The 68,527-nt window shown below is 55.2% G+C and overlaps 3 protein-coding genes and 1 long non-coding RNA gene across 6 annotated transcripts; 3 read left to right on the forward strand and 1 right to left on the reverse strand.

Annotated features, from left to right (window-relative positions):
- The first annotated feature begins 8,507 nt into the window (after positions 1-8,507).
- On the forward strand, positions 8,508-21,798 carry SERPINE1 (serpin family E member 1). Its single transcript, XM_082197778.1, has 9 exons — positions 8,508-8,664; positions 9,019-9,326; positions 13,114-13,347; positions 14,145-14,339; positions 15,174-15,372; positions 16,206-16,306; positions 17,949-18,035; positions 18,960-19,043; positions 21,564-21,798. Exons 2-9 carry the CDS (start codon positions 9,020-9,022, stop codon positions 21,599-21,601), a joined length of 1,245 nt encoding a protein of 414 aa, XP_082053904.1. The 5' UTR covers positions 8,508-8,664; position 9,019; the 3' UTR covers positions 21,602-21,798.
- Positions 21,799-25,083: 3,285 nt separating this feature from the next.
- Positions 25,084-33,029, forward strand: AP1S1 (adaptor related protein complex 1 subunit sigma 1). Of its 2 annotated transcripts, none has more exons than XM_082195511.1 (5): positions 25,084-25,200; positions 27,598-27,776; positions 29,279-29,387; positions 31,436-31,579; positions 32,244-33,029. In XM_082195511.1, exons 1-5 carry the CDS (start codon positions 25,198-25,200, stop codon positions 32,289-32,291), a joined length of 483 nt encoding a protein of 160 aa, XP_082051637.1. In that variant the 5' UTR covers positions 25,084-25,197; the 3' UTR covers positions 32,292-33,029. The 2 variants fall into 2 exon arrangements, with proteins under 2 accessions (XP_082051637.1, XP_082051638.1); XM_082195512.1 differs by having other exon boundaries at positions 31,436-31,573.
- A 7,513-nt stretch (positions 33,030-40,542) lies between these two features.
- LOC309517341 lies at positions 40,543-44,731 on the forward strand. The gene is made up of 3 exons (XR_014213197.1): positions 40,543-40,641; positions 41,138-41,397; positions 43,310-44,731. It is a non-coding gene; the product is annotated as an uncharacterized lncRNA (long non-coding RNA).
- A 6-nt stretch (positions 44,732-44,737) lies between these two features.
- VGF (VGF nerve growth factor inducible) lies at positions 44,738-49,985 on the reverse strand. 2 transcript variants are annotated; one of them, XM_082196477.1, is made up of 2 exons: positions 49,770-49,985; positions 44,738-47,247 (listed from the first exon to the last, which is right to left on the reverse strand). In XM_082196477.1, exons 1-2 carry the CDS (start codon positions 49,968-49,970, stop codon positions 45,529-45,531), a joined length of 1,920 nt encoding a protein of 639 aa, XP_082052603.1. In that variant the 5' UTR covers positions 49,971-49,985; the 3' UTR covers positions 44,738-45,528. The 2 variants fall into 2 exon arrangements, with proteins under 2 accessions (XP_082052603.1, XP_082052604.1); XM_082196478.1 differs by lacking the exon at positions 49,770-49,985 and adding an exon at positions 48,805-48,935.
- Between the last annotated feature and the right edge of the window lie 18,542 nt (positions 49,986-68,527).

Below are 68,527 nucleotides of genomic sequence, written 5' to 3' on the forward strand. Positions count from 1 at the left end.
AGCCTCATTTCAGCAGAAACTCAAAAACTTTTTTGGGGATGAAAACGTCAAGTCTTCACCAAGGCCAACTATCCAGACTGGTCCTATGTGGGCCTGAAAAATATCCAGGGAAGTCCCTAAATAGGAGTTCCATCACAGAAGGGGAAAGGAAAAAAGAAAGAGGGGAAGGGGATCAAGTTGATTCCGTGCCAAAGGCCAGGTGGAACAACTCTGTCTTACAGGCCCTGCAGAAAGAAATCAGATCCCGCAGGGCCCTGGTCTCATGAGGCAGAGCGTTCCACCAGGCTGGAGCCATCACTGAAAAGGCCCTGGCTCTGGTTGAAGCTAATCTAACTTCCTTAGGGCCCAGGACCTTATTTAAGGTCCTCCGTGGGGCATATCGGGAGAGGCGGTCCCATAGGTATGAGGGTCCTAGGCCATGAAGGGCAGCCTCATTTATTTCTCTTTCCTCCGGAGTCTGGGGGTTCCTGCTCTGTTCAGCAGAGCTGGGAAGGAAAGAAATGTTGAGGGCCTGAGGGCTTAGGGACCAGCAGAAAAGGCCCTGAGGGAAGACAGAGAGGAGCTGCGTAAGGAAATGAAGTTTGCAGGCACCGAAGCAGCTGCGACCCCTGCGCTATTGCACCGGGTTGGGCTAGATGTCCCTTGGGGGTCCCTGCCTTCCAACACTGCAATTCTACAATGGAAGCCACAGTTTCAGGACCACCACGGGGTGTGTGTGTGAGAGAGAGGGGCTGCCTGGAGGCAGGATCAGCCCAGGGGAGGCCTCCGCTGTTCTGGTCCTCTCCCGGGCATCTGCTGACCAGGCCCAGAGGCTTCCCCCGCTTTTGTCTCTCTCCGGCTCCTCCCGTCTCTGGGAACGCTGAGCGGGCGCCCGACCGGCAGCCTATTGTTCAGCAAGAGCAGGACGGGAGCGGGTGATGGGGCAGTGGAAAGTCGCTGCTGTCCCAGAGACCCCCGTTGCGTAACCCGCCCACCCCATTCCTCTGCGATGCGTGGGGACGGATCCAGACCTCCAGCCTGGCCCTTTATGGAGCGGAGTCCCGCTGGGCTGCCTCTCTGAGCAGCCGGCTCGGAATGTCCTTGCCCGAGGGCCACTCACTTGGCCCCTGGCCGGCCCCCTCCTGACTCAAGGCTCACACGAAGCAGCAGCGGCGGAAGCTTAGCGGGAGGAGGGGGTCCGGGGATTTTGTGGTGGACCACAAAAATTCACTCTCTCTCCTCTCTCCCAGTCCCGGCGCTGGGAAGGGAACCCAGGAGTCCCAGCGGCTGGGATGCCTGCAGAGTGAGTGTCCCCCTCGCAGGGGAGGAGAGATATTTTGGGCCTCGGAGGCGTGGAGAGCAGCCAGGACAGAAATAGCATCCCGGTGGGGTTAGCCTCTCATTCATGTTTTCCTCCGCACGTGGGTGGGGAGCGCAGGGGCCTCGCTGCTGCTGCGGCTGCTGCTGCCCTCCTCCTCCTTCCACGCACGTGCAAACACACACACACACACACACACACACACACACACACACACACACACACAGCTCTCACCCTGGTCCAGAATCAAGAGTGCTGCAAACCCACGTAGTTCACACACAGCTCCCTCCTCCTTTCCTCGCCGGACCTTCAAGGTTCAGGCAGAAGGCGAAGAGGAGAGAGCCTGTGTCAAATCTATTATTATTAATTGAGAGCTGAATGCAGGGACAAGGGGGGGGACCAAAGGTGGGCAAAATACACCCCCCAAGAGACACTGCCTCCCCCCCCCAACACCCCACACACCCCTAGAAGCTGTTGGCATGTGACAGCAGCCACAGCCCAGGAACAGGCCGGGCAAAGCAGGTGAGGGGAGCTGGTGGGTCTCAAACTCTCACTCATTTAGGGGTTTCCCCTGTATGTGAAGGGGACGCGGCTTGCACTGTGGGTAAAACCACAGAGCCTAGGACTTGCTGATCAGAAGGTCGGCGGTTCAAATCCCCATGATGGGGTGAGCTCCCGTTGCTCGGTCCCTGCTCCTGCCAACCTAGCAGTTCGAAAGCATGTCAAAGTGCAAGTAGATGAATAGGTACCGCTCTGGTGGGAAGGTAAACGGCGTTCCATGTGCTGCTCTGGTTCGCCAGAAGCAGCTTAGTCATCCTGGCCACATGACCCGGAAGCTGTGCGCTGGCTCCCTCGGCCAGTAAAGCGAGATGAGCGCCGCACCCCAGAGTTGGCCGTGACTGGACCTAATGGTCAGGGGTCCCTTTACCTGTATGTGAAGACAGTCAAGAAGGCGGTTTCTCCATCTGCTGTGGAGGGAAGTGAGGGGCAGGTGGGGCTTCTAGGAGAAGGAAAACTCTGATCCTAAACCTCTGCTGCCTTGCAGGAAATATTTGGGAGGCCGAGAGGGGGGTCTTGTCGTCAGGGCAGCCCAGGACCTCAAGACACGCTGCCCAGACTGGCACCCTGGGGAACTCACAGCAGTTTCACCTCACCCCTGGAGGTGCACTCCATTGCCTCTCGAGACAAACGGGTGCCAACAGTATTGCCATTTGCATTTCTATCCTGTCTTTTTCCTCCAGGGAACTCAGGGTGGGGCATGCCTGGTTCTACCCCCGCCTCCTCACTTAATCCCCACAACAACCCTCTGGGGTGGGCAAGGCTGAGAGAAGACAGCGGCTGCCCCCCAAGGTCTCCCAGTAGGCTTCACGGCCAAGTGGGGGATTCGAACCCAGGTCTCTGACTTCCCGACACTCTAAGCAGTCCGCTACCACCAGCTCTCAGGTGTCCAGAATGAAAGAGAGGAAGTCGCTGCCTTGCGTGGAGTCTGACCCGGTGGAATTCACCTCTCTCAGGACCGCCCACACTGGCTGGCAGCAGGGCCTTTCCAGGGTTCCTACCTGGAAATTGCCATTTGGGGACTGATCCAGGGACTTTCTGGATGCAAAGCAGGTGCCCTAGCCCTTCAGAGCAACCAGCCCTTACATGGCACAGCCATTCTGGTGCTGCTAAGGGTCTTGGGGGCAGGGACCTGCCTTTGCACTTCTGGCACCACGACGCGCCTTTGCACACGGATGGCACCACATGTGTGCATTTGGCAAGGACAAGGCGACGTGCTCCTGGCTTAATCGGAGGTCACGCTGTCCTCCAGGGCTCAGTCCAGGAACCTTTCTTGAAGCCAGGGTCCGTCGAAGGTCCGGGCCCCTTGGAGCAGTCTGCACTCTGGGCATGCGCAGTGTGCCATCCTTAGGAGCCATGATGGACCCAGGGATTCAGACTTGTGTGTGTGTGTGTGTGTGTGTGTGTGTGTGTGTGCAATCCTGGCCCAACTGCACTGGCTGCCCATTAGTTTCTGGGCCCAATTCAAAGGGCTGGTTTTTGAAGGCCCGAAATGGCTCAGGACCCTAATATCTCAAGGTCTACCTCTATCCGCATAGGAACCGAACCGGACCTTGTGATCATTATCTAAGGCCCTTCCACGGGAAGCCCAGAGGGTGGCAGCATGAGAACAACGGGGCTTTTCCTGTGGTGGCTCCCCACTTGTAGGACACTCTCCCCAATAAGGCTCATCCAGCAGCATCATAGAATCATAGAGTGGTAGAATTTGAAGGGACCCTGAGGGTCATCTAGTCCAACCTCCCTGCAACACAGGACTATTTTGATGTAGGGGTGTTGTTGTTTTTAAATGCTGGTTTTAATGTACAAAGGCCGTATAGTTAAAGCTCTGGTTTTCCCAGTAGTGATGTATGGAAGTGAGAGCTGGACCATCAAGAAGGCTGATCACCGAAGAATGGATGCTGTTGAATTGTGGTGCTGGAGGAGACTCTTGAGAGTCCCATGGACTGCAAGAAGATCAAACCTCTCCGTTCTGAAGGAAATCAGCCCTGAGTGCTCACTGGAAGGACAGATCCTGAAGCTGAGGCTCCAAGACTTTGGCCTCCTCATGAGAAGAGAAGACTCCCTGGAAAAGACCCTGATGTTGGGAAAGATGGAGGGCACAAGGAGAAGGGGACGACGGAGGACGAGATGGTGGGACAGTGTTCTCGAAGGAACCAGCATGAGTTTGACCAAACTGTGGGAGGCAGTGGAAGACAGGAGTGCCTGGCGTGCTCTGGTCCAGGGGGTCACCAAGAGGCGGACACGACTAAACGACTAAACAACAACAACATGTGTTTTCTGACTTACAATATTGTAAGTTGCATTGCCGTTGTGGAAAAAAAGTGATGAATAACTTTCTTAGTTATTGTTTTGTTCCTCTTCCAGTTCCTGTTGCGTACTTTGTGGTTTTACCCTGTACACTTATGCTGTGAACAACCCGGAGATCTTTGGATGGAGGTCAGTATACAAATTTAATAAATAATAATAACAACCACTATGCTGCCCTCTTATGTACTTCCAGCCCCCTTCTCTCCCTTCCTTCCTCTCTGTCTCACATGTGGCTCCTTGGCCCCTGAAGAGGACCAGGGATTCCCCACTTCCTTTCTGCTCTCTTGACCTTCCTGCCCAGGCCTCCTGTTGCCCCATACCCGGAGCAGCCTTGGCTGACATGTGGGGGGAGCGTGGCAGTTGCAGTGGGGCATTCCCAGGCATTCAGGAACAGCTGCGGTCATCCTGTGGGTGTTTGGGGACACCGGGTTCATCTGCGTGTTGTCGTTTGTTCCCCCAGAGGAGAGAGTCACTGGAAAATCTTCCTCAGCAGCTCTCAGCATGGCCCTGGAACATGACCTCCTCCGTCACGGGCCCCAGCTGCCTGGCAGCCAGGCAGGAATATGCTGAGTCAAGGCCCCAAAAGTGCAGCAGGGGCAGTTAACAGCCATTCCCCTGAATCAGCAGGAGATAGGGCCAGGGTGCAAAACCTGACCCCTTCTCCTGATAAAGCCCTGGCCTTTCTGGCCCCAGAGCTCAGCCCAGACCCCTCGCCAAATGTGCAGCGAGTTGCAGGAAGCACATCACACCACTGACTGACCCTATGGCTGATTGGATGGCTAGATGCCTTTGGGAGCAAACTTGCGCCTCCAAACATGGGGCAAGAAGAGGCAAATGCCTCAGGTGGCAGGACCCAAAGGCACAGCAGATCTGGCCTCCAAAGAACGCACTGGCGCAGTGTTGGTGCTGACCTTTAAAGCCCTAAATGACCTCGGTCCAGTATATTTGAAGGAGCATCTCCTCCCCCATCATTCTGCCTGGATGCTGAGGTCCAGCTCTGAGGGCCTTCTGGCGGTTCCCTCCCTGCGAGAAGCCAAGCTACAGGGAACCAGGCAGAGGGCCTTCTCAGTGGTGGCTCCCACCCTGTGGAACACCCTCCCACCAGATGTCAAAGAGAAGAACAACTACCAGACTTTTAGAAGACATCTGAAGGCAGCACTGCTTAGGGAAGCTTTTAATGTTTGACGCACTACTGTATTTTAATATTTTGCTGGAAGCCACCCAGAGTGGCTGGGGAAACCCAGTGAGATGGGCGGGGTATAAAGAATAAATAATAATAATAATAATAATAATTATTATTATTATTATTAGCCACTGCTGATGCTGCCGAAGCAGCTGTGGTGAAGAAGCAGCAGAAGAGTTTGGATTTGATATTCCGCTTTATTACTACCCTAAGGAGTCTTGAAGCAGCTAACATTCTCCTTTCCCTTCCTCCCCCACAACAAACACTCTGTGAGGTGAGTGGGGCTGAGAGACTTCACAGAAGTGTGACTGGCCCAAGGTCACCCAGCAGCTGCATGTGGAGGAGCGGGGAAGCGAACCTGGTTCACCAGATTACGAAGTCCACCGCTTTTAGCCACTACACCACACTGGCTCTCACTCCTTCGAGGCCAAACCTGCCTCCTCATTGGCAGCCCCCCCCCTTGCAGCCTCAGCGATGGCCTCTTGATAAACAGGAGGTGCTCCTGGTCTCCTCCCACCCCCTCTATCTATATCAATATCTCAACGCCTCCCCCATGCGCTGAGTTGGGAAGGTTTTGGGCATCACATGGCAGGACAGGGTCTCAAAGAGATCTCCCAAGCCCACATTCCCAGAATATGTCTCAGCGACGTCTACGCTGGCTTGGCCACGTCCACAGAATGGAAGAGGGCAGGATCCCCCAAGGGATCAGTAGCTTCCAGAACCAGACCAACTCTGCATGACAAAGATGTTTGCAAGCGTGACATGGAGGCTGTGACATCAACTCCGCCGTGTGGGAATCCCTTGCAGACGACGGCCGTGCCTGGAGACAGGCAGATTGCGCATCCGCAGCAGTGACCAGGGGAGGAATGGCCGCTTTGGGGAGCGCAGAGAGAAGAAACACTCTGGCGCATTTGCAGCAGCACAACCGGCTGCCTTCCTCTGCCCCGGCTGCAACAAAACATGTCTCTCCTGTATCGGTTTCTGCAGCCACAGCAGGCACTGCAACCTTCCAAAAGTTTGACTTCACCTCCAAAGGAACAGTCCTCCATTGTTTCCTGAGACAGAAGGACGCCAACAACAACAACAACAATGTTCTTTGGAAGAGAAGGGTGTTGTCCATTCAACATTTTTGTCGACTGAGGTTGTGTGGCCATCGGTCATGGATGTTTCAGCCGAGTTTCCTGCATTGCAGGGAGTCGGACGAGATGGGTCCCTTTCAGCTCTAGAATTCCCTGGTTATGCAATGCAGTTTCCCAGTTGAGTAAGGAGCACAAAAATGTACAGACCATGGCAAAGAGAGCCTATGTGAAATAGCAGAGAAAAATGCTTTGGATGACGGAAACAGGTTTTGCAAAGATGCGCGTATGAAGTGAAATTGCAGGCAAGGATGTGAATATTAGGATACAAGGGCGTTAAAATGCCAGTAGGTTTTCATGCAGACACCCCCACCCACAAACTGAGGTGCAAATGTGAACAACTGAAAGATGAGCAATAGAGAGAAACCAGAATTGATAGATCTGCCTATCTGTAGCCCAAGAACATACTCCCTGAAAGGCTGAATGGAAAAAATAAGCCATGGAAATGGATATGGGTTTGTGGGTGTTCAGGGAAACCCCAGGGAGCATTAAAACGGTTAAGCAACCAGGAAACAGAGAAGAAGAAGAGTTTGGATTTGATATCCCGCCTTTCACTCCCTTTTTAAGGAGTCTCAAAGCGGCTAACATTCTCCTTTCCCTTCCTCCCCCACAACAAACACTCTGTGAGGTGAGTGGCGCTGAGAGGCTTCAAAGAAGTGTGACTGGCCCAAGGTCACCCAGCAGCTGCATGCGGAGGAGCGGAGACGCGAACCCGGTTCCCCAGATTACGAGACTACCGCTCTTAACCACTACACCACACTGGCTCCAGTGAGAGTAGGAATAAATGGACAACTCTCCAAACAGAGTCGGAGAGATGTAGAAAGTTGAGTCCCCCAACTGATTTTAACTTGATCATAGATAAAACGATTCAGAGTTAAGCGCAAGCAGTGAAGCGGCCGGGTTTGCTGATGAGACTAAATTGTTTGTGGCTGCAAAAAATATTAAGAGACTGTGAAGAGCTCCAAAAGGACCTCTCCAAACTGACTGAGTGGGAGGCAAAATGGCAAATGAAAATGGCCAATGCAGTTCACGGAGGGACAAGGAATCTTCATTCCACCTATACCCTCGTGGGGTCTGTGGGCCAGGAGGGAGACCTTGGGGGTCACAGTAGAGAGCGCTCCGAAGATGTTGACCCAGAGTGTGGCCCCTGTGGACAAGGCAGATTCCCACACTAAGGATCTTAAGGAATGGACAACGAAACCGGCAGTATCACAAGGCCAAAACGCTAATCTGTGGTGTGGCCCTCTTTGGAGTGCTGTGTGTCCAGTTCAGGTCGCCTCACTGGGAAAAGGATATTGCAGAGTTGGGAAAGGTTCAAAGAAAAGCAACCGAAAAGATGGAGGGGATGAAGCGATTCCTCTTGGAGGGAAGGGTGCAGTGGGGGGGGGGTAGTTTAGAGAAAAGGTAAGTAATATAAGACATGATAAAAGTTTATAAAATGCTATATGGCATGGAGAAGGTGGATGGAGCAAGGTTTTTCTCCTCTTGTAGCACTAGAATTCATGGCCATTCAAGGAAGCGGAATTTGGGAGATTCAGGATGGATAAAATGGTTAACTTGCGGAACTCCCCGCCACAGGAGGCAGTCATGGTTTCCCACCTTGGCGGCTTTAAAAGAGGGTTAGGCAAATTCATGGAGGAGGAGAGGGTTGTCAGTGGCTATATGTTGTGGGAGGTGGCAATATTTCTGAAGCCACAGGAGAAGGAGGGAGCTCCAGTTCTGCAGCCAAGGGCTGAGATTCCTGCATTGCAAGGGGTCAGGCTAGACGACCCTTGAGGGTCCCGTGCAATTCTGCCATTCTCTCTCCCCCCCCCCCACTTCTGGAGGACTCCTGGTCCTGGGGCAGGGATGGGGCTGGGGGGCAGCAGGAGGAGGAGGGGCCACACCTGGGCAGCCAAGCCCCCTCCGCGCTCCGCCGCCGGGGCGTGACTCAGCCTCTCCGCGCCCCTCCGCCGCCCCACTCCCGCGACGGGGCGCAGCGAGGCGGCGGGAGTTGTTTGCGGGCGTTGCTCATCGCGGCGAGGGAGGGGAGCGGCGGGGCCGGCCGGTGACTTCATCGCGGCTTCCTGGCCCGCGGCTGGGCGGGCGCGCATAAAAGCGGCCCTCGGCGGGCAGCCCCAGCAACAAAAGCCGCAGCGCCGAGCAAGAGTCGCTCCCGCCAGACAGAGAGAGAAAAGAAGCAGGTAGGAAAGGAACCGGAGCTGCTCGCTCGCTCGCTGGGCGCTGGGCAGTCCTGCGGGCTGCAACGCACGTCGGGAGAGGCGGACGCGTGTCCAAGCAGGGTCCCGTACCCGCCGCGCCTGCCTTCCCGCGTTGCAGGGGCTTCCTCCGGAGGGGAATCGGGACCGGGAAGAGCCCCGAAAGCGGCCCTAGGGCGGGGGACGAGCTGCGCATCTGCACGAAGGCGCCCCCGGGGAAGGGAGACCCCTCTCCAACCCCGTCCCCCAGCCCCGCGCCCCGATCCCCAGGCAGCCGAGCCGTGCGCCTTCCTGTCGTCGGGGGTCTCCTCTCTCACCGCCTTCTCCTCCCCTTCCTAGGATGCCTCTGCCGTCGAGCACGATCCCCGGCGCCTCCCGGAGCCTGGTCTGGGCTGTCACCCTGGCGGGGCTGGTGGCCCTCTCGTGGGCGTCCCCGGCGCCCCTCGCCCGGCCGGGGGTCTCCCGCGTGGCCAGCCTCTCCACCGACTTCGGCGTGCGCGTCTTCCGCGAGGTGGCCGCCGCCTCCGGCGAGCGCAACGTGGCCTTCTCTCCCTACGGCGTCGCCTCCGTCCTGGCCATGCTGCAGATGGCCGCCGCCGGCGAGACGCGGAGACAGATCCAGGACAGCATGGCTTTCAGCCTCGACGGTGAGTCCGCAGCCCGGGTGGGGGGCTTGAGAGGGGGCTGAGGGGGCGCAGCGGCTCAGGGAAGCCTCCGACGCTTTGCCCTGGCTTTGCTGCAACAAGGGAAACGTGAGGGGGGCAGCAAAGTTCCTCCTCGCCGGCATCCACTTGGAGATGGGGCTGAGGGGGCGCAGCGGCTCAGGGAAGCCTACGACACTTTGTCCTGGCTTTGCTGCAACAAGGGAAACGTGAGGGGGGCAGCAAAGTTCCTCCCCGCCAGCATCCACTTGACGGCTGCTTGAGGTGCAGGATGCATCCCCTTAGTGGCGCAGGACAGACCCCACCACTAGCCGGAGCAAGCCAGCCCAGTGGCGTAGCGTGGGTTGTCAGCACCCGGGGCAAGGCAAGTAATTTGCGGCCCCTAACCCATGGATTTGCGCCCCCTAACCTGTGGATTTGCGCCCCCTAACCCTAACCCCCAGATGTTGCGCCTGGTGCGGACGGCCCCCCCAGCACCCCCCATGCTACGCCACTGAGCCAGCCCACTCAGGCAAGAAATATGTGGGGAGAACCCCCAGCTATTTCCCTGACACCCCAGCGGTGGCCAAGCTGGGTTGTGATGCTGTTCTCCAGGTCCCTGAACTGACCCCCACCCCATGCAAGGAAGGCTGCTGCCTCCCCATCCCTGGTGTTGCAGTGATATTCAGGGGTCCGTCTTGCGGGGAGGAGCTGAGGGGTGAGTGGGCCCCCTCTTTCCCTTGGCTCCCTGCCTCTTCCTAACAGAGCCAGAGTCTGTCATGGGCTGCTCTCCTCTCAGCTATCCCGTCAAAGCACCAAAATAAACCCCAAATCTTCGCTAGCTGAGCTGGTGATACTGGGGGAGTTACCCACTGTGTCAACATTCATGTTTTGTTTTGTTTTAATTGGGGAATTAGTTGTTGTTTTTAACTACCTCTTATGCAACTGGGGCGACTCACGCATTCAGACCATAGAATTGTAGAGTCATCTAGTCCCACCCCCTGCAAAGCAGACATCTCAGCTCAAGCACCCAAGACTGATGGCCTTCCAACAACCTCTGCTTAAAAACCTCCCAGGAAGGAGAGCCCACCATCTCCCAAGGGAGTCCGAATCTCCTTCCTTGCAATATCAAGCTCTGGATTCGAGTCCTGCCCTTTGGAGCAGCAGGAAACACGCTTGCTCCATCTTTCACGTGGCAGCCCTGAAGATATTGGATGTTGGCTCTCATCTCTCCTCTCCTCCAGGCTAAACATCCCCAGCTCCTTCAACCGTTCCTCATCAGGCTTGGTTTCCAGACCCTTGATGCTCTTGGTCTAACCCCTTCTCTGCACACCTTCCAGCTGGTCAATCTCCTTTAAACTGCGGTGCCCAGAAATGGACACAGGACTCCAGGTGCGGCCTGACCAAGGCAAAATAGAGTGGGACTATTCCTTCCCTTGATCCAGACACTAGACTTCTGTGGATGCAACCTAGAATAGCTTTAGCATTTTTTGCTGCTGCATCACACTGTGAACTCATGTTCAGCTTGTGGACCACTAAGACCCCTGATCTCCTTCACATGTACTACTAGTAAGCCAGGTGCCCCCCCCCCATATTACAATTATGTAGCTGGTTCTTCCTGCCGAAGTGCAGAACCTTACATTTGTCCCTTTAAAAAAAAAAAAGTTTTTATTAAAGATTTTCTTGGGTTACAAAAGTACAAACTTTTGTGCATTTTCAGATCATAAAGTCCTTTCTATAGATCAGTTATATTCGATGTGAGACTTTGATGCTGTATACAGCATAAGGTGTATACAGTGGTGCTGTGGGTTAAACCACAGAGCCTTGGACTTGCTGATCAGAAGGCTGGCGGTTCGAATCCCCGCGACGGGGTGAGCTCCCGTTGCTTGGTCCCAGCTCCTGCCAACATAGCAGTTTGGAAGCACGTCAAAGTGCAAGTAGATAAATAGGTACCGCTCTGGCGGGAAGGTAAACGGTGTTTCCGTGCGCTGCTCTGGTTCGCCAGAAGCGGCTTAGTCCTGCTGGCCACATGACCCAGAAGCTGTACGCCGGCTCCCTCGGCCAATAAAGCAAGATGAGCGCCGCAACCCCAGAGTCGTCTGCGACTGGACCTAATGGTCAGGGGTCCCTTTGCCTTTACAGCATAAGGTTGGGGGAGAAGAGAGGTGGGGAAAGAGATGGGGGTGTGGAGAGAGAGAGAGAGAGAGAGAGAAGCGGGGTAGAAAACTTTAATCTTTTAAGCTCCTACACCACTTTCCTTAGATGCCTCCCACTTTTCTTTCTTGTTGGCATTGTGTGCATTTGGCCCTTCAGCATTTCTCCTTTTAGAAACCCCCTTCCATCTTGGACTCCCTTCTCTTTGAGTGTTTCTGACCACGGGATCTCACCTAGTAGCTCCTTCAGCTTTTCGAAATTGGCCTTCTTAAAGCCCAGAGTGTGTGTGTCTGACTACGCTCAGCTTTCCCTTACTTCTGTATCCTGAAACCCAGGAGAACATGATCACTTTCTGCCAAGTTTCCCAGTGCTTCCACTTCATCAATCAGTTCTTCCCTGTTGGTGAGGACCAGATCCAAGATAGATGGTCCTCTTGTCGCTTCTTCCACCTTGTGGGAAATGAAATGGCCAGTGAGTGACTGGGGAATTTTTGACCGTATATTCTTAGCAAAGTTGGGAGTCCCAACAGATATTGGGGTCATCGAAGTCTCCCATGACTACTATATCTCTCTTTTTTGAATCTTGGGTAGTCTGCTCTAGGAAGGTATCACTCAGGTCTTCAAGCTTGGCAGTCTCTAGCCAATAACAGTAAGGTCCCTGTTATTTTTCTCCCCTGAAATTTATACCCCTATACTCTCAACCTGCCTTCCATGCTCCCAGTCGTGGATTTCTCCACAAGTGTACACATCCTTTATATACACTGCTGCTGCTCCTCCCTTCCTGTTTGGTCTGTTCCTCTTGAACCGGTTATAACCTTCACTTCTGACATTCCAGTCGTCAGCCTCACCCTGCCAAGTAATGCCTTCGAGGATCACGCTCCTTGTCATGTGAATCCATTGGTTTGGGTGGATGGTGCATTGAGAAACGAGCTGCAGTGGACAATGAAAAAGTGGAAGAAATGGAGAGAGAGAAAAGGGGGGAATGCTCGTATTTACGGGACCGCCTCTCCTGGTCTGCCCCGCAGAGGACCTTAGTTTAAGGATCCCGGGCCCTAAAGAAGTCAGACTATCCTCCACCAGGACAGGGCCTTCTCAGTGGTGGCTCTAACCTGGTGGAATGCTCTGTCCCAGGAGACCAGGGCCCTGCAGGATTTAACCTCCTTCCGCAGGGCCTGTAAGACAGAGCTATTCCGCCTGGCTTTCAACTGGAACTTAGCCTGATCTTTCATTCCCCTTCCTTCCCTTTTTATGAAGATTCCCCGCTCTGGGGTCCCACAGCTAATTCTCCCCTAGTCTCCTCGCTGGCCCAAATAGGACTAATTTAGCCAGCTAACTCTGGGGATTATCTAATGTTTATTGGATGGATTTCCTCCCTAAACTGATTTTTGAATTCTGAGGCAGTGGAAGACAGGAGTGTCTGGTCCAGGGGGTCACGAAGAGTCGGACACAACTAAACAACTAAACAACAACAACAACTGTATTTTATGCTGTTTTTTGTTGCATCAATTAAGTGTTTTAAATTTGTTGCTAGCTGCCCTGAGCCCAGTTTTCTGAACCGGGAAGAGCAGGGTATAAATAAATATTTATTATTATTTATGACTAATAATCTCCCGCCCTCGCTGGGCACTTCCTCCCTGCAGAGTGGGGCACCCCCAGAGCCCTGCGCTGGTTGCAGAAGGCACTGGCGGACCCCAGGAACAAAGATGCAGTGGACATGGCTGATGCCCTCTTTGTGCAGAGGGACCTGGAACTCAGCCCGGGGTTCATGCCCCACTTCCACCGGGTCTTCCGCCAGACGGTCAAGCAGGTGAACTTCACGGAGAGCGAGGAAGCGCGCAGGATCATCAACAGCTGGGTGCAGGACCACACGAAAGGTGAGTCTCTCCCTTGGCAGCACTGCAAGGCAAGGGGGGAACTGGGCCGCCTGACAGTCACGATGATTGACAGGTAGGCAGGCCCATGGGAGGGGGGACGACAAGGCAGGATCCAGCCCACTTGCCAGAAAGGGTTATTTTTTATTATTTGAGGACATATTGTAAACCAATTAAAACATTAGTGGGGTTGATATAAACACGCGCAGTAAGAGATAATAAAGGGAAGGATGAGGGGAAATTTATAAATGTATTTGAATGGGATATGCAATAATAAAAAAATATGAACTGCAGAAGGGAGAGGGAGGAAAGTTGAGGGAAAGGTAAATTAGATTTGTAAAGTTCCCCCCCCTAACATATTTGTAAAAAATGAAAAATGAAATTAAAAAAGAATTTCCCACACAGTGTTCGAGAGTATTGCAGGGAGCTGAAATAAATAAGGGAAGAAAAGAGGAAAAGTAATAAAAACAGAGGAAAGCAACAGGAACAAAATAACACAAAAAAAAATATAATCAAAGTTACAGAACTATATATATATGTGGATAAATTTATTGTTTCCCTCCAGTATATGTTGATTCATGGGTCTCTATGGTTTCCATAAAGATGTTCCAAAGGCCATTAAATGTGTCCCTGCCCAATCTCTGCCTGCAAGGGACGCGTTCATGGGGTGCAAGAGACGCCTGCCATCTATCCAGTTATTATTTTTATTATGCACCTTGTGTCTTTATGCTATGAACCGCCCTGAGCTTTGTGGGCGAAGGGCGGTGTGCAAATCTGACAGAATGCCTGCCTTCCCCCAGGGATGATCCAGGACTTCCTGCCCGAGGGGACCCTCGACCACATGACCCGCCTGGTCCTGGTGAACGCCATCCACTTCAAGGGCCTCTGGAACCTGCCCTTCCCAGAGGCGGCCACCAGGGAGCGCCTCTTCCACAAGCTGGACGGGAGCACCCTCTCCGTCCCCATGATGGAGCAGACGGCAAAGTGCAACTACGGTGAGCAGGGGCTTGCCGAGAGGTGGGGTGGGAAGGGGTCTTCCTCTTCCTCCTCCTCATGGAGAATGAGGTCATCAATGTGTCAGGAATGTGGGCCCCCAGAGCGCAGCCTCAGAAACTGAACTAAGCGAGCAAGGAGCTGAGTTTAGAGAGCACAGCCCGGTCCCCCTCCCTCCCAGGGAAGAAGCTGTTAGCTCCCAAGGAGAGGGAGAGTTAGAAGTCGACAGGAGCGCTGCCAGGCAACTAGCAGATAAGCCTGAGGCTGTGTCTTCAGGGACTGGGGAGAAGACAGGCCAGCTAGGAGACGAGAGAAGCTCAGAGAACAACGGAAGGGAAGGAGAAGAAAGGCGGGGTCTTGGCGTTCTTCCTGGTGGAAGAATGAGCCAGACTGAGCAACTACTGTTAATGAGAGCAGGCGGGAGGGACGCGTTTCTTCTTGTAATTAAACCTGTAAGCAACATAAAGCCGTTGCTGCTCCTCAGGCTGCTTGTTTGCCAGAGACCGTTATGCAACGGCTACTAGTCAGGAGGGTGATGCTCTGCATCAGGGACGCTTCTGAATCCCAGCTGCTCAGGAGGGAAGACTTGCTCTTGTGCTCACGTCCCGCTTGTGGGTTTGCCACTGTGAGAACGGGAGGCAGGACTAGATAGGCCATTGGCTGATCCAGCAGCTGGGCTCCTCTCATGGAACCTCCAGGTCCAGGCGCAGTCTATCTAGAGTCCTAGATTTCTTAGGGGTATCTGGCCCCTGTGAGGACAGGGTCCTGGCCCCCCTTTGGCCTGACCCAGCAGTCTCTCCTTCTGTTCTTACGCCCTCCTGTCCTGTCCTCCGCAGGCGAATTCTCCAGCCCTACGGGAGTGGAGTACGATGTCATCGAGCTGCCCTACCAGGGGGGGACTCTCAGCATGCTCATCGCCGCCCCCTTTGAGCTGGACACCCCACTCTCTGCCCTGACCAACATCATCAACTCCCGGCTGGTGGCCGAATGGAAGAGGAACATGACAGAAGTGACAAGGCTCCTGGTCCTACCCAAGTATGTGCCTCAACACTTCACCTGAGGAGGGCAGGTGGGGATGTGGGGAGCCAAGACTCCCCTGGGTCCACGCCAGGCCCCCATCTCTCCTGTTGGATGGATTTAGATGAGCAGGGGTGGGTGGTTTATTAATTATCCTTCCTCTCCCTCACTAGAATGCAAGTATTGATTACAGCAGAGTAAAATCTCCACCCATACGCAGCTTATCTGTAGAAGCTCTTGGGAGAAGAAGTCTATCAAACCTCCTGGAACAATTGTGATACCTCAGGATGCAAACTTGGATTATCTTCTCCCGTTTATGTTTCCCTCTTAACAGGGAAATCACTCTCCAGACTGCTTAAGTAAGCCAGAAAAACGTAGGGTTTACTCACATTAAAAGTCTTGCCAGGTTCCAACAGTTACAGTGGTGAAAATCAAAGAGGCAGCGATACCTAAACATTACAAAACTCTACAGCCCAGTTCAAAAGGGAGTGTGTTTTCTGGGAAACCCAGCCAGATGGGCGGGGTATAAATAATAAATTATTATTATTATTATTATTATTATTATTATTATTATTATTATTATTCTGGAGGGAAGCTTACAGACATCTCACCCCATTATAGGTAAGAAGTGTGTGCCGTGACAGGGAGAAGTAAAGATTAACTTTTTACAACAAACCACAAAAGTTTAGAGAATATAAAATTCTGGAATCCCCTGTCTGTGACTATCTAGCAATCAGGCGAGCTGTGATTTGGGTGCGGATCCTGCCACATCTCCCAGCCGTGGTGTGGAGCCGGTGGCTGTCTGGACTGTGACACACACACCCTCACCTCTCGCCTTCCTTTTCCTGCAGATTCTCCTTGGAGAGCGAAGCTGACCTCCGGGGGCCCCTGGAGACCCTGGGGATGAAGGACATGTTTGACGCAAGAAAAGCCAACTTCAGCCGCCTGTCAGGTCAGTCCCTTCTGACGCCTGTGTGAAGACCCTTCTGGTCGTCTGGTGCCTGGTTGTAGCTCCCCAACTGCAGCATGTGAGAACGTGCTTCAGAGTTAAGGCAGCGAAGCTTCGGAATCCCAGATACTGCAAACCGCAGGAAGGGAGAGCTGCTTTTGTGCTGGGAAATTCTCCTTTGGGAAGCTGGCTGGCCCTCGTGAGAGCAGGATGCTGAGCAAGCTCTTATTAAAGTACAGTGGTACCCCGCAAGACGAACGCCTCGCGAGACGAAAAACTCGCAAAACGAAAGGTTTTTTCGTTTTCGAGTTGCCTCGCAAGATGAATTTCCCTATGGGCTTGCTTTGCTGTCCCCGGACCTCTTTTGAAGCAAGGGGCGGCGGGAAGAAGCGATCTTCTCCCCGCAGCCCTAGGTCCAGGGACAGCGGGAAGCACTTCCCGCTGCCCCCGGACCTCTTTTGAAGCAAGGGGCTGCGGGGAGATCGCTTCTCCCGGTGCTCTGAAGCCGGGCGGGGGGAGGGAACACCTTCTGAAGGCGGGCGGGGGGCGAAAGTCTTTTCTCCCCCCTGCCTGCCTGTCCCGGAGGGCTTTTGAAGGCAGGCGGGGGGGAGCAAAGACTTTCGCCCCCCGCCCGCCTTCAGAAGAGGTCCTGGACCTCTTCTGAAGGCGGGCGGGGGGCAAAAGTTTTTGTCCCCCCTGCCTGCCTTCCCAGGGGCTTTTACATCGCCCCGAACAGCAGAGAAGTCCTCCGCTGTCCCGGGGCGATTTTAAAATGCTGCCCGCCAGCATTTTAAGATCGCCCGGACAGCGGAGAAGTCCTCCGCTGTCCCGGGTTTTTTTAAAATGCTGGGGGTGGGAAGAAAAGCCCTTGTCCCCCCCCCAGCCTTCAGAAGAGGTCCGGGGACAGACTGTCCCCGGACCTGGTCTGAAGGCGGTTTCCCTAGGAACGCATTAATTGATTTTCAATGCATTCCTATGGGAAACCGTGCATCGCAAGACGAAAAACTCGCAAGAAGAAAAAACTTGCGGAACGAATTAATTTCGTCTTGCGAGGCACCACTGTAATAACAAGGAGGAAGGTGCTGTTGAGCATGTGCCGAGGGCCTTGGCCTGGCCGCAGCCCGCTCCCAAAAGACACAGGAAAGTCAAATAGCATTTTGGGGCGGAAAGGTTTTTAGGGCTGTGCTGCAGAAGCAGCCACCCGATCGGAGAGCTGTTTTCTCCTTCCACACTCCAAATAAAAATATATTGCACTGTTGCAGAGGACGCGGCGGGGGCTACATTGATGCCCAGCTTGCTTTTAGCATTGTAGAGTTTGAAAGGGTTCCGAAGGGCTGTCTAGCCCAACCCCAGCAGCAACACAGGAATCACAGCAACAGAATCCCTGGCAGATGTGCTTCCCACCTCTGCTTAGAAACCTCAAACGACTCATAGAATTGTAGGGTTGGGTGGGCCCCCCAGTGGTCATCCAGCCCAACCCCACATGGGATGCAGGAACTGCAGCGAGAGAAGCCCTTGCAGGCGCCCACCTGACCTCTGTTTGAAAACTCTCAGACATCCTAGCTGAGAATGAGGCAGCCAGTGGCCCTCCTGCCCCCTTTCTGTGGCCCCCTTTCCCTGCTCACTGCCTTGTCCCCCTTTGCAGACCAAGAATCCCTCTTCGTGGCTCAGGCCCTGCAGAAGGTGAAGATCGACGTGAATGAGAGCGGGACGGAGGCTTCCTCTGCCACAGGTGAGGGCCGCCGTTGCTGGGAATGGGTGACCCACTTCTCCTTCCTGAAGTTGTATTTTTTTGGGGGTGGGGGGGAGTTTTGAACCTGCTTATCAGAGCTTTGATCAGCTTACTTCCCCTTCAGAAATGTTCTGAACTGCTTAATATAAAAACCGGTGAGCAATAAAATTCAGGTATGCAGTAATGCTGTCAGTGTGTCAGATAACGTCGGGAAGTACCAAAAAGACAAGGTGACAGAACGCCAAGCCGGCCAGGCCCACCTTTAATGGCCGGGGAAAGCCTGGGGGGGGAAAGGGTTGTATCCAAAAGACACCTGGAGCAGGTGACCAAAGATGGAACCTCATTTCCTGCATCATCCCAAATAGCTGTGGCAGAAAATGCCCTTCTTAACCTCTCCCCTTTCCCCAGAAGCAGAGCAGATGACCGCTGGCCCTATTGCTTAGGGGGTCTTTGGAGGTTTCATCCAGATACACCCCCCCCACATCTCTTTCCTGGGGTGACCCCAAACAGCCAGCTCAATTCCTGGGCTGTCCTCTGGGCCACCTCCAGTTCCTCTCATCAATGCAGCCCTCAAACGCCTCTTCCTTTCTAAAAATCTTATTATATTAATCCATTTACCTTCCCGCCGGAGCGGTACCTATTTATCTACTTGCACTTTGACATGCTTTCGAACTGCTAGGTTGGCAGGAGCAGGGACCGAGGAACGGGAGCTCACCCCGTGGCGGGGATTCGAACCGCCGACCTTCCGATCGGCAAGCCCTAGGCTCTGTGGTTTAGACCACAGCGCCACCTGCATCAACATGCTATACAGTAAAATACAAACTAAGCTAAACAGAATAATAAAAAAGCAGCATATCGATCATAAAGAAAACTAAAGAGAAAGAGAAAGTAAGATGCAATAAGAATCCTGTTTCTTTTCCTCAGCTGTCATCATCTACGCCCGAATGGCCCCCCTGGAGTTTGTGATGGACAGGCCCTTCCTCTTCCTCGTGCGACACAACCCAACCGGTAAGAGCGCTTTTCACAGAATTGTAGAGTTGGAAGGGACCCCTAAGGGTCATCTAGCCCAACCCCCTGCAAGGCAGAAATTGTAGCTCAATAATCCCTGATTCTGATGGCCACCCAACCTCTCCTTAAAAGCCCCCAAGGAAGGAGAGCCCCACACCTTCCGAGGGAGTCCGTCCCACTGTAAAACGACTCTTGCCTTCAGGATGGTTTTCCTGATGTTGAGTCCAAATCTCCTTCCTTGCAATTTGTGGTTTGGCTTCTGCAGAGAACAAATTTGCTCCGCCTTCCGGGTGACAAACCCTGTAAACAGACTTAGTTGGTCTTTAAGGTGCCACTGGAAGGAATTTTTTTATTTTGACTATGGCAGACCAACACGGCTACCTATCTACTCCTGTAAACAGAGCAAGGCTGCGCTTGGGAACGGTGCAAGGCTGCCTCCTGGTGGCTGCCTCTGGGACCACGGAGCCTTATTTTATTTTTTTCCTCCAAGGCAGGAGTGACCTTTGAACCCACCTATATTATTTCGCCATCAATGCATTTTATATCCCACCTTTTCCTGCGCACCCACGGCCCTCCCTCTCTCCCTTTTAATCCTCAGCCTGTTCAGCTCAGTTGGTTAGAGTGTGGTGCTGATAACGCCAAGGTTGCGGGTTCGAGTCCCGTCTGGCACAGCTGCCCATTCCTGCCTTGCGGGGGCTGGACTGGATGACCCTCAGGGTCTCTTCCAACTCTATGATTCCAACAACCCTGTGAGGCGGCTTAGGCTGAGAGGCAGGAGCTTCATTGCGGGAACTGAACCCGGATCTCTCCCAGGCCCTGTTCCAGAGGACAGCACCAGTGGCGTAGCGTGGGGGGTGCCAGGGGTGCCAGCTGCACCGGGCGCAACTTCTGGGGGGGGCGCTCGCTGCCTCCGGAGTCGCCGAAGAGCCTCGGGCGCAGGCTGTAGCAGAGCCCCATGTCTCGTGGAACCGACGAGCTGGCAGCGGCTCTCAGCGCTCGCCGCGGTCCCCGCGCGTCAGGGCCACGGAGGGCGCTCCAGGCAGCCCCTCCTCACCGACGGGCAGCGTTCGCCTGCGGGGCTCGGCCAGCGCGCTGGGCTGGCCGCGTGGAGTCGCCGAGGAGCCGCCACCACCTGCCATGCCGCCCTGGCTGCTTCAACCGCGTCCGACAGCCGGCTCGAGGCTCCTTCCGGCCGGGTCTCCCGACGGGGCACTGCGGGCGGAGGCTCCGGCACCAAGCGCCACGCCGCCCAGGCTTGGGTCGCTGTCTGGACGCGCGCAGCCCGCCAAACGCGCCATCGGCGGCGCTCTAGTGCCTGCGCGCCAAGACCGCCCACCCGCCCCGACGGGCCCCCCCACCCGCGCCGGAGGCCGGCCGACGCACTGGCCCCAGAGCCGCCCCCTCCCCGCGCCAGAAAGAAGCCGCGTCGGGACTAGCCGGGCCGGGGAGGGAGACCGAGAAGGCTGCGCCGCGACGCCCAAAGATGCGCGTCTTGGCGTATTAATGACCATGGTTAGGTGTTAGGGGGCGCAAATTACTTGCCTTGCCCCGGGTTAGGTGGCGCAAATTACTTGCCTTGCCCCGGGTGCTGATAACCCACGCTACGCCGCTGGACAGCACAGAATCGTAGGATTGTGGAGCTGGAAGGGGACCCCAGGACTCATCTAGTCCAACCCCCTGAAATTTGTGCATCCAGACAGCCCCTTGAAATTTGATCTATTTAGAAACCTGGTGCCTAATCCCTAACCGCATCCCTGCTTCTGTTAACGGAGAAATCTGAGGGCTCCTTTGGACAAAAAATCAGGACCCCAGCCGGGAATCCCAGAGCAAAACAGGAGCCACTTGGCTTGGTCTTGATTGAAGACTGTCGCCACAGGACTCCCACCTGCCACCAGGTGCAACAAGATGGAAGCCCCAAACAAAAGGGAAACCAAACTTTTATTAGTTGCTGATCCCCATATTACACCCCCCCCCCAAACTACATCACTCATACATCATGGAAGGGGAGGTCTGGTGGCAGTAATCTGAGCATCCTGGACCCTGCCCCATGGTTCCCCTTGCCCTCCACCCATTAAGTGAAACAAAAGAGATATTCACATTTCCCTGTTTCCCAGCCAAGTTAATCACACCCTTTTGTCTTCATCTGGGTTTGTTCTTTCTGGAATGGCTACCTGTCTGGCATTCAGGTATCAGGAGGCCAGGGATCATCACTCAGGCAGAGGGGCTGCTGAGGAGCTGAGCTCACAGGTCTATAGGAATTTCTGATGTTTTCCCATTGAGCCAGTAAATAGAGACATTGATCAGTGAATTCTTACATTTGATATCGTGCAGCAAAGGCCCTTTGAATAGATAGGAAGAAACTGTGATGAAGTGTTTTGTGGGGACAAGTCACAAAAAGTCACAAAAGCGATTGTGCTGATTTTGGTAGTGGGCTGCATGTGTGTGATATCTGCTGGAGGGGCAGCCCCCCCCCAACCTATACATAAATTCCTGCAACATGTCTCTTCCTCTCCTTTACAGGCACCATCCTGTTCATGGGGCAGGTGATGGAGCCCTGAGTGCCCCCACCTCCTTCAGCCAGAATCTCTCAGGAGCCGGAAGAAGTTTCTGTCCCCCTCCCTCTACATTCCCCCACCCCCAAAGAGAGACCTGTCGCCAGCCGTGACCCTCCCTCCACCCTGATGCTGAGTGGTAGCACCAGGCACAGTGCCCTCTCACCCCCCAGGGAAGAAGCCTCAGTTGGTCTTTCGGCTGGGAAGAGAGAGATCCCCTCTTCAGAAAGACGAGGCTCCAGCCACGATGTCTGCACAACCGCTTCTGCCTCCACCAGAGTCTTCCTTGCCGGGGGGCAACTGAGCCCCCTTGCTCACCCTCGGATGGGGTGGGGCTGTGGCCATGCCAAGAAATCCCCGGATGATGTGTGCCCCCTACCTCACACTGGACTGGAACCCTGCCCAGTCAGGGCTAGTGGCTTCCTTTGATGTTTACGTTGGAGTAGAGCAGGGATCTCTGCCTTCTCTCTTTATTATTAAGTATGTATGTATGTGTTTGGAGTGGGGAAGGGATGAGGGTTGTGTGTGTCCCCCCCCTCGGATGTGGATGGGTGGGGGCTGCAGATTAGCACTTTGAATACGTCCATTTTCCTTCTGCACTGCTGAGATGGACATTTGTTATGAAGTATGTTTTAACAGAGAGGCTTAATATATGTTCGGCTTACTGTTTGAATTTAATGAAATACGTTGTTGGGGTGAGGATGATGAGGGAGCTGTGGGCAACCTTCCCCTCCTCCTCCTCCTCTTGTGCCCCCATGGCAGCATCTCTCCCGTGGGGCAGGTGGGGCAAACCGCTCACTGCCGTTCCTTCTTGCTCTGGAAAGGGCTAAGAAAACTGCACGCATCTCCCAAAAGTAATCTCCAACTTTCTTTCAAACCAAACACGCCTGGCCTTCACACGCCCCACTTTTCCTGACATGGAGACCTTTGAGATGCTACAGATTTTGCAATCTCTGGCACACAGAAGGAGCCCTTTTGCCCGGACCCCCAAGAGCCACGGGGGCTTCTCCAAGCAAAAAACAGAGGCCTCTCTTTCGGAAACTCTGCAAAGTTTCAAGGCAAGCTTGCCGTGACCCACACGGGCCCAGAAGCTGCTGTGAATGGCGCTCTGCCAGCAGCGTGTGCCAGCCTGAGGGTCCCCCCCCTCCATTTCTGCTTAATGGCCCTCTGGCCCGAGTTTCCCCGTCCTTGTGATTTCGCAGGACAGCTTCCAGTTAATCGTAAAAATGGCACTGGGATTGCTGAGCCCAGCAGACACGATGTTTTGCCCAGAGGCCTTGGCTGCCCTCCAAGTGGATTATCCCCTCTGGATCCGCTGAGCCGGGCGGCTGCCGGGGACCCCCCAGCGAGGGCCCTTGAAGGCTGAGCTTGGTACAAATTGGGGGGGGCGGTAGAGGGCACCCCCCACATAGGTGGGGAAGGACATCCCAGAGGAAAGCTGGTTTTGTGCAGCGTTGGCGCTGAAAGAGAGCAAACTGGAAGCGTTTTGGGAGCAAGTCAGTTCTGAGCGCCCCCCTCCTCAAGAAGTAAAAGTGCCAGCGTTTAGATATTTAATTGGGGCCTGGGAGTCACCTTGAGATTCAGGTGCCTGGTGATTGTAGCTGACTCAGGAGCACCCGTCTATTGCCCCACGGCTAATCTCTGCCTTGCACTTAGAGGTCACGCCTGCCCCCTGCCCCCTTGCGCTGCCTCAAAAACCAGTATTTATACAGAGAGATCGAATTCTATTCCTAGAGGAGGTTATTTTTTCACTTTTCTGTACAGAAATCTGATTTATATTTGTATATATATAACTATTTCTATACATGTGTGTGTGTTTGCGGGGAGAGTATTTTGCATTCTACTTTTGATAGGAAATAAAAACACTACGACCATCCTGATGGCTGTGTCTGTCCTGAGTTTTCTCTTGAGCAAAACGGGTCCCGATTCTGGGCTTCTCCTACACCCCTGCAAGCCCATTCCCCAACCTACAGCAGCCTCTGGCACCGAGGGAAGAGAGACTCGGTTGATTGCCTAAGAGCAACTATAGGGCAGCCCCACAAAGCTCCCTCTTGCAGACCTCCTTCCGTCTGCTTCGTTCAGAGCCCCACTTCCTCTGCCACCCCATAGAAATGTCCTGGCCTGCCTGGCACCACAAATGGGGGGTGGGCCAGTGAGATACTTATGCAGCCCCCAAGCATTTTCCTGGACATTCTGAGGTTTTGCTGGCTGGGTGGTGAATTTGGGGGGGAAATTGATTTTTATTTTATTTTTTGACAGGGTTTTGATCTGGGTTGCTGTGTGGGATATTTATTCATTGCACTGGGACCCCCACCTGTTCTCCCCAAAGATCTCCAGGGGGCATCACAGGGTTCTCCCGCCTCCTCATTTAATTCCCACAACGACCCTGTGAGATTGACTGGGCTGTGAGAGGCAGGGACTGGCTCCTCAGGGTCAGCCAGGGATTCGAACCCAGGCCTCTCCCAGCTCTTAGTCCAGCAATCATAGAAACAGAGAATGGTAGAGTTGGCAGGGACCCCCAGGGGTCATCCAGCCCAACCCCCTGCATGCAATGCAGCCATCTCAGCTGGTCTGCTGAAAAACCTCCAAGGGAGGGGAGACCACCCCTCCCAAGGGAGACCCTTCCGCTGTAACCACCGCCTCTTATCAAAAAGAAATTAGGGGGAGGGGTGCGGGGAAAATGGGTTGAATGTGGCTTTGTAAGGGGGTAGAATAAGTGGGTTTGAAGTGGCCTGCAGCTGGAAGGGACCCCAGAGGTCATCCAGCCCAACCCCATGCGGTGCAGGAGCTGCAGATGGAACTCAAGGGGACTTGAATGGTGAGGGTGGGGAGGTCAAGGAGGAGGAACTGAATGGGGGAGACGCAGGGGGGGAGCAAGTGTTTATAGGATTGGAGAGCTGGAAGGGATCCCCAGGGGTCATCCAGCCCAACCCCCTACTTGCAATGCAGGAATCTCAACTGGCAGAGGGCCCCCCAATCTCTGCTTAAAAACCTCCCAGGAACTGTAACCACTCCACTCCACCACCACCTCTTATCAAAAAGAAATTAGAGGGAGGGGTGAAGGAAAAAATGGATTGCATGTGGCTTTGTCGGGGGGGGGGCAGAATAAGAGGGGCTGAAGTGACCTGCAGCTGGAAGGGACCCCCAGGGGTCATCCAGCCCAACCCCGTGCAGTGCAGGAATCCTGCCCCCAGCAGACCCAGGTTAGGGGGCTCATAAATCAGCATATGCAAGTGGGGGGGGGTCTTCAGTTGCGCCCCCTTTCCCACGTGGCCAGAACTCCCTCCTCGCGCCCCCTTCCCTCCCCGATGACGTCACCGGAGGAGGCCCCTCCCTCCTCTCCTGCTCCTCTCCGGCTTCCCCGCCCCTCCCGTCGCCCGGGGAGACAGGCCCCGCCCCCGCCCGGTTGCCTGGGCGACGGGGAGCGAGAGGCGCCCCTCCCGGCCCGGAAGCGGGCGTCGCAGTGCGCAGGCGCGGCCCCGGGGCGGGGGGCGGGCGGGGGGGCGGGTCCGGGAGGCACCTGGGCAGGTTCGGGCCGCGGAAGAGGAGCCGGAGGGCCGCAGGGGCCGCGCCGAACGGCCCGCCACGGAGCCACGCCCGACATGGTGAGCGGGGGGCGGGGCGGGGAGGGACCCCCATCCGGCGCCCCGGGGGGAGGAGAGGGGGGGCTGCCTCCCACGTGGCAGGGCGGCCACTTCCGGCCCCGGGTGCGAGGGGGGCCGCCCCCCCGGAGCAGAGGGACCCCCCTCCTCCTCCCCCCTCCAGAGCAAGGGCGCCTCTGAGCATGGGCAGACGGCGGGGAGAGCAGCGCCAAGGGGGGCTTGGCAGGCGCAAGAGATCCCCCCCCAAAGGAAGACCCCACAGATCACAGGGCAGGGGGGTCCCCGGCGGGAGCGGGGCTTTGAGTTGCTCACCCCACCCCACAAAACCAGCCGGTCCCCTGGGTGGGGGTCCGCTGCGCCCCCCACCTCTCCCTCCTCGCAGCGCCAAGGGGGGCTTGGCAGGCGGAAGAGATCCCTCCCCCCAAAGAAAGACCCCACAGATCACTGGGCAAGGGGGTCCCCGGCGGGAGGGGGAGGTGGTTTCCGCTGACCCCCAGCAAGGCTTTGAGTTGCTCACCCCCCACAAAACCAGCCGGTCCCCTGGGTGGGGGTCCGCTGCGCCCCCCACCCCTTCCTCCTCGCAGCGCCCCGGGGAGCTTGGCAGGCGGAAGAGATCCCCCCCCAAAGGAAGACCCCAAAGATCCACGGCGGCGGGGGTCCCCACGGGGAATGGGGGTCCCCGGCGGGAGGGGGAGGTGGTCTCCGCTGACCTCCAGCAAGGCTTTGAGTTGCTCACCCCCCGCCCCACAAAGCCAGCCGGTCCCCTGGGTGGGGGTCCGCTGCGCCCCCCACCCCTCCCTCCCTCCTCGCAGCTCCCCGGGGGGTCTTTGAGCCGAGGATCGGGGGGTTTCCGGAGGCCCCTCCCGCTGCCCCACCCGGCGCGCCGTGGGGCGGGAGGGCCGGCCTCTCCCTGGCGCCTCCGTCCCGTCGCCCCCCCGCCCCGCCCCACGGAAAAGGCGCGTCCTTGCCGGGCTCGCCTGCCAGCTCCTTCCCTCCTCCTGGGCCATTAGCGGAATTGGCTGGCGAGGGAGGCCTCTGGGGTGGGGAGAGACTGGGGCAAAGGCAGCACTTGTGGGGCAGGATTTCCGGGTGTGCTTTTTATCAAGGGCTGATAAAGAGGCAAGGCTAGCTCAGTTCCTAATGCAGGAGATTCTGGGTCTCAGGGCTGTGGGTTCGAGTCTCCTGCCTTGCAGCGGGTTGGACTAGATGACCCTCGGGTCCCCTTCCTACCCAATGTGTGGATTCGGGGTCACCGCCTTTGCCAGGCGTTTTGGGCTGGCCCCGAGGGAAGTGGCGCCTAGTGGGTGTTGCAAGGCCCCTGCTCGCTCTCTCCCACTGCTCCAGAGGGCCGGGAGTGGCCGCCTCTTCCTACCTGAGCCGCCCCTCCTGGCTCACCTGTTGAGGCTTGTTGGCGACTCTCCCAGGGAGGATTGCTCAGCTGAGCTCAACCCGCCTTCCCTCCGACGCACGCAGCTGCCACCAGGAGCGCATAGTTGCCCTGCGGAACTCCCTGCCACAGGAGCCAAGCGAATTTGCTTTAAAGGGCAAATTCCTGGAGGAGGAGAGGGCTAGCTGTGGCCACGGTTGTAGATCCCAGTTTCAGGAAACCCCGGGAGTGGAGAGGGGTCCTGCGGAGCTCAGCTCCTCCTTGCTGGTTTCCCGTAACTGGGGTAACTGGTCGGCCCCGGGGAGAGCAGGAGGCTGGACGAGAGGTGAGCTAAGAAGAGGAAAGAGATCCTTTTGCCAGAGGGGCTATAGAAGGGGGGAAGCCATTATTATTATTATTATTATTATTATTATTATTATTATTATTCTCTCCAGCAAAAAGGGGTGTCAGACAAGTCCGGAAAGGGAGTGGGGCCCGGACTCCTGGGTTCTTTAGGAAGAGGAGGGGTCTTTGTGGAATGGTTTTTTTTAATATATATATTGCATTTTTAAATTATTACTCATTTATTGTTTACTGGTTTTGTACGCCGCCGTAGATTTCAGGCCTCTCCGCAGCATAAAACCACGACATAAAAACCGCAAAATGCATAGTAAAAGTAAGAATAAGAAGAAACCAAGGACCACTCCCCTAATTCCCCCAACCCTTTTTTTAAAAACCGCCCTGAGATCTGCGGAGGGAAGGACTGTGGGAAAATGTAATAAATGCATGAATTTTGGTTCTGCCTCTGGAGGGGAAAGTTCTGATCAGCCTCCCTTCGGCTCCTTTTCGGCAGGCTGCGTCTGTGTGGCCCCCCCCCAAAAGAAACCTTGGAAGGGCCTCATTCTGTGCTCGCAGGGGACCCCCTTGCTTTGCAAGATATAATTTTCTTGGGGTTTTTTTTTGGGGGGGGGGTTGCTGCTTGCTGCAAGAGGAGGCCCCCCCTGACCTCCCCCCTCCTCTCTGCCCCCCCCCAGATGCGCTTCATGCTCCTCTTCAGCCGCCAGGGCAAACTGCGTCTCCAGAAGTGGTACTTGGCCACGTCCGACAAGGACAAGAAGAAGATGGTGAGGGAGCTCATGCAGGTGGTCCTGGCGCGGAAGCCCAAGATGTGCAGCTTCCTGGAGTGGAGGGACCTCAAGGTGGTCTACAAAAGGTGACGCTCGAACCCGCTCCCCACCCGCTGCGACTCCGGGTTGGGCTGGATGACCCCTGGGGGTCCCTTGCAACACTGCGGTTCTTGGAAGGGGGCGGCCTCTCCTCCGCTGGAGGTCTGCCATCAGGGACGCTTCGGCTGCGACTCCTGCGTTGCAGCGGGTTGGGATGGATGACCCCTGGGGGTCCCGTTCCGTCTTGCCCACAAGAGCATCAGGACAAGGTTTGGAGGCCGGAAACAAGCGGCAGCTGCTTGGAAAAGGCCAGGAGGAAGCAGAGGAGCCTCTGTCTGGCTCCGGGCAGCTCTGCCGGGGAAAAGTGTGTTGTGGGTGCGGTGCCTCCACCAAGAAGGCCCTGCCCTGCTCCTGTTGCAGGAGGTCCCTTGGCCCAAGAGGGGCGCCACTTTCTCTGGGCCCCAAGCCCCCACCTTGAAGGGGGCGACCTGGCTGTCGCTTTCTCCATAGCTGCCCTGGGGTGTGCATTGGAAAGTCCCCCCCCCCAAGCTTTGCTCACCCTGAGTTGGTCCCTGTCCGTTAAGGGGGGGGCACTCATTCTCTCTCTCTTTTGGGGGGGGCAGGAACGGAGAATAAGCAGCCCCCCCTCCCTAGGGATTGAAGGACTCTTAGACCCACAAATTGCTTTATCTCTGGCAGGAGTGGGGGAGCCCCAGACCCAGAGGCTGCGTGTGGCCCCCCATTCCCTTCTGTGTGGCCCTTGCCAGCTCTCCTTTGTGTTTCTTTGCCCGGCTGATTCCTTCGAACTCTGCTGGCGTCTCTTTCTCGGCTTCGCAGATGGAGAAGTCTCAGCAGGGACTACCCCATTGTACAATACTAAAATATATATTTTTAACAGCGACAGCTCCGCCCCCTTTTACCTCTGGTCCCGCCCCCTGGCGTGTGTGGCCCTCAGAGGCTTGCCCAGAAGCGGAAGGTGGCCCTCGGTTTCTCTGTGCTCTGAACGGCCTCGCAGGGCTGTGCCTTCTGAGCATAGCTGTCAACTTTCCCCTTTTCTTGCAAGGAATCCTATTTGGAATAAGGGAATTTCCCTTTGAAAAAAGGAAAACGTTGACAGCTGTGCTTCTGAGACGAATTACTGCCCCATCACTGCTGCTGTGGGGCAGAGGGTGGGGTGGGCAGGTGAACCCCAGGTGACGGCCCCTTTCTATGGGTGCCTGCAGGGATAGCGTTGTCCTGCAGGGGGCACCCCGAGCTCACCTTGGCTCCTCTGTGGCCAAAGGTTGCCTCTGCAGGTGCGCAGGGGGTTAATAAGGGCCCTGTGCCCCACACACCCCACATCTGGCCAGCATAGGCACCTGCTTTGCCCCCCCCCCCTCACCTGGAAACGGCTGGCCGGTCGCCCCAGGGAGGGCAAGGTGGGCTTGGATGGTGGTGGTGGGCAGCTGGCGGCCTCTTCAAGGGGGCGCAGTGGGGAGGGGGAGGGGGCTGCCCCCCAGGTGAGCCAGGCAGCAGAATCCTGACCCCCTTTTCTCGCCCTCCTGCCCAGGTACGCCAGCTTGTATTTCTGCTGCGCCATCGAGGGCCAAGACAACGAACTCATCACTTTGGAGCTCATCCACCGATACGTGGAGCTGCTGGACAAATACTTTGGCAGCGTGAGTTGTGGGGAGGGAGGGGCTTCTCCTGGGGGTTGGGCTAGATGACCCTCAGGGTCCCAATTCTAGGATTCTGCGACGGCAGAGCGCTCTTTTCCCGCTTCTTTGTGGGTGTAAAAAGCACCAGCATTCCGCCCCCCCCTCTCTGTATGTGTGGGGGGACGGACTTTATCTCCACTCTCTCCTTTCAGTCCTGAACCCTAGAGCAGAGGTGCCTGGAATAATAATAATAATAATAATAATAATAATAATAATAATAATAACCCCCAGCCGCTCTGGGTGGCTTTCAACAAAATATTAAAAATACAACAAAACATCAAACATCAAAAACTTCCCTAAACAGGGCTGCCTTCAGATGTTAAAAAATAAGTTTTATTAAATTTTATTAAATATTACAAGAAAATAAAAAGAAATAGAAACAATACATAAAAAACATTTATCTTCACATCTTTCAAAATGCAGACTGGAAAAGAAAAGAAACGAAAGATAGAAGAAAAGAAACAAGAAATAGGAAAAATACTTTCCTTAATCAATAATACCAAATTCATATTTCAAACCTTCAGATGTCTTCTAAAAGTCAGATAGTGGTTTATTTCAATAATAATAATAATAATAATAATAATAATAATAATAATAATAATAATAATAATAATTTATTTATACCCCACCAGCCACTCTGGGCGGCTTCCAACAAAATATTAAAATACAATAGTTTTAAACATTAAAAGCTTCCCTAAACAGGGCATCTGGTGGGAGGGCGTTCCACAGGGCGGGCGCCACCACCGAGAAGGCCCTCTGCCTGGTTCGCTGTAACTTCACTTCTCGCAAGGAGGGAACCGCCAGAAGGCCCTCGGAGCTGGACCTCCGTGTCCGGGCAGAACGATGAGGGTGGAGACGCTCCTTCAGGTCTACTGGGCCTTTGAAGGAGCATTAGGGCTTATAATAATAAGACCGTAGAGCTGGAAGGGACCCCCAGGGATCATCCAGTCCAGCCCCTCAGTGCAGGAATCTTTCGCCCCACCTGGGGCTTGAACCCACCACCCTGAGATCAAGAGTCTCGCGTTCTGTCAACTGAGCCATGAGACAAGCCCTGCTGGGTCAGGACAAAGGGGGTCCCTATGTTAGCCCACCTCACAGTGATGAACCAGGCGCCCCAATGGGGAACCCGCAGTAGTAATCACAATAATATCCATTTATTACTTAATAAATTGGGTCTGCCACTGTGGGCAGCTTCTGACAAAAGATTGAAAGCTGCGTGAGACGTCAGACATTCAGCACACGGAATCCCAGCCCTGTGTTTTCCAGCGACTCGTACCCAGAACCTTTGCTGTCTCCAATTGTCTTGGTCTCTTTTAAAGCCAACCGAGTTGTTGGGTGTCGCTGTCTCCAGTGGCAAGGAGTTCCGGAGTTCCGCTCTGCGCCAGAGGTTTTCTCCATCCTGAACCTTCCAACGTTCAGCTCCGTTTAAGCTGAGGCAGTTGGGGGGCTCCTGGCAGATCTGGGGAGGGGGGTCCTAAGAGGTCCTGGGCTCCCTGCCCCCCAACCCCCCAACAGCAGAGTTTCCGACCCACGGGGAGGCAGGAGGGCAGAGGCCAAACCCCGCCGCCAATTACTCTTGCTGTCATTTTGATTCCTTAATCCTCCCCCCCTCCACCTCCCTGCCCCATAGAAAGCCCCCCTCCCTCCAGCCTCCCTCTCCTAAGCCTGCTCTTAGACCCACAAAATCCAGCTAAGCATGGCTGCTAATTGGGCTTAACGAGGGCTTGGCAGCCGCCCCAGCTAATTCCTGCTGCTAATGCGCCACAGCCGCTTGGCGCCCGCCCCCACCCCCCCAGGAAATGCAGCCAGATTGGAGGGTCAGGATCCTGGGCATAGCTGTCAACTTTTGCCTTTTCTTACGAGGAATCCTATTCGGAATAAGGGAATTTCCCTTTAAAGGGGGGAAATTGAGGGCTATGATCCTGGGAGCAGTGGGGGGGGGTTGTTGGTGTGTTGGGGGCCCCTGCTTGGATCTCACGCCCCCTTTCTCCCCCCCACCCCCCCGACAGGTGTGTGAGCTGGACATCATCTTCAACTTTGAGAAGGCCTACTTCATCCTGGACGAGTTCCTGATGGGGGGAGAAGTGCAGGACACGTCCAAGAAAAGCGTCCTCAAAGCCATTGAGCAGGCGGACCTCTTGCAGGAGGTAGAGGTGGGCCCCTGCATGGGGGTCCTGCATGCATCAACTGGGGGGTGGCAAGGACTGGGGGGCCCCTTCTCTCTGCACCCCCAAAGACAAACCATACTCTTCCCTCCAGCTGTGGGGCCAAGCAACCTGTTGTTGCTGCCGCCCTGGACATGCCTGGTTTCTGTCTGCTTCCGCAGAGGATTTTTTTTTGGGGGGGGTTGCTGCTGGAGGAGCCCCCCAAGATAGCTGCCTTCCTGGCTGCTGCGGTGGCTGCTTTCTGCATGCAATGAGTCACCGGCAGCCATCGCTCCCTCTCTCTGCAGTGGGCGTGAGCGACTCAGCCGCCTGCCGCTGGGGCCGAGTGCAAATCCTCAGGGTGGGGAGGAGGGAGACGCAGCAGCCTTGGCACCCTCAGCCACTGCCACCCCCCCCCCGAAGAAAACCCCCCTGCATGGTGGACGTTGGCACACCCCCAAACCCTTAGAATGGAAAAAGGCCTTGTTAGTTGCTCTACGGGGCGTCAAGAGCACTTCTGAGCAAGCGCAGAAAGCCTTCCCTCCCCCGGGAAGTGTCAGGGTAGTGGTTGGGCTGGGGGTCTTATGGGGAGGGGGGCTGGCTGCTTCCCCCCCCCCACTTCCCGCTCCCCTCCTCTGAACCCGCCTCCCCTCTGCTTCTCTCCCTGATACAGGAAGACGAGTCGCCCCGGAGCGTTTTGGAGGAGATGGGCTTGGCGTAGACTTGGGATCGTGAGCCGGCTCCCCCCCCTTGCCCCTGCCACTGCCCCTCGCGCCCCTTTGCCCCCCACATGCAGTGGGGCTGAGAGCCTGTGGCGGCCACGCAAGCTCTGGCCAAGGAACCTGCAAACCGCACGATGTAAATACCGAACCACCAGCTGAGGGTGGGGTGGGGGGTGCCCTGCGTCAGAGTGTTTGGGGGGGGGCAAGGAGGCATTTTGCCCCGCCTGTTGGGGGGCAGAGAGAGAGAGAGCGTGCAGCGTGGAATTCAGGGGCACCGAATAATCTCCATTCTCCATCTTTTTTCCTGTGCCCCTCCAAACTCTCCTACTTCTCCTACCGCCCCCCCAGCACCCCCAATCTGTTCACACCAGCAACGTGGCACTTCCTGCCGCCCCCAAACCTGTGACTCACCCGGGCAGCATGTGACGGATCCCAGAGGAGGGGGGGCAGCAGCAGTGCCTCTGCCTTCTTCCCTCCCTTTCCCTCTTTCTCATTTTTTTCGTGGGGGGGGCAGGCGCCCCACATGCATGTGGGGCACGTGGACGCAGATAGCCGGAGATTCGGAGGAGCCTGCCATTTGGAAGACCACCAGCCCCCCCTGACTTTGGGTGCCTGTATCCCCTCCCCCCCTCCGCTCTCCCCCCCCCCAGCCCCTTTCCAATAAGGCATGATCTTTCCGGACCCCAGGCGTGAGTGCGAGTGTCTTCTCTGTTTTGGAATAAAGCGTGTGAGGAAGACGGTGGCCTGGCTGTGGTTCTTGCCCCTCCAGCGCAGACTTGAGGTGCTTCCAGCCCCAGCTCAGAAGGGGGGGGGCAGAAAGAACAAAGGGGGTGCAGCCCAGAGGTCGCTTGGCACGGCTGGCGGAGGTGCAGGTCATTTGCCATCGTATGGGAGGAGCACCTGAGCATAAACAGGGTTCATCTTCAACACTCTTAGAATTGCGGAGTCGGAAGGGAACCCCAGGGGTCATCCAGCCCAACCCGCTGCGAATGCAGGATTTGCGGCGAAGGAATCCCTGGCAGGGGAGCCCTCCATCCGCTTTTCCGGGCTGGGAATGTTCAGCCTGGAAGAGAGGAGATGAAAGAACCGTTTCCAAGCACCTAAAGGACTGGAGGATGGAGCCAGCTTGTTTTCTCCTGGTCTGGAGGGTAGGACTCGAACCCACAGCTTCAAGTTACAAGAAAGGCGATTCCGGCCAAACACAAGGAAGAACTTTTCTGACAATAAGAACTGCTTGACAGTGGAACAGATTCACTCAAGAGGCGGTGGGCTCTCCTTCCCTGGAGATCTTTAAGCAGAGATTGGGTGGCCATCTGTCAGGGATGCTTGATCTGAGATTCCTGCATTGCAGAGGGGGTTGGGCTGGATGACCCCTGGGGGTCCCTTTCGACTCTACAAGTCTGTGATTCCAAGGGAGTTTGTTTCACCGTCAAATGGCTCTTAGCCTCCTACTGTTTATTCAGAATCTCCTTTCTTGCAACTTGAAGCCACGGGTTCAGGTCCTGCCCTCCAGAGGAGGAGAAAAGAAGTTCGCTCCCTCTTCCATGGGACAGCCTTTAAGGAATTTGAAGCTGTCTACCATATCACCTCTCATAGTCTCTCTTCCAGGCTAAACATCCCCGGCTCCTTCAACCATTCCTCATCAGGCTTGTTTCCCAGACCCCTGACAATCTCTCCGCTTGCCAATCTCCTTCCCAAACTGGGGTGCCCAGAACTCCAGCCAGGGGTCTGACTGAGGCAGCACCTGGGGGAGGGATCTGACTCCCCGAATCTTTCAGGAAGAGGAACTCCAGGAGCCAAAGCTATTGAGGTGGGTGTGCTTTGCAAGAGGCCAGCTGCCCATTGAGATGAGCTTTGCAAGAGACCAGCTGCCCACTGAGATGAGCTTTGCAAGAGCGCAGCTGCCCACTGAGATGAGCTTTGCAAGAGCGCAGCTGCCCATTGAGATGAGCTTTGCAAGAGACCAGCTGCCCACTGAGATGAGCTTTGCAAGAGGCCAGCTGCCCATTGAGATGAGCTTTGCAAGAGACCAGCTGCCCATTGAGATGAGCTTTGCAAGAGACCAGCTGCCCACTGAGATGAGCTTTGCAAGAGACCAGCTGCCCACTGAGATGAGCTTTGCAAGAGACCAGCTGCCCACTGAGATGAGCTTTGCAAGAGACCAGCTGCCCACTGAGATGAGCTTTGCAAGAGACCAGCTGCCCACTGAGATGAGCTTTGCAAGAGCGCAGCTGCCCACTGAGATGAGCTTTGCAAGAGCGCAGCTGCCCATTGAGATGAGCTTTGCAAGAGACCAGCTGCCCACTGAGATGAGCTTTGCAAGAGGCCAGCTGCCCATTGAGATGAGCTTTGCAAGAGACCAGCTGCCCATTGAGATGAGCTTTGCAAGAGACCAGCTGCCCACTGAGATGAGCTTTGCAAGAGACCAGCTGCCCACTGAGATGAGCTTTGCAAGAGACCAGCTGCCCACTGAGATGAGCTTTGCAAGAGACCAGCTGCCCACTGAGATGAGCTTTGCAAGAGACCAGCTGCCCACTGAGATGAGCTTTGCAAGAGCGCAGCTGCCCACTGAGATGAGCTTTGCAAGAGCGCAGCTGCCCATTGAGATGAGCTTTGCAAGAGACCAGCTGCCCATTGAGATGAGCTTTGAAAGAGGCCAGCTGCCCACTGAGATGAGCTTTGCAAGAGACCAGCTGCCCATTGAGATGAGCTTTGCAAGAGACCAGCTGCCCAGAGATGAGCTTTGCAAGAGACCAGCTGCCCACTGAGATGAGCTGTGCAAGAGGCCAGCTGCCCACTGAGATGAGCTTTGCAAGAGGCCAGCTGCAAACCCAGCTCTTCAATTCCTCATCAGGCTCGGTTTCCAGACCTTTGATCATCTCGGTCGGACCTCCTCTGCCAATCAACATTCCAGCTTGACAACGCCTTAAAATTTATCACCCGTCCTTTGCCTGATTCTAAAATTCGGAATTGAAAAAGGCTTAAAACAGGTTGCAGCCGCGGGAAGAGGGTGGGCCCTGAAAACAAACGTCTTGGGTGCCCAGGTTCACCAAAACGGAGGTGTTTGGGAGTTGTAGTTTGGGGGCTGCCAGACGAGACCCACCTTCTGAGGATAGTCGAGTTTCCAGGAGGGCATTGAAATCACCTGGGGTTGAAGGCCTGCAAGGAAGGAGGCAGCCTCTCAGGTGTTTGGGGCTTAAGGCGGGCAATGATCACCTTGGGCCCCACCTGGGAGCAAACTGGCAACCCATGGGGGGTTTGGGCTGCTATATGGGGCTGGGAGGGGAGAGGAGGGCCGGGAAGAGAGGGTCAGCGAGGTTTACGTCGCCTGGGCCGGTTCACTCCTGTGGAGATCGCTTTGTGGGCCAAATCGCATCTTTGTGGACGTGATTTCCAGTGCCACAGAAGCAAGTCCCCGCTGCGTCTGTTTGGCACAGCGCATGGGGACTCACCGAGCAGGCGGCTCTGTTTGGGGGCGGCTTGGGGGCCATTTAAACAACCCCATGGGCCTCAGGTTGCTGACCCCTGCTCTTATGTCAGGGTGGTCCAACCTCCCAGATCAAGTGGGCCACAAAAAAGTACAGTGGTACCTCTGGTTACTTACTTAATTCATTCCGGAGGTCCGTTCTTAACCTGAAACTGTTCTTTTTAAAAAAATAAATAAATTTTTATTAGATTTTCCCACCATAATAACACAAACCACAAAGCAAATTAATACACAAAAACAGAAAAGGAAAAAGAGAAGAAGAGAGAGGAAAAAAGGGGGGAAAGGGAGGGGGAAAGGGGGGAACAATAAACAAATAGACAATAATAACAAACTTAATTCTTCACAAATCCAACCTTTTAAACGTCTTGATTGACTTCCTCAAATCCCTCCCTTCTGTTTCCTTGTAATTTAAAAGTAACAGCTTTCCAATATCATTATTAAACTAAAACAATTTCCAATTATAGTCATTCACTTTTCTTGACGTTCTGAATCCCATTTATTTAATTATAACTTAATTTGTCCTAGGCCTATTTGTTTCTTTCAAGTAATTTCTAATTTTTTATATTACAATATTTGTTCAAATAGTCCTTGAATTTCCTCCAATCCTCTTGAAACTCCTCTTCTTTCTGGTCACTGATTCTTCCAGTCAGGTCAGCTAGCTCCGAAAAGTCCCATCATCTTCATCTGCCAATCTTCCACTGTTGGTAGTTCTTGTGTTTTCCAATTTTTAGCAAGTAATATTTGAGCGGCCGTTGTGGCATACAAAAATAATTTAACATCTTTCTTGGGCAATTCTAAACCTGTTATTCCAAGGAGAAAGGCCTCTGGTTTCTTAATAAATGTATATTTCAACATTTTTTTCAGTTCATTATAAATCTTCTCCCAGAAGTCTTTCACCTTGGGACAAGTCCACCACATATGGAAAAAAGTACCTTCTTTTTCTTTACATTTCCAACAAAGATTATCACTTTTGTGATAAATCTTTGCTAATTTTACAGGGGTCAAGTACCATCTATACATCATCTTCATAATGTTTTCCTTTAACATCGTACATGCAGTGAACTTAACCCCTTTCCTCCATAGCCTCTCCCAGTCCTCCATCATTATATTATGTCCCACATCCCTTGCCCAATCAATCATGACTGATTTAACTTGTTCATCCTTTGTATGCCACTCCAACAACAAACTGTACATTTTAGACATATTCTTATCATTAGTATCTAACAACTCCGTTTCCAATTTGGTTTTTTCTGTTGCAAAACCATTTCTCTTATCCATCTTATATAATTCGTTAATTTGATAATATTGCAACCAATTCACTTTATCTTTAATTTGTTCAAATGGTTTTAATTTAAAACCTTCCTGATTCTCTAACAGCAAATCTGAATACCTCAACCATTTGTTTTCCATATTTAACTTTTTTGGGGCCTGTGCTTCCATTGGTGAAATCCATTTTGGTGTTTTTCTTACTAAGAGATCTTTGTATCTAGTCCATACATTGTATAATGCCTTTCTAATTACATGATTCTTAAAACCCCTGTGGGCCTTTACCTTGTCTTAACCTGAAGCACCACTTTAGCTAATGGGGCCTCCTGCTGCTGCTGCGCCGCCGGAGCACGATTTCTGTTCTCCTCCTGAAGCAAAGTTCTTAACCCGAGGTACTATTTCTGGGTTAGTGGAGTCTGTAACCTGAAGCGTATGTAACCCGAGGTACCACTGTCCTCCCACTCAACCCCTGGGCTGCACACTGCGTTTGTCATGGGCGGGAGCGAGTGCGAAATTTTTATGCCCCCTCTGGCCCTTGCACTGCCTTCCCAGTGTCAGATAAGTGAGGCACTGGGCTTTGGGAAGGAGGTGCTCAGGACAATGTGTGTTTGGGCACATTGGGGTTTTGGGACGAGCGTCGTGGGTGCCCCTCCCTGCCTCTAGTCCTTCCTCTCACACCCCACCCCCCCCAGCAGAAAGAAAGCTAGAGCACCTCACTTTGGTTTTCCAGGAGATCTGGTTGAAAGTCCGATCCAGCGAATTACTGTATTTTTTGCTCTATAAGACTCACTTTTCCCCTCCTAAAAAGTAAGGGGAAATGTGTGTGCGTCTTATGGAGCGAATGCAGGCTGCCCAGCTATCCCAGAAGCCAGAACAGCAAGAGGGATTGCTGCTTTCACTGCGCAGCGATCCCTCTTGCTGTTCTGGCTTCTGGGATTCAGATTTTCTTCTTCTTGTTTTCCTCCTCCAAAAACTAGGTGCGTCTTGTGGTCTAGTGCGTCTTATAAAGCGAAAAATACGGTAAACCTGAGCACACGGAGCTGAAAGAGGACATGGAGAAAAACAGCCCTCTTCCAACTTCCTCCTCCAGTTCGCAAGGACTTTGTGGGTACCAGGAATCATAGAATCAGAATTTTAGAGATGGAAGGGATCTTGAGGGAGTCCAACCCCCTGCAAGGCAGGGATCTCAGCTTTATTACTATTATTACTATTATTATCATTGTCACTGTATAATGGAGCCCAGTCCCCTGGCACAATTCCCCCTGTGCCCTGCACAGCTTGGCCGCCTGGTCTTAGCAGGAAAGAGGTCATTCTAACAGCCGCCTCAGGCCTGGCATGTTGGAAAACCAACCCTGCTGGGAGCTGGAGGTGGGGAGGAAATTTGGGTGGGCTGGGGGTGAATGCAACATGGGTCTCCTTGGGGCTTGATGTGGGGAGGGGGAGGAGGGAAGGCGATGCAAAAACCCAAGAGATGATCCAAACTGAGCCCCCAGGACAGGGGTCAGCAAACTTTTTCAGCAGGGGGCCGGTCCACCGTCCCTCAGACCTTGTGGGGGGGGCCGTACTATATTTTGGAAAAAATATTCCTACACCCCACGAATAACCCAGAGGTGCATTTTAAATAAAAGCACACATTCTTCTACTCATGTAAAAACACGCTGGTTCGATTGGGCTGGATCCGGCCCCGGGGCCTTAGTTTGCCTACAGAGGAGTCAACTCCTAAGGTCCCTTCAGCTCCCCAATAAAATATTTGAGGGGGGCAGGCGCCCCCAAAGTTGATGGGCGTTGCCATTCAAATGGTGTGTGCGTGTGCACGGCGTCGTGTATCGATTATGTCGGGTGGGGCATACTTCCCCCTCCCCCCAATATTTTTTATTCAAGTTGGCACCATCGGTGGAGGGGACAGCCCACCGCGTTTCGCCCAATTTTTGCTAAAAGCCTTCAGAAGGGTTTAAAATGGGTGGGTGTAGGGAAGACCCACCCTGCATAAATCTCGGGACCCCACAGTTAATGTATCTGGTAGGAGACGCAGCCAAGATCTCTGCAGGGTGATCTCCCATGGAAACATTAACCGGGATCCCCGAGATCTCTGCAGTTCCCAATCCCGGCTCTGATTAACCCCCGATGAGAAAGACGGGGCGAAACGCGTCGGGCTCCTTCGAAAGTAAAATCCACGTTTTCCCAGCATCCTGAGACGGAAGCGGGGGAAGGAAGAAAAGGCGCCTCCCCCCGGGACTGGTGTGTGCGCCCCCTCTCTCTTGCACCCCCTGTTTTCTATCAGCCCCCCCCCCCGCCCCGTGGGGTGCAACAGAGGCACAAGGTAATAGTGCTCCACATTTTAAAAACAAAAACCCGCGGTTGTTGTGAAATAACCCACAAGCTTCCTGGCTTTTTCTTTCGGAGCAAATCAGGAAATAAATAAGGGGGTTGTTTTTTTTGGGGGGGGGTAGTTTAGAGAAGGGGGAGGGAGATTTCTGCTCCTGAGGACCAGGCAGCCCCCGCGCCGAGAGAGGAAGATGCTTCCTGCCTTTCCCCCAGAGAGCACGCCCACCTGCCCCCTCTATCCCCCCCCCCACAACAACCCTGTGAGGCCGACTCTCCCCCATCTCGAGTGGGGGCGTCCTGACCCACGCGGTGCCCAAGATGCCCCCCCACCGCTCTCCTCGGCTCCCTCTGCGGGGAAACCTGGACGCCGCCCGGGTGGTCCGCTTCGTCGGGCGGGCTAGCGCTGCCCCGCGTCCCCCTCGGCCTGTGAGGCAAAGGGGCAGACCAGCTCCAATTGGTCTGGCCCTCCCTGGCACGCTGTTGACTCCGTGGTGGGGGGCCTGCATCTTCTTCCTCCCCTCCCCCCAAAAAACCCCCACCGCAAAGCTATTTTGGGGAGAGCCCGTGTGGCGCAACGGCTAAGAGCGTTGGACGCAGCCTGGAAGCTCTTCGTGTCGCCCACCTCGCGGGGTTGCTGTGTGGACGCAGTGGGGGGGAGGCCTCCTGCTCCGCGCGTTTGGGTGGGTGGGGGGCTTCCTCCCCCCCTCCGCCTGCTCCCCACTTGGCTTGCTGCCCTGCCGCGCCCCAGGGGCGGGATTTGGCCATGCAGATCCCAGGGGGCGCCCCGTGAGACGCCCCAACCCGCGCCATCTCCCTTCGCTCTGGGTCCTTGTTGCGCCCCCCTAAATTTGGGCGGTCGCGCTCCCCTAAATCGCCCGAGGAAAGGAGCGAGAAAGCGGGGCCGCCGTCGGGGGCTTCTCTTGCAATGATGCCGAAGGACCCCCGACTTCGTCAAGGGGGCGGCACCGGCATCAGCTCTTTGGGACCCGATCCAGCTGCAGGGAGCCTCTTCTTGCCCCTTGAGGAAAGTGCCACGTGGTGTCGGTGGGGCTGGGAGGAGCTCCCGGTTTCCCCACTGGACAGCTGCCCAGGAGACCTTCCCGAGTCCCGCGCCGCAAGTCCCGCGAGACCCTCCCCTCCAGGCCGGCATGTGGGGTGGGCGGCCGGGAAGGGGGGCGGCCCCAGGGGCCAGAGGCGAGGCCCGAGCCGGGAGGCGCCTTTCTGTCCCGCTGCTGTGACGGGGCGGCTCTTCGGGGAGTTTTCCGGCGCGGGTGAGTGGCGGGAGGCGGTGGGGGCTAGTCGCTTCATTTTGGCCTCCTCCGAACCCCCCAACTCCGCCTGCCTCGGGTCCGGGCTGTGGCCCTGCAAGGGGGCGGGCGAGGCGACCCTAGCGGGATGTGAAAGTGTGGGGTTCCCATCTGCTGCCTTGGGGAAGGCCTGTTTTTTGGAGGGGAGGACAGGGCACCAGGACTCCTCAGTCCTGAAAGTTGTGGAGGTTCGGCTCTCCCCCCCCCCGCCCCGAGGTGCAAATCCGGGGTTGCCTCCTCCAGCTCTGCGCAGAGCGAGCTCAGACTATCCCGTGACTCCGTTTAGGGTCCCGAGGTGCAACGCAGCTCCTCCCCACCCGCCTGAAAGCGCAGCTGTTTCCGGGAGGGGGGCGCGGGGGGCTGGACCCCTTAGAACAGGAGTTCTCAAAACTTTTTTTCTCTGGGCCGCACTTTCACCCCCCAAAAATTGCTAGCACCACGCTGAACTTTTTCCTCGCAGAACGAAAACACAGGACGCAACTGCTTTATGATACGATCACAGACGGGACGTCCAGAAACAATGAAATATTGCAGCCACACATCAATCTTTCCCAAAAGATCATATTGATGGTCCGCCGCTTTTGCCATTCTCTCCTGCCCCGCCCTTCCAGAACCGCTGCATTCAGGACTTGCAGCAAAAAAATAACCTAGCGATGCCTTGAGCCCCTTTGTTTCTGCACAGATTTTCACAGGTGCCCTAAGTGTTATCCCGAGTTACAGGTATGCATATTGGGTGTGTGTGTGTTGGGGAGTGTTTGTGTGTAAACAGGGAGGTCAGAGAGAATTCCGCATTTCTTTTGCCTGTAACCTCACTGCTTACAATCCCTGCAACAAATCCCTGTGTATATGTACCTATAATTCAGGATAACACTTCATGGAGCTGATGGAAGTGGACTGGATAAGACAGGGCCATAATATACTTCACTGTTCTTTCTCAAGTGTGTATGTGGGTAGGTTCAGCTACCACTCTGTACATGCTCAGAAGCTGATTCTGGAGCTAGGTAGGACCTGTTGACCACCTACCTCACCCAGCCCAGATCAAGACCCTTAGAAGAATCAGGAACTGCTCCTGCTCTCAGACAATTTTCTGGGGCTGCCTTTGCTTTTGGGGCAGGAACACAAATGCATCTTAGACTCTTCCAAAATGTTTTAAATTTGGGGAAGTTGCATCCCACCCGCCTGCTTCCCCAGCTTGAATAATCATTTGCCTTTTTCTTTGTGAGCTGCTTTGGAGGACTTTTCTAGCTGAAAGGCAGCTCGGGAATAAACTTCAACATGGCTTAGCGTGCTTCCGAATGCCAGCTGCTGGAGGGGAGAGTCGCTTTGGCACTTCCTGGTTAGCCATAATGCAAGCAGAATGCTAGATGAGTTGAGCCCCTGGCCTGATCCTGCAGCCTTTTGGGATAAGTTCATGCCTCTGTTGGGTATGGAGGTTACAAGGGGGATTTTTAGGGCTGGGTGATATATTGACATATTGTCCAAAACCGGTTTGAAGTCTGTATTGTGATACCAGTTTCATCATTGTTGACCTGGTAAAAGTATCACAAATCATGATGTGTGTCTGTGCTATGCAAAAATCACAATGTGGGGAAACCTGTGAAGCCAGCCAATGTTTCTCGGTTCCTTCAGCCCCGGTTAACTCTGCCGTCTCATATGTATTCTGTAGTTGACCTCCTTTGTAATGTTTTATTTTGAAATATTTAAGATAACATTTAAGTTTTCTGTTAATTATGTTGCTTTGTCTGTATACGCGATTGTTTTATTGATGTTTTAAAATGCTGTAAACCGCTTTGAGGTTTTTCTTAAAAATATAAGGCAGTATAGAAATGAAATTATTATTATTAATAATAATAAACCTCTGCCGTCTCAGCTCCCCCTGCCTCATGCAGGGGGGCAGCGAATCACAAGGGCAGGCGCTGGCAAAAATCACAATGCGGGGGAAACTTTGAAGCCAGCCGATGCCACTTCACAGCACCATCCTTATTTCAGACATCGCGATATAGCATGGCGTCATGATGTTTAGTTGATGATATATGGCGATGGGGTCACGAAGAGTCGGACACGACCAAACGACAACAACAATATTGCAGTGTTGAAAACCAGACCTCACCCAGCCCTAGAGGTTATTGTTAATTTATTTCTAAATTGGGATTTCATACCAGGCCTTCCCCATGTGCTCCCACGGGTGGGTTATGTACAGTGCAATGCAAGGAAACTGTGTAATGCATAATCCTTTCTAGGCTATAAGTTAGGCTGCATCAGGAACAAATGAGAACAGTGGCAACGGCGGCTGCAACAGCAGGGAGGTTTTTAATCTCACCCTGCAGACACACACACACACACAGACCGGATACCTGTGCAGAAAGGTGCACCTTAACCTACCATTGAAATGTGGCTCTTTGGAGGGGGGGGTCACGCCACACCTTGAATGCCCCCCCTCCTGCGCCACCACTGACCCTCCAGATCTGCAAATAATGAGAGTAACTCATAATAAAATAGTTGCTTTTATTTTATAGCAAAACTAGGAATTCCACATGCTATTTACAACAGGCCAAAGGTGTTTTATTTCAAGTACAACAAAATGGATCAGGACATCGAAACAACTCTTTTTATTATTAATATTATTTTACAGGACTGGACGCCACAAAGCGAAGAAACTCGCACACTCTAGGACTGATGCCGGCGGAAGGGGGTTCTTTTTTGGGACGCGTGCAGACTGCTTCCTTCGCCCCCATCCTACCCTTCCCCCCCCCCCGGCTTGCTCTCCGGAAACCCGCCCTGATGGACCCTTTCAGGTACAGCTTTAGATGGTCATGGATTTACACAAGTAGGTATCGATACAGCATGCTCAAAGCCTCCCCCTCCCCAACTTGGTTCTGGGCGCCTGTGGAGTGCCCCACGCCTGGGTGCTGGAAGGAACGGCTCGGGGCGCGGGAAGAGTTTGTGGTAAGGCAGTTTGTGGTCAGGAACCTCTCTGTATCTCTTTCTGCTGCCCTGCCCTCCTCCGTCTCAGCCAGGGAATCTTTTCGTTCTGGACAGAACTCCGTGGGGAGAGGGGGCGGCGGAGGCAGCAGCAGCAGAGAGCCTCTGGGCCCCCAGCGCTTGAGGGGGAGGAGTGTGGATTTTGCGGCAATTTTGCCTCTTCCACCTGATTTAAGGCGGTATAAACCTCAGCCAGGGTCTGGAGCCAAAAGTCTGCCCCAAGGGGCCGGAACCCCCCCCCCCGGCTCCTTTTAAACATTGGTTTCAAATTTTATTTAGCTTCCAGCCTGGTTCTTTAGATTCCCATGCCTACTAAGCAAAGGAAAGTTTGGTTTGAGCGGGAGGGTTTGTAAACTGAACACAAATGAACTGGGTTAATTTAGGTCCGTGAGAATAAGTCCTCCTCTCGGAGTATTTGAGGGCAAATACTCCTCCATGTTTGTGGCTTCTCAGCAGCCCCGAATTTCCACACGCCTTTCTTTGAACGGGGTTGCAGCCAGGAAATTGGGGTGGGGGGCACTTCTGTGTCACATCTCTTACCCCCTCCGCTTTTGGTAGGCTAAATATTGGATGAGCAAAGAAGGGCAAGGTTTTTAGCAGCTATTTTAGGTTTCCAAAACATCTGTGTTTTAAAGGGCGGGCTGGACTAGATGACCCTTGGGGTCCCTGCCAGCTCTGCAATTTTAGGATTCTGCTATTCTTCTTGTTGCAGATAAAAGGGGTGTTATCTCTGTATCCAGCTGTGTGAGGAGCTTTTGCGGTGCTCAGAGACTCACTCTAGGCCAGGGATTCCCAAACATGGGTCTCCAGCTGTTTTTTGGACTACAATCCCTTCCACTAGTCTTGCTAGTTAGGTATGATGGGAATTGTAGTCCAAAACCAGCTGGAGACCCAAGTTTGGGAAACACCGGTCTAGGCTTTTGCTAGAGTAAACCACTCCCTGCTGCCCTGCTCAGGGTGCAGGATCAAGTCCTGTTGGGCCCTCACTTTCAGTGCCACCTGGCGGCCTTCATTATCACAAACACCTGGGGAGAGGTGGCCACAATTATTCATTCCCCTCTCTCTCTCCTCTCTCCTCACTTGAGTGTGCTGTAAAACTGAGCATGTGCGTAGCCATGGGGGTGGGGCAGCTGCCCTCCCTAAATCAAGCAAATCAATAAAAATACTTAACTATCTGAGGTTCTGCCCCCCTAACATGAAACATGCCCCCCTAATAAAAATACTGGCTGTGCCCATGAAATTTGCGGTTTTGGGGGGTGGGGTGGAGGGGGCTGTTTCCAAAGGGGGCAGGAGGGAGATCCAGACAGAGGTGGTGGTTTCAACTGGAAACCCCTTAGGATTTGCAGCGTTACACCTGGAATGTTTGCTTCGAGGCTGCCCCCAAGGAAGGAGAGGCCAGGAAAGGGGGGGGTCCTTGACAATTTTGCATTGACAGGGTGGCTGCCTGCTCTTTTGTACAGCTGGGACAGGCGGATGGGGGGGGGGTCCTGCCCTATGGCTGCATGGGGAGCTCCGACTTGACTCACTGCAGTGGAAAAAGAGTTGTCCCTCTGTCTGAACGCTCCTGGGCAGCTTTCATTCCGCTCTGGAGGCCAGATATTTGAGATGAGGGTGTGGGCAGGGGGGGCGGCGGCTTGGTGTCCAGGGTGGGGGGTGAGGAAGCAACCAGGTAGCTGGCTGAGAGGAGGAGGAGGAGGAGGGTGGGGTCGCAACCGGGCTTCCTCCGCGTGGACCTTTCGCTCGGTGGGGGAGACTCTGTTCTCCTGACTCATGCAAGAACCTGAATTTCATGTCGGAAACACGGCGGATGGCAAAGTTTCTTTGGGCGGGGGGCGAGGAGAGGGGCGGGGGGGGACCCCCGGGCGGCCCTCACTGGAAAGCCTTGGGGCGCTTCATCAGCATCGTCTCGATGTAGTTCTGCAGCTCCTCATCCTCGTCCTCGCCGCCGTCCTCCTCGCGGGCCGGGCCGTCGTCGTAGAACTCCTCCCGGGGCGCCACGGGGAGCGGGCCGCGGAAGCGCGCGTAGGGCGGAGGCTGGAAAGTCCGCGGGTTGATGTAGTTGGAGATCTTGTTGCTGCCCGCGTAGTTGCTGACGCTGCTGCCTCCGCTGGGCCGGGCCGGGTACCATTTGGGCGCCGGATACTCGTCCCCTTTCAGCACCTCGTTCCAGGCCGCCTCGTTCTGCTTGGGGAGGCGGCGGTGATGGTGGTAGGACTTGTAGTCCGCCGGAGGGTAGTAGGGCTTCTGCGGGGGCCGCGGCTCCGGGCGGTAGACGGCGTAGGCGGGCGCCTTCTTGGGCTTGTTGCGCGCCGGCGGCAGCGGAGGGGCCCCGGGCCCTTTGGCCTTGCTTCCCGCGGGGGCCACTTCGGGGACCTCCTTCTTCTTCTTCTCCACGTTGTTGATGATGTCGATGACGTCGTCGGCGGGCAGGTGCAGTTTGCTGGACAGCTCGATCAGGCGGTCGATGGTGTTGGGGTCGATGTCGTCGTCCTCCTCCTCCTCCTCGACGGGCGCCTCGTTGGAGCGCTTGTCCTCGGCCACGTTGCCCTCTTCGTCCTCGAAGAGGAGGCCGCTGCCCTTGCGGCGGATCCCGCTCCGCTGCGGCGGCTCCTCCTCGTCGTCCTCGCCTTCCTCCTGCGCGTTGGCCCCCTGGCGCCCGTCCTCCTCCTCCTCCTCGCCGTCCTTCAGCAGGTACTGGAGCAGCAGGTCGGAGGCCATGTCCGCCAGGCGCTCCTCCTCGGCCGCCGCCCTCCGCGCCTCCTCCGCCTGGCGCCGGCTCTCGGCCAGCTCCTCGTAGCGCCTCTGCAGGAGCTGGTGCTCCAGGTGTTGCTGCTGGCGCAGCTTGCGCGCCCCGTCCCAGGGCTCTCCTCCCGGGGGCGCCGGGCTGCGCTTGGCGTGCGCCCTCAGCCGCTCGTACTCCTCCAGCTCCTGGAGCACGTCGTCCCGCTCCTGGGGGGCCGGCGGGCCCTGGGGGGGCTCCGCCCTCTTGGCGGCCGAGCTGTAGCGCTGCAGCTCCTCCAGCATGGACTTGAGAGCGTCCAGCTCCTGCTGCCCGAAGCTTCTCTCGCCAGCCTCGCCGCCCTCCAGCTCCTCTGGCTTTCGGCCTCCGTCTTCGCCCGCCTCCCAGCGCGGCCCCTGCGCCTTCTTTTCCGGCTGCTCCTGCGCGTCGGAGCTCTTGGTCTCGCTGCGCACCCGCTCCTCGTTGGCGCTGGGCTCCGGGTTCAGGCTCTGCCCGTCTCCGGGCTTGCCGGCCTCGGCCTGGAGCGCTTGCAGGAGGACCGCGGCCAAGGCCTTGGGGTCCACGTCTTGGAAGAGGTCGCCTTCGTCGGAGCCGCCCCGCTTCTGGTCTTCGGCGCCGAGGGGTCCCGGCAGGATCCCCCGTCCGGCTGGAGAGTTTTCAGGCTGGGGGGACTCGCGGTCGTTGTCGCCGCCGCCGCCGCCTGGGCGGGCCTCCTCCTCCTGCCCCCTTCCAGTGGGGAGCGCAGCAGCGCGGAGGTGGGACTGCGCCAGGAGGAGGCAGAGAGAGAGGAGCCAAGCAGCTCTGCGAAGGTGGGGAAGGCACGGCATCCTGCCACGCGGAGAGAGGTGCTGTGCAGAGGAGACAGACAAAGGCGAGGTCAGAACGGCATGAAGTCGAGGAGACCCCCCCTCCCCATTCTCTCTCTCTCTTTTCTGCACAGCGGGAGACTCTTAATCTCAGGGTTCCAGCCATAGGGCGAAAGAGCGCTGCTTTGCAGCGGGTTGGACTGGATGACCCCTGGGAGTCCCGTTAGAAGTCTATGATTCACGCGCACAGATCGAGTGGTCTTGTGGAAGAGCAAAAACCCTGAGGAGTCCAACCCGCTGCAATTCAGGAATAGGCAGGGATCGAACCTGCCACCTTGACGTTTTCAGCACCCGGCTCTGACCAGCTGAGCTGATCTGTGTTATGTTGTGAACACTGTTGCCTCATGCAAGTTTGCCCTGGCCTTTGGCGAGACCCACAAACTCAACGAACTTGGAAAACGAAACGTCATCGCCTTGGCGGGAGGGGAGGTGCCTCGACCCACAAGCTTGGGGGGGGGGCTGGCCGGGCCAGGTGACACAGTTCTGTCACCGAGGAGGGGGTGGCGGGGTCCCCTGGCGAACCGCTCTCACTTCCCCGAAGGAACAAGCCTCTCTTCTTGATTAGGACTTCCCCTTCTGTGGGGCTGAGCCCCCGCTTTTCCCTGGGAAAATGGTTTCTGCCCAGCCCCACACCAGGCGCAGCGCTCCAGCCCTCGTGTTAACGTGGTCCTCTCTCGTCCCCACATCTCCCCCCCACACACTCCCATTTTCTTAAGACCCGGCTGCATTGTGGGGCTTTGTCTCTCCCCCCCCCCCAGCGCCTCCTGCCAGCTCGCTGCCTGAGCGGCGGAGAGGCACGTCGTGTACTCTACGCTCGTAATGGGTCTCTCATTGACAATTCCGTGCATCGCCGCCGGATTCCGGGATCCTGCTCGCCTCGTAGGGTTGCCTGCCTGCCTGCCAGCGGTGCGCGCGCGCACACACACCCGGGCAGCTCCTTCCGACAAAACGTCTCTCTCTGCGCGCACGTACAAAACACTACGCCATGCATCTCTCTCCTCCCCCCCCACCCCCCCCCGCACACTTTCCCAACTCGGCCGGGGTTGCCAAGGGATGCCACGAGACGGAAGAGCCCGCACATCGTGCTCAGCAGAGGGAGGGGGGGCAGGAGGGTGCCGCCACCCCCGCTCCTCCGTCGCCAGGACCATCGTCTTGGCACCCAGCCTAGGTGTGTTCAATTGGGGGGGGGCGCGCGCTGCTGTTTATCGGAAGCGCATTTTGAGCTGGCAGTTTTATTGCCCTCGCTTTTGCCTTTTCCACCAAGCCTAGAGTTCCCCCATACCGTGAGGCTCTCCCGTCTGAATCGTGCTGTGGAAGAGGGGAGTCTGCGGGGGTCCCCATAATTCTTTCCCTGCCTCCCACCCACCACCCACTTTCCTGGAGCTGCTCCTAACATCCTCATCTCATCGATTGGGGTCTTCTTTCCTACACCCCACTATTCGGCTTTATATGGGGCCGATGGGATCTTTGTCTCCCTCCCTAAAGTTATTCTAGAACAAAGAAGTCCTCTGCTCGTTCGTCCCCCCCCCCCCAGCCCGCCTTTTCTTCCTCAGTTATCTCTGAGCTGTGGGTCACTGGGCTGGCTGGTTCTGGGGCACCGAAAGCGTCGCCCCGTGCCTCGTCCGCCTCCCCACATCAGAGGGAGCGCGCGAAAGACCTGCTGGCTCGTCTCTCGCTCGCTCGCTCGCTCCCCCCCCCCTCTCTGCAGTCCCCACACCCACCGCCCACACATGCAGGGGAGGAGATGACTGGCAGACTCAGCGCTGCTGCCGCCGCCTCCCTCTGCCGGCTGAGACCCTCCGCTGCCCCCCCCTTTCCCAACAGCCATTCACCTTTAGAAAGCTGACCCCCGCTCCAATGCCCCCCATTTTCAGCCCCTCTGCATAACTTAGCCCCACCCCAGTTTCAAGAGATCCTTCCCAACGACACCCCCGGATTCCTCGCCTTCTCCAACGTTCGCATAATTCCTTTCGAGGTCTCGATTCTTGCCCACCGGCTCCCCACAAGCGTTTTTCCACCCCCTCCATCCTCAAGGGATAGAATCCCCTGCCCCACATCTGCCTCCGTCTACCTGCCATATCTCCAAGCGACCGAGCCCCCCCCCCCATTTCTCTCTCCCCCTCTACGACCGGCTTCCCCCGGTCGCTAGCGAAAGGCGCCCGCCCCTCTTCGGGAATCGCTTCAAGGGGACCACCCTGAACCCCGCATCTCGGGGCAGCCCTTCTTGGTTGGGGGGGGGGAGCAGACGCCCTCCTTGCCAACCGGCGGTTCCCATCCTGGAGACGCGCAGCCGCCGCCCCACAGCCGCCGCCACCTCTTCGTCGTCCCCGGCCGCCTCCTCGCCTTAAACCACCGCTACCGAGCAGCGCTTCCTTCAGCGCCCCCCACCCTCTCCGCCCATCCTTCCAGGGATGGGCGAGGCGGGCCGGGGGTTGTCCTCTAGGACCCCCCCCCCGCTTCTCGCCGCCTGTGTCATGACTCTGCAAGGGAGGGGGACGTGTTACCGGCTCCGTGGCAGCTGGGCCGGCCGGGGGTCTCGGGTCCGCCCCACCCCTCTGGAGTCGCTCGGTCCGCCCGCCGGGCTCTGCCTTCCGCTCGCTCGCTCGCTCGCCGGGGCCGCGCTGCCGCCGTTCAGCACCTTGGATAGCGGCTGGGCTGGGCGGCCGCTTTTGTACTTCCAGCCGGGACCACGTGGGGGGCCCCATTGACGTCAATGTTCATTCATAAAATTCGAGCAGGATTGGAGGGGAGCCCCGCGCCTGCGCGCAACCGGGGGGGTGGAGGAAGAAAAGGGGAAAAAGTCCAGCGAGCGAGCGAGCGAATGGAATGAATGAAGGGGATGAATGGGAAGAGAGTGGAGTGCTGGGTGAATGAATGACTGAAGAAGAATCGGGAGGAGGAGAGAGGGATTCGTGAATGGACCGGCGGGCTGGGAGACGGGGCCTGGGGGAGACACGGAGGAAGCCTCGGCTCCAGGGGCCGGGGGGAGGCTTCCCCGCCGCCGCCGCCTCCGGCCGGTGTGGGCGCTGGCGGGAGAAGACCCCTTTGTTCCCAGGCGCCGCTCCGAGAGAACCTCTCTCTCTCCCGCGCCCTTTACCTCGGGGCCCGTGCGCGGAGGGCGCCCTTTGCGGGAGGCGCCTGTGGACGCGCACGCAGGTAACCAGGCGAGGTGGGGCGCGCGAGGAGGACGCGTGTGCTCCGCGCGTGTGTTCAGACGGGCGCTCGCCCGGAGAGTCCACGTCGCCTTCCTGCCCCCCCCCCCTCGCGCGCTAGTGCGGACCCGGGGCGCGCCTCCTCCTTCTCCTCCGCGCTTTAACCGGCGGGTCTCCTTCTGCGCCCTCGCCTCTTGCGAGCGATTCGATGGGGAGATGCGCTCTGGCTGGCTGGCTCTCGGTCTCCCGACGGCCCGGGCGCTTCACTCCCGGCTCCCTCCCACCTGCGCGCTCTCGCGCCTCTCTCCTTCCAGTCCCCTCTCACCGCGGTGCTCGCCCATTCATACAAAGAGCGCCCCCCCCCCAGCGCCGCATTTTAATCCTGCCCTCTATCCCTGGACGGCGCTCCTCCTCTTAGTTCCCAGGTTGATCAGCTCCCGCCCCACACTTTTCGGTGGGGGTACGTGCCACCGGGTGCTTCCAGCCTCGGGGGGTGGCAGGTGGGGAGAAGGGCAGGGGCGATGAGTCACCCTCCGCACGCTCTGCAGTCCTCTGCGTCCTTCACGCCCCCTTCACGGTCCTGGGAGTGGGGGTTGGGGTGGGCGTTGCGGTGGCTGCTGCTGCTGCTCCGGCTGCTGCAACAGCCCCATATGTGGGGAGAGGGGAGCTTAGGGCAGGGAGAGATGCTTACAGGTGGAAACCCCCCCCAACACACCTCTTCCTTTCTGACATTCCTCCAACGATTCTGCTTCTCTCTCTGCCCCCTCCCCCAACACTGTCATTTGTGTTTTGCTGCAATGAATGAGGGGATTCATTTTGCGCGCCCCCCCCTGCTGCAGTGGAGGGATCTATGCTGCACAATGCTGGGGGTGGGCAGGAAGGTCATTGACACCCCCCCCTTTAGCTGCAGTTGAGCAAGGTGGCTCTGTCCCTGAAGCCCTCCATGTATGCACACAACACCAAAAGGGTCTCTGGGGGGGGTCTTCCTGCCCCATTTCAGCAAACTCTGCCCCCTCACCCCCCCACCCCAGATGCAGGGGCTCCTCAGCAGCCCAGATTTAAAACTGAAAGGGACATTCACAAATACTTGGGACACAGCAATATCTCATTGCCTGAATGAAATCCCACCTTCTCCCCCCCCCCACAAGTGAAAGGTGTCTGCTTCTAGATTTTTGGGCAACCTTCTAGACCCTTTTTGGGTTGGGTAGGTTTCAGCCATGATAAACCCTCAAAGCAGAACCACCGTCTGCATGCAAGCTGTCGAATAACATCAAATATTGGAACACGCTGGAGGTATGAAATATTCTGGATGCTAAACACAGACCAAATTGTTGGTAGACGTGGCTGTCGAGCATTCAGCTCTAAGGAGAAGGTTTGCCAGCAGATTTCTCTCTCCTGAAATGTAGGGTTGAAACAACAGCTGTGTACATCTTGCCGTTGCCTCTGTCCTCCCTGCTCCCACTGCTGGTTTCTGAAGACGTATAGACATGACGTTAGCCACAATTCATACTCGCCCTGTAACTATTTGTGTATTTTCATGCATTCTCCCCTCAAGCCAGCTCCAATCTGAACTGGAAACTGAAGACACACCAACATCCCCTTTTCAGCTCAGCTGAGATGTGGACATTTGAGCCAGCCATTGAACATATGCAGAGGGCGGCTTTGCAAACAGGAGTTCCAGGTGGGGGTGGATTGCAGGTGTGTGGGGAAGCAGACAGGTAATGCATGCCAGGTGACGATATCCCTGCTCCCCTTTCACCCCCTGGGGCGGACAGGCAGTGAGTCACTCAGTTGTACAGCACTGTGAAAATGCGACTTGGAACTTGGAAAAGAGGAAGAACCTCAGTGCAGGCAAAAAAGCTCAGTCGCTGTAGTTTTAGATTTGATATCCTGCTTTATCAGTACCCTAAGGAGTCTCAAAGTGGCTCACATTCTCCTTTCCCTTCCTCCCCCACAGCAAACACTCTGTGAGGTGAGTGGGGCTGAGAGACTTCAGAGAAGTGTGACTGGCCCAAGGTCACCCAGCAGCTGCAGGTGGAGGAGCGGGGAATCGAACCTGGTTCACCAGATTAGGAGTCTACCGCTCTTAACCACTACACCACACTGGCTCTTGACTCTTAATCTCAGGGTCCTGGGTTTGAGCCCCACACCAGGCAAAAGATTCCTGCATTTCAGGGGGTTGGACTAGATGACCCCTGAGGTCCCTTCCAACTCTACAATTGAGTGATTTTTGTCTTAAGCTGCTAAAGTATCCATAGGCTCATTTCTGCAGAGTGAAGGCTTCCTTGGAGAGAGATGCTAGCAGTCCACCATGTGGCTAGAATTACGAAACCAGAGTCCATACATGCACCAGGACCACGCATTGCCACCCTGTAAGAACATAAGAGCATAAGAACATAAGACAAACTTGCAGCCGGATCAGGCCAGAGCCCATTTCCTCTGGTTTTCAGCAACTGAGATTCAAAAGGAATTCTGCCTCCTCCTCCTCCATGAATCCGTCCCATTCTCTTCTAAAGCCACCTAGCTTGTTGGTTGCGGAAGGGAGTTCTGCACCTTAACTCTTTCATTTATCTACCCTGAAGCTTCCAGCATTCAGCGTCATCAGATGTCCACAAATCCTGGTGTCACCGGAGAGGGAGGGAAGCATTTATTCCTCCATGCCAGACATAATTGCATAAACTCCTGCCATGCCACCTCTTACCCCTCCAGTGCTGCAACCCCCTCCTCACAGGAACAGCCCTTTATCTGGAGCGGGACAAAAGTCCACCTAGCTGAACACCCTCCTGCTTTCCATGGTGGCCAACCAGGATTTGAGGGCAACAACCTGTTCTCCCTCCCTCCTTGATATCCATACTCTCCAGGCAGCCTTTCCGTGAGGTCAGAGAGCAGCACAAGAGTCTCACACCCTGGAATGCAGTCCTGGAGGTTTTCCCAAGGGTCAGGGTCCCTCCCCTTATTGCATCACTTCCTGTGTGCAAGACTGGATCACCCTGTGTTGCACAAAGTTAAATGCGGTTACTTCCTGTGTGGCCCCGTTTAAATTCGACAGCTCCACCACAAGCAGCAGGAGTGGAAGAAGTTCGCTGCAGTTGGATACAGCCCAGCACCCTCACAAGCAAGACCTCTCTCTCCCAGCCCAAGTGGAAATGTGTGGGTTTGAGACCTTCTTCATGCCAAGCAAGTGTTCTGCCCCTGAGCTCTGACTCTTCTGCTTCTTCTGGGAGGACCTGCAGCCCAGTCACAGGCAGGAGACTCCAGGATATCATATCCTCTGAACTTTTGTGGTGGGAAGGGGAACAATCGAAACGTTCCCTCTTGTTTCTTCCTCCCACTACTACGCACTCTTTTTCCTACCTGCGATGGAGGGAGGCGTTTCTTTGCTCTCCTCCAGAGAGCAGTCCCCCTTTTGAACTGGACTGCGGATATTTGTAATAATAATAATATTTTATTTATATCCCGCCCTCCCTAGCTGAAGCCGGGCTCAGAGCGGCTAACAACAATAAAAGTAACACAGCATTCTAAAATCAATTCAAAATCAAATTCATGGCAACCATTGGGCTAGAGTTCTGAGAGGATTACCAAAGGAGGGGGTAAATAATAATAATAAAAAATTTATTATTTACCCCCCTCCTTTGGTAAACATTTAAGGATAATTGCCTGCCTGATTTTCATCACTGTGTATCTCCCCCACTTCTCCCACCCACCACGGGCCAATGGAGACCCTCTGGTGGCACAAGCCACAACTCCTTATTCTGCCCCTCCACCATGGAGAAGAGAATTAGAAGAGTCTTCTGGATGAGGCCAAAGGCCAACACCCTGTCCTCACAGTGGCCCCCAGGTGCCCTGTTGCAACACCAGCAAGCAGCACCCTAACGCAAGAGCCCTTTTCCCTCCTGGGGTTTCCAGCAACTGGGGTTCAGAAGCGTCGCTGCCCCAGACCACAGAGGCAGAGCGGCGCCACTGTGGCTATTAGCCATCGATAGCCCCCTCCTCCATGAAACAGGGTTGTTAAGACCGCGGAGACCAGAGGAGGGGTTCCTTGTTGGTTGAGTTGCCCAGATGGTACTGTGGTCTAAACCACAGGTGCTGATCAGAAGGTCGGCGGTTCGAATCCCCGCAATGACGGGGTGAGCTCCCGTTGCTCGGTCCCTGCTCCTGCCAACCTAGCAGTTCGAAAGCACGTCAAAGTGCAAGTAGATGAATAGGTACCGCTGTGGCGGGAAGTTAAACGGCGTTTCCGTGCGCTGCTCTGGTTCGCCAGAAGTGGCTTAGTCCTGCTGGCCACATGACCCGGAAGCTGTACGCCGGCTCCCTCGGCCAGTAAAGCGAGATGAGCGCCGCAACCCCAGAGTCGGCCACGACTGGACCTAATGGTCAGGGGTCCCTTTACCTTTACCTTACTCCATAAAGGCTGAGGTGAGAAGCCATGGGTTTGGAGTGAGCAGTGAGGTCTAGAAGCTGTGAGCCTGCAGGTGGCACTAGGGAAGGGAGCCTGGGCTCAGAGGGTGGGGGGGGTGAGCAGCCTCCCCACCACGTGTGACCCCTGGTCCCTTTCCATGCCAAGGGCTACCTGACGCCCTCCTCCAACGCCCACATTGACTCACTCACACAATCACTCCTACCTCCTATTCCTCCTCGGCCATTTCCCATCCTTTCTCCTGGAAAATTAGCAGCTCCCTCCTGGGGCTAATGCCGGATTTCCGGGCTGTCAGAGCTTAGATTGATGCCTGGTGAGTGAGTCACTCTTGCAGCAGGAGCCTCTGATTGTGTGAATGAATCAAAGGGGCTGGATCCCTGCCTGGCTGGCGTAAAGCAGGGCTGCTCTCCCTGGGTCTCTGCCTCTCTTCCTCGACTGCAGCAGGAGGGGGCTGGCCCAGAGCGAGGAGCCGCAGGTGGAGGAATTATGGGCTGGGGGTGCCGGACCTGCGGAGCAGAGGGGCAGCCCAATCCAGCAGAGGCTCCCGGATTCAATTTCATGCCTGGCCAGATCCAGTAGGTGGGTGGACAGACGGGAGGGGAGGGGGAGGGAATGAGTGCTCTGCTTAGGACCACTTCGCTCGTTTTCTGGCTGCTCTGTCAGCTACACCCCCCTTCCTCCTATGCGGCCCACTACTCTGCAATACCTCAGCGCCCGCCGCCCCCCAAAGAAACATCCACACGAAGTGAAAATCCCGTGCAAAAGGGGTCCCACCAGCCATTCACCAGGGAATAAAATCTGGCAGGTTTGCAAAGGCAAACTCCAGGCCCTGGCCCCCCAATCCCTTACAGAGGTTGCAAGGGCCACACACCCAGACAATCTTCCTGAGAAGTTTGGCTGAGGGGCTTGGAGGTAAGGCTGAGGGGGGAGTGCTCCCTATGGCCTTACTCCTCCCTTCAAGGCCCCCCTGTGGGTGAGCCCCTTCCCCACCTGGGCTAAATTAGGTTTTGCTGGATCAGGCCAACGGTCCTCTTCTCACAGTGGCCAAACAGATGCCTCTTCTGGGAAAAACTCAAGGGGGACTTGAGCACAAGAGCAAAATTACTCCCTCCTGTGGCTTCCAGCACCTGGGATTCAGAAGTGTCACTGACTCCAGCTGTGAGGCAGAGCAGAACCTTCACAGCCAGTAGTCATTGACAGCCCTCTCCTCCTCTGTGAATTTGTCCAGGTCTCCTGTGGCAGGGAGTTCCACATGTTAACCCTGCACTGTATGAAGAAGGACTTTCTTCTATCTTCCACTGTTCAGCTCCACTGGATGCACACGAGTCTTTGTGATAGTTGAGAGGGAGCAAATTTTTCTCTTTCCACTTTCTTCATGCCATCCATAATTTTACAAACTTCTATCACTTTGCCTCTTACCCAGCTTTTCTCTAAGCTGGAACGTCCAAAACATTGCAGCCTTCATGATGGAGATGGACTGAGCTTTAAAGCTGTCAATTAAAATTTAAACCTCCTGTCCCATGTGTGTGGGAGAACTGTGAGAGTGAACAGGCTGTGAAACCCTTTTGGCAGAGTAAAAAACACGTGTGCTTTTGCAGCTTACCAGAAGTTAGGAATTAGGAAGCTACACTTTTTTATCCCTGTTTGAGGTCCGCTGACCTGCCCCTCTTTGTCCCCGTTGCCAAGAATGACCACACCTTTCAGCAAAAACAAAGAAGTTTACTTACAATTCAACGCAGACAGCAAATACATCAAAATAGTACTTCTTAGTTACAAAATACAAAATTCCAAAAAGGTGTGACCTAGAACAATTAAGAAATCCAAACATGTGCTATGCAGACTTGGATCACTCTTCTCCCTTCTGTTTCCCTTTAACACTCTCAGACTGTTTAAGTAAACAATAAAAATATAAAGCTTACTCACCTATAAGTCTTGCCAGGATTCAACAGCTCCAGTGATGAAAATCAGACAGGCAGTAATCTTGAACAATTACAAAAGCGCATAGTCCAAAAATGGTGTGCATTCTCTTGAGGAGAGCTCACAGGCATTCCCCCCCCATCACAGATAAGGAGAAGAGTGTGAGAGGAAGAAGAAGTTTTCTATCATTCCTCTTCCTGTCGCAAAAGTTTAGAGGATATGACATCATACAGTGACTCGCTAGCGGATCAATCCTCCAGCAGGCACGACATGAAGTGGGGGCTGCCTCCCCCCAGCCCCAGATGAAGAACACCTGCCTCCTTTTCTTCTCCATTATTCTGCTCTGGGGACACTCTTGCCTGCCTCCACCTAGGCACTTCCTGTTTCTGCCCATTCGTTCATCCATTCACCCCCTTTCTCTTCCACCCGTTTATTCCTGTTTGTGATGTGCAAAATGACCTTTGGGTTCCCTTCCAATTCTACCATTCTAATAAACAGCTCTCCCTCTCAGAGGCCCTGCTTTCCCTCCCCTCACATCCTTCCATGTCTCATCCGCTCCCCCCACCCCCCATTCTGTCCTTCAACACAACCAGCTGCCCTGAATCCCGCCCCCTATACACATCTTGACCTCTGCCTGCCTGCCTGCCTGCCTGCCTCCCTCTGAACCTTTGACCTCTTCTCCCCTTCCCCAAAGTGGATGGGTGGATGGACTTGTGTGATGGGGGTGGCAGCAGATTTCCAGCCTCCCCAGAGCCCAAGAAATTTTTTCTTTTTTCTTTTCTTTTCTTGGTAAACAAATAAGCTGTGATTTTTTGCACCCATCAAGAATAACAGACTCCTGCGAATATTATTTATGGCACTAAACACTCTCTGCGAGAAATCAGAAGTCATGAGTCAGAGGCCTGGGGCGCTCCTCTGTTCGTTGAGCGGAGAGGAAGGAGAAGGCAGAGGGACAACCAGGGATTCAGTTTGCTGGTTCCCCCAGCCCCCCAACCCAGTTTAGAGCAGGGGAGACGCTGGGGCTTCTGCCCCGCTTGCCCCGATCCCAGGTTTGGGGGTGATTCTCTGTTGCTGGGCAGCAGAAGCAGAGGGTGGAGGGCGAGAGAGAGAGCCTGCAGATCTGATTTGAAACAGGTTGCAGAGCCGAGTCCTGGGTGCAAATGACGCTCCACTGACCCCATTGTGCGGCAATATTTTGGTCTGGTAATTTGCAGGGTGTAAGGGCACCTGCTTCTGATCAATCTCTACAAAGAGGCTCCATTCGGACTTTGAGCCTTGCCAGGTTGCCAGGGAGGGGGGAAGAGAGACGTGTGGGTCAGCTGCAAATCTGGGAACACTTCTCCCACCCACAGATGAACAACATCGTCATCAGAGGTGAGGTGGGGATGCCTTCTTGGTGTGTGGGGTGGCCATGGGTTCAGGGCAAGCCCCACTGCTCTTTGCCGGATGCAACTAAGGGAGCTGCCTTGCCAGACCAGAGACTGTCCGTCCACCTGGCCCTCTTGTGTTCCTGCATCTGGCCGGCAGCATCACTCCGGCTTCTCAAGGCCCAGAGGTCTCTTTCGCACTCTTGGGTGGATTTTGATGAGCAGGAGAAGGTATTTTATTCATTTATTACCCTCCCTCTTTCTCACTTTGTGTGAGAATGCAAACACCTATTTCAGCAGAGTGATATCACCATCTGTGCACAGCTCATCTCTAGAAGCTTTTAGGAGAAGGTTGTACAAGCTTCTGGAACAAATGATGATATCCAAGGATACATTAGGCAGGCCAGGATTACGTTCTCCCTTTATGTTTCCATCTTAACAAAGAAACCACTCTCAGACTGTTAAAGTAAACAAGAAAAAGATGTGGTTTACTCACATTAAAAGTCTTGCCATGTTTCAACAATGACAGTGATGAAAAGCAGGCAGGCGATAATCCTGAGAAGTTACAAAAGTCCAGTTCAAAATGCAGAGATGCTACCCAACTGTAGGTCAGAATAAGAGTGTGCGGTGGCAGAAAGAATATTAAGTTTTCTATTGTTCCCGCCACAAAAGTTTAGAGGATATGACCTCACAGAGTTCGTGATTTGGCTGCAGATCCTCCCACACCCACCATGTGTAGAATCCTAGAATTGTGGCTTTGGAAGGGCCCCCCAAGGGCCATCTAGCCCAACCCCTGCAATGTATGTCGGGAACTGGCTAATGCACAGTGGTCCACCCAGTTCAGTACTGCCTGCACTGACTGGCAGCGCACGTCATGGTGAGAGGAGCCGTCTCTAGCGTGTGGAGCAAGTGGGTTCAGGAGGCTGGCTGCAGGTCAGGGCTGGCTCCTCAGATAGGCATTGCTGGGCCAGGAGGCTGCAAGTTAGTGCTCTTGCTTTAACAAGGTGGGTGGGTGGGTGGGTGCCCCTGCTTTTTCTACTTCTTCATGCAGCGCAGAGTTGAACTGAGGAACTCTCTGCCACTGGAGACAAGACAGCCACAGGCTGGATGGCTTTAAAAGACGATGGGGGCAAATCCATGGAGGAGACTATCAATGGCCACTAGCCTGCTCTCCCTTGGGGGCACCTGACTGGCCACTGTAAAGACAGGATACTGGCCTCGATGGGTCCCCTTTGGCCTCATCCAGCAGCCAGGCCCTCCTGATGTTCTTGCGTTGCTGCTGCTTCTGGAGCCGCCCCCCCCCTCTCTCTCTCTCCGCGGGGCGGGAGGCTGAGCGTGTGAGTCACAGGCGGGCAGCAGCCGAGCCAAGCCATTGAGGAGGAGATGATGATGGCGGTGGTGATGAGACATCCTTTCTGGTTAATTAGGCACAGTTTATAGCTCTGGGGTGGGAGGGGCAGGAGGGAGGCGCCCCCCCCACTGCCTCGACTCGGGGGGATTTGTAGGGAGGAGGAGAGGAGGAAGGCAGCAGCCGGAGCTAGTTGTGTGTCTGCGTGTGTTGCGCGTGTTGTCAGTGCCTGCTGCTGCCAACATCGAAAAGAGCAAGGCGGCGCGGGGGGGGGAGAGGCTGAGAGGGAGACTCATCCTCGGCTGGCGCTTCCCTCTCGCGCCGGGGGAGCTGCGGGGCGGGGGGGCTTCGCCCTTGGCCCCAGCTCAGGAGAGAGAGGATGGGGCACGAAAGGGATGGGAGGGATGGGAGGGATGGGAGGGCGTGGGCCTTGGGGGCTTGGTGAAAAGAGATTGGGGGGGAATCAGTGGAGCTTCGTCCCGGGTTGGACCAAAGCATGGGTAGGCAAACTAAGGCCCGGGGGCCGGATCCGGCCCAACCGCCTTCTCAATCCGGCCCGCGGACGTCCGGGAATCACCGTGTTTTTACATGAGTAGAAGGTGTCCTTTTATTTAAAATGCATCTCTGGGTTATTTGTGGGGCGTAGGAATTCCTTCATTATTATCATTTTTTATTATTATGGTCCGGCCCCCACAAGGTCTGAGGGACAGTGGACCGGCCCCCTGTTGAAAAAGTTTGCTGACCCCTGGACTATAATGATCCTGGAGGCCCTTTCTAAGGGGAAGAGAGAGGGGAAGGCCGGATAGGAGCTCCGGGAAACTTCCTGTAAGAGGCAACTGACTTGACGGAGGAGGAGGCGCCTCCCCCAGGAAGAACAGGCTATGGCAGGGGTGGAGGGTTTTATATATTAAGAAGCAGGAGAGGGAGTCCCCCCTCCACTCTCTTTTTTTAGAGCCCCCAGACCACACAGGCTGCGATTTCGCGGTGGTTCCTGCACTGCAGAGGGGCTGGATTAGATGATCCCTGAGGACCCCTCCCAACTCTACCATTCTGGGATTCTGCAGGCTTCCCACTGGGACAGAGTGATTCGGATTCAGGGCGGGGCAAAGGAGGCGCCTGCTTCGTGCGGGCCAGGGTTTGGCTCACTGCCATCGGGCGAAGGAGGTTTTTAAAAAGGGGCAGATCCATGGGGCGGGGGGTGGGGAGCTCTGTCCGGGGCTCAAGAGAACCTCCATGTCACAGGCGTGCGGGAGAGAGTGGCGCTCTTGCCCCCCCCCCCGCCCCGTATCATGCCTTGTGAGTTTCACCAGAGTGCTGGCTGGGTGGTGTGAAAGGCTGTTGCGCACGGAAAGGGCAGCTCTTGCCATCTTGCCTCTCCCGTGGCAGAAGTTCCAGGGGTGAGGAGGAGGAGGAGGCCTCGGAAGAAAGCGGCGAAGCACCTCCCCTCCCCCCGCCATCCTTGTCAAGGTGAGAGGCAAAAAGACCCCCCTCCCCCCCACACACACGCTGCAAGAGTCATCCTGGCTGTTTCTCCTCCCCGTCACTCTCCTTCCAGCTGGTGGGGCACGTGATGGCAAAATAGGGATCTGGAAATAGCCCGAGATGGGGGGCCCAGCGCGGGCCTTGTGTGTGTGTGTGTGTGTGTGTGTGTGTGTGTGTCCCGGTGGGCGAGTGGGCGGCTGTGGCGCCGCACGTGCCAGCGGAGAGAGAGACGTGTCACGCTACACCGGCACTGCTGCCGCCCACCAGGCGAAGCTCTTTCTCCGCCGCCTCTCGACGCTGCTGTTCCTGGGGTGCTTCGCTCCCCGTCGCTTCTGCGCCCCCCCTCCACGCTCTCCCCTGCTCTTTGCAACGGACCCACCCCGCTCCCCCTCCAAGCGCAAGAGCCGTTTCTGCCCTGCAAAAGTCTCACACTCAGTTCAGAGCCTGTTGCTGCCATATTTGCGCGCTCTCCTCTTATGCGGCCGGTGTGCTTCAAATCTTATTGAAAGCGCAGAACCAAAGGGTTGGAGGGGGGACCCCCAAAGGTCATCGAGCCCAACCTCCCTGCAATGCGGGAGTTACAGAGCCCCTACCCCCCAACCTCTGTTTATAAAACTCCGAGGAAGGAGACCCGCCGCCTTCCGAGGTCATCCGCCCCATTATCCAACAGCTCCGATGTGCCCCCCACCCCGCTTGAAAATCTGTCAGGATCTGAGCGCAGGGGGAAGAGCCGGCCGTCCAAATTCAAGGGGAGGGGGCGCGGATCTATCGGCACTTTTTAACGGCCGAGCTAGTGCCAAGCGCCTGCACGGGAGAGGTGCCAGTTTTGCTCTGTCCGGCAGGATCCAGCCTGTTTAGGATCACGTTTTCCTTGGGCCTGGGAACCACGGAGAGGCCCCGATCCTTTGAGCAGGGCTCTTTCCTCGATCCCATGAGCGGCGGCGCATAAAGTGGTTTTTCCGGGGTGTAAATGAGCTTTGCGTTTTATGCCTGGGACTAGAAGGAGCCTGCCTGAGTTCTGCGCACTCTGGCATGGCGAGGGAACCTGAGAGCGCACTCTCTCTGCAGCTGCCCGGTCGCTTGCTGCCCTTGGTAAATCTCTCTCTTCGCCGCGTGGCCGAAAGGGAACGAACCCGCGAGAAGCAGGCAGGGCGTGGGGCTCGGCGGGCTCGGCCTCTCGGCCAGGCAGGCTGCGTTTACGGGGGAATCGGGGCCTAGGAAAACGGGGTCACCCGGCGCCTTTGCCGGCTTCTTGCTCCGGGGAGCGGCTTCCTTCAGCACCTCAGACAGCTGCCCCGGGCGGTTCTCTCTGGCCATTCCCGGCTTCCTCTCAGGCGCTGGCGGGGCTCAAGAGAGGGGCTGGGGGGCTCAAACATGACTTGGAACCTGCCCCCTTTGGAAGCCCCAGCTGCTGCAGACAGCGGTGGAGGGGCTGGTTGCAGATCAATCAATCAATCAGCCTTTATTGGCATGCAAAGAAGTCAGAAATACGAAACACAGAATAAGGTTGTTTGCAGTTATTGCGGAAAAGTACTTTGCAGCTGCTCAGGGGCAGTCAGGAAAGCGTGAAACAAGCCTCTGAATGGGTGGTGTGAATGAAACGAAGCGTGCCGGCGGTGGCGTTGCGTGGACGCGTGTATAGTGGATGGGGGGGGGGAGTTTGCGTGTGATCTGGAGAGCCGCGCTCTCTCCCTCGCTGTTACGCTCCGATCTCCGTTTTGGGCTTTAGGAAGCGATGAATCACGCGGCCGCGCGCGCGCTCCGAAGTGTTATCAGCTGCTTGCCACTTCGCTTTCGTCCTGAGGCGGGGAGCGCGGGGGGGGGGGCAGGAGAAATGAATGCCATTACAGGATGGGGCGGGGGGCGCACGCGAGCGAGCTCCAATCCCTGCAGAAGAGTCTTGGCCTCTTTCCACTCTCTCTCTCTCGTCCCCCCTCCCTCCCCACAAATATCCACATGCAAACAGGCTCACTGCAGGTATCTCGGGTGGGGTGGGGGCGAAGGCGGACGGATGAGTCACAGTTAATGAAGGTTTGCGAAGGATGAACCGCTTTTCCGGTGTCGCCTCGGCCTTTAGCTGCCACCTTGGAGTGCGGGGCGGGCGGGCGGGGGGAGGAAGCGATTAATTTCTCAGAAGAGGTGCCGGGGGCCATTTCAGGAGCGCGAGGAGCAAACACTCCCCCCCCGCCGCCAAAGGTTGAAAGAGCCGCGTTCCGATGTGGTCAGGATTAAATGGCAAAAAACGATTAAATGGCAAAGCTCGCCAGCATCGCTGTCGCTGCGTGGCGGAACCGGCGCGGACCAATCGACCCTTACCTCGCTGGGATGCGGCGGGGGGGGGGGTACCGAGGGCCGGGTCCCGGTTCTTAGCACAGGTCACGTGGTTCTTAAGCCCCGCGACAACCCCCTGCACTTAGTGGGGGCGAGGGAAAGGGACTCTGCACATGCTCTAAGGAAAGGTGGAGGAGGCAACTCGCTCCTCCATGAATGGAGTAGGGGGGCAAAAGGCGGCAGTGTATTCCCTCCCCACTTCACAGAAAAAGGCGTGCAGCCCCGGGCACTTGGTTGTATTGGGAACTGGGCTCGGTGGGGCTGTGAGAATAGGGTTTCGACCGGGGACAGCAGAGGCTTCGGGGCTGCTCTCCGCATGGGGAGGCCTGGGGTGCCCTCCTGGGGTGAGGGGTTTGCATCTGAAAGCTGCTCCCACCCGCCGGTCAGAACAGCCCCCCCGCCTCCTCCTCTTCCTCCTCCCGCTCCGGTGACGCAGGAAGCGGCTGCAGAGAGTGAGTCACGCCGCTCCGAGAGCGCTTCAGAGACCAGCGGCAGCTAAATATAGGGCGACGGAGAGGAGGAAGGCTGGGGGGCTACGAAAGCCCCTCAATCCCACCCACCAGAGGCGCCCCATAGAGAAGGGCAGCTAGGAGGGGTGAGATCTGGCAAGGGTGGGAGAGGTCAGCAGTAGACCTCCCTCCCCACTCCCAGCTGAGACTCTGAATCACTTGTGGGGAGGTGGGAGGGTCTTGGGAGCCCCCCCCCCAGCACAGAACTTTAGAGAATCATCCAGGGCTTCCCTGGAAGGGGATGACGAGGTGGGAGCCTAACAGAGCTCTACCTCTGAGCAAGTGCAGAAAAAACCCCTTTCCATCTTTCTCAATAGCAACAGGCAACCCCTCACAGCGCCTGGGGGTGGGGGGAGCCAAAATGGAGAAACTGCGAATGCAAGCTCTTTACCTTTCCTCCAAACAGGCCTGCGGGCTAGACCAGCAAGCAAACTGCAGACTGCTTTGCAACTTGATCTCCTGCTAGTTTTCACAACAACCCTGGAAGGATGGTCATTGCTGTTCCCTGACAGAAAGGGCTGGGTGGCTGAGGCAGGGAGAGGGAGAGCTAACCACAACCTACCGGATCAGGCCCCGGGGTCCCTCCTAGCCCAGCATCCTGTCCCCCCAGGGGCCAGCCAAATCACAGAATCTGGTTCCCTCCCTGCGAGAAGCGAAGTTACAGGGAACGAGGCAGAGGGCCTTCTCGGTGGTGGCACCTGCCCTGTGGAACGCCCTCCCACCAGATGTCAAGGAGATAAATAACTATACAACTTTTAGAAGACATTTGAAGGCAGCCCTGTTTTGGGAAGTTCTTGATGTTTGATATTTTATTATGTTTTAATATATGCTGTAAGCCACCCAGAATGGCTGGGGAAACTCAGCCAGATGGGCGGGGCATAAATATTATTATTAATCATGGAATGGTAGAGTTGGAAGGGACCCCCTGGGGTCATCTAGTCCAACCCCCTGTGATGCAGGAATCTCAGCTGAAGCATCCCTGACAGACGGCCGTCCAACCTCTGCTTAAAAACCTCCAAAGAAGGAGAGCCCATCACCTTCCAATGTCAAACTGCTCTTACTATCAGAAAGTTCTTGCTGATGCTGAGTCAAAATCGCCTTTCTTGTAACACGAAGCCATGGGTTCGAGTCGTCCCCTCCAAATGCCCCAAAGCATGGGTAGGCAAACTAAGGCCCGGGGGCCGGATCCAGCCCAATCGCCTTCTAAATGCGGCCCACGGACGGTCCCGGAATCACCATGTTTTCACATGAGTAGAATGTGCCCTTTTATTTAAAATGCATCTCTGGGTTATTTGTGGGGCATAGGAATCCGTTCATATTTTTTCTTCAAAATATAGTCCGGCCCCCTGCAAGGTCTGAGGGATGGTGGACCGGCGCCCTGCTGAAAAAGTTTGCTGACTCCTGCCCCAAAGGGAAAAAACCTACAAGCAGGAATCAGGTGCAAGAGCAACTCTCCCCTTTCTGTGCAGTTGGGAGACTTGCACCCAGCTCCCCCAGTCGGGCAGGGTGGGTGTGGAGGGAGCAGGCGGGCACACGGGCCCCGATCCATCTCGGCAGGCTGCTAGCAACCCATTGGGCAGCTGCCTGGAGCTGACGCACTCCAGCCTCCTTTAATGGATGGGCGGTTCTCGTCAGCAAGCAGGGCTGGCCTTCTGGGAAACGGGTTCCCCTGATGGAGCTCAGGGGAAGATGAGGCAGGCGGGCAGAGGGCCACGAAGCCTCTGGGCAGGGGCAGACTTTGAGCTTTGAAATTTCAGTGGCACCAAAAATCGGCACACACACACACACACACACACACACACACACACACACACCTTCCGTTTGTCAGGGTCTGGCTAAGTGAGGAGGAGACGCTAAGAGGCCTCTGGAGAAAGTACAGGAGAGGACCGTTTGGACCCAGGTTCGTTGTGGAGGTAGACTGGATACGCCCCAGAGGAGAAGGAGAGCTGGGAAATACTGGAGTCTGGGAGGCTGGAGGGAGAGGAACGGGGGCAGATAAGCAAATGTCCCAGCCCTGAGCAAAGACTGGAGTCAGTCTTAACAGAGGGAACATCCGCACCAACTAACAGTGTGGCTGTTGAAAACCTGCCAGCTCCAGCTTCCATCCCTAAAAGAAGGGATTGTTAGTCAATGTAACAGAAAACCAGGCAGAAACAGAGAGGGTTCCTTGGGACTCGCCATAGGCAGAGGGAGGGATCTGAGACTTAGAAAATAGACTGTGGGAATGTTCAGGGATGCAGGAGAGGATATATTGTCTGATTATAGCCTTTCCAACTTGTGTTAACAAGTTCACAATTTAGCAGAGTAACATTCCCCCTTTTTAAACTCGCAGCGGATGAATTTGCTCAGGATCGCTAAAGCCTCTAGAATAACTGTTCTGGTATTTTCCCCTTATTCCCTCATAAAAGATAAGACATGACACAGTCTTCTATAAAAGTATAAGAAGGTTTACTCACACATCATTCTGTTCACAATCAGATCCCAGAAGGCAGACTTAGTTTCCAGGTGTATGTAACTTTTCTAAGCTATCTCATAAGGAGACAGTCCCTTTGTCCAGAGCATCTTTGGCTAAGCAGATGTTGCTTCTTTGATGCATGTAGTCAAAAGGGGGAGGATAGCTGTCCTGCCCTGTGCTTTTGTCGTTACCTGCACAGGTGAGGCCACACCCACCTCTAGTCACATGCAGAGGAAGTCTGTCCCAGCCCAGAAGGAAACAGGAAGTTTACCTGCTGGTGGGACAAACATTCCTCCCCATGTGTAAACATGTTCACTCTAGGAATGTTGTACTTGACTGCTCTTGTGTTTCACATCCCACATAGACTAGATGCGAGGAGCCAGACACTCTGGGCAACAGTTCATGCTGAAGGTGTATATTTGATGAATCTCTGTTGACGCTGCTGGCTTCTTGCTTCTTGTGGTTGCAATGCCCTCTTGGCTCAGCGCCCTGTGCAGGAGACCTGGTTGCACTCCCCTAAATCCGCCTCTGCTCTGGGCTCAACAGGGTGGTGGTTCGCCCTCTCAGCCTTTCAGGGTCGGACACTGACAGTACGTTCTGCGGTGAAGGAGGCCACAGTGTGGCAGGAACCCCACTCCCCTGCAGCCTCCTTGCACACCCACAACCCAAATAGCCACATGGAGCATGCACTAGGCTGGTGTCAAGCTTCCAGACAAACACAACTGTCTGCTGGGATGGCTCTGTCAGTAGAGCATTAATCTCAGGGTTGTGGGTTCGAGCCTCACATTGGGCAAAAGATTCCTGAATTGCAGGGGGTTGGACAAGATGGCCCATTTATGGGTTCCTTTGTGGGTTGGGGGGCGCTAAGGGTGGCCGCCGAGTCCCACGGTCACAGGATTCATCTGCCTGTGATTTCCAAAAGGGTCCCCGCTACGCCGCAGCGGAAAAGACCCGTTTCATGCGGAGCTAGTCCCTCCAATTCAGAGGGAGTCCGCCATTGCCGGTGGCGCCACCCCAGAAGTCGCATTTGGACATCTGTTTGGCCCCTGTTCTGTGGGAGATTAGAAGCCAAACCTAACAAATGCATATTCTTGCTAGTTCGCATGAGAAAGGGCTAAGTCCACAGAGCTGTATTGCAGATGGGCAGATACTCAGACCATAGAAATACAATTGGTAGAGAGGGCTCCTTGTGTTGTCATTTCCCCTCGTCTCCTAGAGAGGAAGGAGCATGTTGTACTTCCTGTTCCTCTCTCTCTCCCTTCGTTTGACCAGCATTGCTAATCGCGCTTTGCACATGCACAGAAGCACAGGATCGCAACCCGCGCATGTGCAGAAGCACCACTGTGGGTTGTGAACGCTGCGGGTTGTGAACGTGCATCCCGCACGTTCACAACCTGAGTGTCCACTGTACATGCCTGAAGCTGGTTATGCTGTAAATGTGTTTTGCCTGCATAGTTTTTTCAGCTACTGTTGCTGTGAACCAGAGCATGATTATGAAGAAAGTCAAACTTACTTTTAAACTTACTTTATTAAATTGTTACCTGATTCTTTGTTAAGTGGGGTAAAAGGGGGGAGCTTCATAGCTGGACTTGCTCAAAAGTAGCCTTTGCAGCCCAATTCCCATGCTTTTAATTTTTACTGACAAGGGTGGGATTTTGAAACTCTGTTCAATCTGCACAATTGCAATTAGTCCTACCCATTGAAAGCTGCCCCACAGAATCCTCCAGCATTCAGCTGAGCTGGATGTCCATGGGTTTTTGTGTTGTGTTAGGCGGAGAAAAACTTCTCTCTAGATGCAGGAATCACAGCTAACATTTCCATGACAGATGGCCATCCAACCTCTGCATAAAAACTTCCAAGGAAGGAGAGTTAACAGTCTATGAAGCCCTTGTAGCAGAGTAAGAACACTTACGCCCTTTTGCAGCTTACTGGAAGCTAGAAATTACACATTTTATCCCCATTTATTTGTGGTCCTCTTTGTCCTTGTTGCTACAAATGAAGGACACATTTTTGTAAGTTAAACAAAGGTTTTACTTACATTTCAGTGCAGGCAGCAAATGCATGAAAGTAGTATGTTGGTGAAAAAAGTTACAAAAGACAAAATTAGTTTCCAAAATGGAGTCTGAGCCCTGGGTAGAACCCAGGCATGTGCGTCTGCTCACATCGCTGGCTTGAAAGAAGAGAGAGAGAGTTCAGGCAGGAAGGAAGTACATAAAATTATCTCCTTTGTTAGTCATTCCCGCCAAAGCATTAAGGAAGTGGCCTCACACAGTCTTTCTATATT

The sequence above is a fragment of the Podarcis vaucheri genome (assembly GCF_965113315.1).
Source record: "Podarcis vaucheri genome assembly, chromosome: 13".
Classification (NCBI taxonomy): domain Eukaryota; kingdom Metazoa; phylum Chordata; class Lepidosauria; order Squamata; family Lacertidae; genus Podarcis; species Podarcis vaucheri.

Bases quoted from the DNA above. Each gene is read 5' to 3' on its own strand.
- VGF (XM_082196477.1), bottom strand. From the start codon at position 49,970: ATGGGGCCCCCCACGTGGTCCCGGCTGGAAGTACAAAAGCGGCCGCCC. The intron at 47,248-49,769 runs GTAACACGTCCC...TCCTCTGCACAG, and splicing joins GCCCAGCTGCCACGGAGCCG to CACCTCTCTCCGCGTGGCAG.
- SERPINE1 (XM_082197778.1), top strand. From the start codon at position 9,020: ATGCCTCTGCCGTCGAGCACGATCCCCGGCGCCTCCCGGAGCCTGGTC. The intron at 13,348-14,144 runs GTGAGTCTCTCC...GCCTTCCCCCAG, and splicing joins GGTGCAGGACCACACGAAAG to GGATGATCCAGGACTTCCTG. The intron at 15,373-16,205 runs GTATGTGCCTCA...CTTTTCCTGCAG, and splicing joins AGGCTCCTGGTCCTACCCAA to ATTCTCCTTGGAGAGCGAAG.
- AP1S1 (XM_082195511.1), top strand. The intron at 27,777-29,278 runs GTGACGCTCGAA...CCTCCTGCCCAG, and splicing joins CTCAAGGTGGTCTACAAAAG to GTACGCCAGCTTGTATTTCT. The intron at 29,388-31,435 runs GTGAGTTGTGGG...CCCCCCCGACAG, and splicing joins TGGACAAATACTTTGGCAGC to GTGTGTGAGCTGGACATCAT.